This window comes from Pipra filicauda, unplaced genomic scaffold (assembly GCF_003945595.2).
Source record: "Pipra filicauda isolate LSUMZ 115617 unplaced genomic scaffold, ASM394559v2 scaffold53_size3534045_pilon, whole genome shotgun sequence".
Classification (NCBI taxonomy): Eukaryota; Metazoa; Chordata; class Aves; order Passeriformes; family Pipridae; genus Pipra; species Pipra filicauda.
In genome coordinates, this window is record NW_024104687.1 from 3067926 (window position 1) to 3140014 (window position 72089).

Consider the following 72089-nt stretch of genomic DNA (forward strand, 5'->3'; position numbering starts at 1 on the left):
AACTGTGAGCAGCCTTGGGTGAATGATGTCTCAGTACATGTGTGATGCAGACAACCCCAAATCCGTGGTCTCTGAGAAAGCCAGTGGGTTCAATAATCAGGATTCACTGATTTTAGCTTCATCAAAAGATAAACTCCACGTTATTTACAAGTCATAGGCCTCTATAGCTCAAACTAAATAAAGTTTTGGGAGCTGCTCTGAGGCTCTTCATTCACTGCCATGCTCTGAGTACCAGAGGAACCCTTCTCTGTCCTCATTAGTAGTGGAAGAGATAATTGGCTAAGTGTGTGAGACATGTTCAGACTGAAGAAAGAACTGTGAATCATTCTGCCTTCCTTTAGATAGCACATGGCAGCAACTGCTACTTCAGCGACTAAACAGCAAATTTAAAGCTCTTAGAGTGGGATTTTCAACATATTTCCAGTAGATCTTTCACGTCCCTGCCCCTGCCAGCCCAGCTGAGGCACCATCACACCTACACCTGCTGGAAGGGGCAGCCTTTTCAGCCAGCAAAGGGGTGCTCAGAAGTAACGAGGGTGAGGGACAGAAGGTGTCTTTCGTCTGAAATGTGATGTGGTGATTACTATTTGTGTCTCTTTCAAACCTTATTTTCTGCTAATTGTGGCTTAATACGTACACAGCAGGCCTCTAATTTTTAATGGCAGCTTCCAGCCTGGCAGATCATTAAGCCCCTGCCAAGCTGGCAATCATTTTAAGGGTCTTTCTATTGATTGAGGCGGTGCAGGGAGATGGCAGAGTTTTCACAGGAGGTGTGACTTGAGAGCATGGGTCCCAGCAGGACATAGATGAAATCAGCAGAGGTGAGCATCTCCCTGGATGACATGCTGGTGACATCTTTCCCTGGATCTGCTTTTCAAAGCATCTCTGAAAAGCAGGATTCCCAGGCACAGCCTGACAGCATTTTGGGAGCTGCTCTGAACTGACTACTTATTAAAAGCTAAAAGCACTGCTACAGTGCCAACACTTAACAAATCCCCTCTGTGGTTCTCCCTGATGGTCTACACTGGTGCTGCCAAATCCAAATCCTGGTGTGAGACTGCAGCACATGCAGGACCCCACACCAGCTCCCCGAGAGGGACTGAAAGGATGAGGTTGTGACAAGGTGGGGGTCGGTCTCTTCTACAAGTAACAAGTGACAGGACAAGAGGAAACAGCCTCAACTTGCAGCAGGGGAGGTTTAGGTTGGAGATTAGGGAAAAATTCTTCACAGAAAATGTCTCAAGCACTGTTGCAGGCTGCCCAGAGAAGTGGTGGAGTCACCCTTCCCAGAGGGATTTAAAAGCTGTGTGGATGTGACCCCCGGGGACATGGTTTAGTGGTGGCCTTGGCAGTGCTGGGTTAACAAGCTGGCTCAATGATCTCAGAGGGCTTTTCCAGCCTAAAGGATTCTGTGGTTCTCTAATGCTGGAGCTGCGCAAAGTCAGCACTTTTCCACAGGGTCCCCAACTCCTGATCTGCACTGGAAATTTTATTCCTGTGGGCACCTGAAATGAAGTGGAAATTATTTTTTTTCTTTTCCACCTGCCTCTTCCGTTTTCAATGTAGGAAAAAAGTACTTGCACGTCAAGGGCACAAAGTACTGCCGGTGTTGACCACAAGATGGTACTGCAAGACAAGCATTCCTGCCAGGAAAGATGTGCTCATGGAATCATAGAATCGTTAAGGTTGGAAAAGCCCTCTAAGATCATCAGAGTCACACCGTTAACCCTGCCTTGCCAAGCTCACCACTATTCCATGTCCCCAGGTGCCACATCTACAGGTCCTTTAAATCCCTCCCAGCACTTCCCTGGACAGGCTGTTCCAGGCTTGACAACCCTTTCAGTGAAGAAATTTTTCCTAATATCCAACCTAAACCTCCCCTGGTGCAAATTGAGGCAGTGTCCTCTTGTCCTATCAAATGCCCCATTCAACGTGCCTGTGTTACGGGGATCGAGCAGAAGGGAGTCTTTATGACACTGGTGTGCCTTGTCTTTAATAAAAGGACATTTAGCTTAGCTGGAAGATGGATTAATTTCTTGGCAGAAAAAATATATTCAGGACTGTGATTATTTCACTGTTTATGTTCAGTTTGCTAAGCTGAAGCCCACAGCCTGTGCCCTGGACCGGACAGATAACAACACACCACTTTCCGTGTCAACCACTGCCTGTTTTCCTCAGCAGGAGATCCTTTGTTTTTATTGTACTTCTTCCAGGCAGCAAAGATGCTTGGCCCAAACAGTCAAGGTCTTACAGACAACACATTTCACATTCTTCTGCAGTAGCAGCAGGAACATTTAGAACTCACCCTTTCCTCAATGCCTTTGCACTCATGAAAGCTGCATCTTTGATTACTTTTGTTCAGCAGACATAGGAGTAAAAACACAATATAAGACACGAGTTTTATGAGGTCTTTGCAAGGAACCACTGCTATGCCCTGGCATAAAACATATTGTCTTGATATTAACTCCAATTTCTTAGTAAATGGCTGTTGGGGGGATGCAGGTCAGCTCAGTGCTACAGTGACTAATAATAATATTGATTTTTTTTTTAACAGCTATAATTGTCAACAGAAAGGTAAAGGGAACTGGAAGAACTTGGGGTGAGCCTTATCCTATCTGGAAATTTGCTGTGAAGCCACTGAAGGGCAGTGATACACTGTCTTCTCTGTGGCTGAAGAAGAGGGAATGGGACACCCAGTACTGTCACATCACTTGAGGCAGTGTGGTTTTATTTTGTTCCAGGTCACCAGATCAATAGCATCTTTACAATTTGAACTAGAGAGTAATACCCTTACTTCTAAGGTATTAACTATTAATACCTTGACTATTAATTATCTGCTTTTTGATACTTAGTCATGCCACGACCCAACAGTATAAGGTCTCAGTGTGTTAAAATCAGGAGATCATATTTTGGAGCTCATGAAGGAGATGAAGACATAAAAGCAGCCTCACTGAAGACTTCACTTTCAAGCTCCTAAAAGAGAACCTATGGCTGTAGCCCTGTCCCATGTCACAGTGCTGCACAAACCATGATGACACCCAGCACCACCTGCTCTCTGTTCACCTTATCCATGCTCTGGCACGGCTGGTCCCCGCTGTCCACCATCACACAGGGAACCTTCAACCTTCTTCCTCTGACTCAGAATGGGGAAAGACCTTGACCTGGCAGGGTGCTGGGTATGATTCAGCCTAAAGCAGAAATTTTGACCACAAAGGATGTTTTGATTCGAATTCTATGCAAAGGCAAAGGGCAGAGAGAACCTCCCAGAGAGAACGGGTGGACTGCAGGGATCAGAGCTCAGCACCAGATATCAGTGTGACACAAACCAAGGTGTGTGATCTGTTCATGGAATTAATGCTCAGGCTAAATGACAATGGCACATCCATTCATTAGCTTTTAGGGCTGGTAAAATAATGCCATTAGATCATGGTAGTAGTTGACAACTACTGGAAATCTCTGACTATGGCAGATCGGGTTAGGAAGCATCTGCATAGAGTTACCCTGACCACACAGTGCTGATTCCAAATCAGAGCAGAGCTGGATGAAATCTTTAGTGTAAATAAACTGTTGATTAAATTTTTTACATCTGTAAACAGTGGTAAATTTATTCTGATTTTCTGTTTCATGCTCCCATGATACTTTTTGTTTGTACTGCTAAAACAGTCCATTCTCAGTTCTCTAACCAATTTTGGTCTGTGAGCATTTCTGAACTAGAACTAATCTGTTCTGGTTGTCTGGAGTACTTCCCCAAATGACTTATTTTAGGCTTTCCAAATCCCAGACTGAATCCTTTTTAAACAGCACATTACCATTTGGCAAAGGACCTAGAAATGGTCTTCTGTTACAAAACATCTCACATGTCATCAATTGTATTCCCGTGTGAAATGTTCAGGATTCATCAAGTTTTCAGCATTAATTCTCAGTTTAGAGACACATGAAGGGAATAACACGTCCCCGTGGAGGAGGATGGGGAATAGTTATCCTTAGTATTTGCAAATGTTTTTGTGAATCTGTCAGTAAAACTGTTGTGGAGTCCAACATCAAGGTCAAAAGGATACATGAAGTCAATTAGAGAGGATTCTTTGGGGTTTTGATACCTCTTACCTAGAGAGCAGCTTCATTTGACTCACTCAGCACAAACTCAGGGAGGAAATAATGGGTTTATCCCTTGAAAGGAAATTATCAATAGGTAGCATTAATATTTATCTCTTAAAAAAGTCCCTCACGGGTGGGGGCTGGTTCCACCTGCAGGAAGGCTGCAGACTGCAGCTGACAGTGTGTGACAGCTAAACAGGGGTGCTTGAAATCAAATATTGAATTGGTACACATCTATATACAAATCTGGCCATTTTAGTCAAATAAAAAACTTACACAAAGTCTAGAGTTTCTCCATAACTTTCAAAATGTTTTTTTTTTTTCTCAAGTCTGCATATCTCAATCTCTTTAACTAGATGCAGACATTTTTCCTAAAGAGAGAAACACATAATGTGCAATTAATTCCTTAGGTAACACATCTTTTCTGTTGAGGATGTAAGATACTGGGCATTCTGAAAATCTATGCTTTTGATAACAAAATTTCATGTGGATTTTAAAGTGCGTCTCTCTTCTCAGTGGAGAAAACTAATCATGTAGAATCTAGTAGAAATATCCATAAAAGCTCTCCATGACCAGGAATGGACTTTACATAAAGCCTATTAGTGCTTTCTTGGGAAAATATATGAGTGATATGAATAAAAGATACATATTCATATATACATGAACAAAATATATAAGGCATTGAATTGGCCTGTTGTTTAGATTTCAGTCACCCATTCTTACCTGGGTTGTAACATTTCCTTTTACAAGAACAGTGGCTAGGAAAGTCCGTTTGACTTGAAGATATAAATTAAACTTGGATATTTATGTGAATGCCATTATCCTTTATCTCTGTTCCAGAATTAAGGAAACAGAAAACTTAGTGTGAGTGAAGACCATTTTAGAACCACAGAATATTCTGAGTTGGAAGGGACCCACAAGGATCTGCAAGTCCAACCCTTATGAACGGCCCATGTGGGGACTGAACCCACAACTTTGGCATTATTAGCACCATGCTCTAACCACCTGAGCTTATCTGGGGGTGAATATATTGACAAAAAGAGACAGAATTTTTGATTGAATTCAATTAAAAATTTTAATGACTAAATGACATTGATTGATTGATTGATTGAAAAAAATGAATAAGTAACATATACTGAAAATGAGATTATAAGCGTAATTGTAGGATGTTACAGCATCTTAGAGAAGGTTAAACTTCAACACCCCTGTGGAAGAGTGTCAGACATCATCTCTGTCCTTATGCTTTTCCACTCATTTTCTGGGGTAAAAGAAGTTACAACAGACTGATAAGTAAGATGCTTTCCATTCTCACAAGGAAAATGTGGTGTAACTGTTGTGAAATGTGCTGACTGAAGGTGAGAGTCTCAGCTCATCAATCGGCTCCTCTTTGGAATGGGAACAATGTAAATATCCACGCACAAAAATAGAATTTAAAAAAATAAAAACTCCTTTAAGCACTGTATTTGTGGCACGAAATTTACATATTTTATGTCCTCTTCCATAAAAAAGCATCATCAAAAAGAACTTGTGCCAGTTTTGTATTAAAAGGCCTGTAGAAATCCCTTAAAATTGCCTTCGTGGTTGGTAGCATTGGCCCCAGGCTTCTGTCTTCAGGTCGCCTGGTGTTTGATGCAGGACTCTTGGTAATCAGAGCTTCTTGTTTCTCACTTAGAGGTCCTGTGGAAAAACAGAATATTATCTTAAAATATTTCACCAAAAATGCCCATGCTAAAGGAGACTAACGACTAAATCGGAAGGTTTGCCAGGGGAAGACAAATGTAATTTTTGTTAACAGCAACAATGTTTTGGAATATTGAATACAGGCTTTGATTAGTAAAATAAATCACTATTAGTAAATATGGAAATAATACATTTTCCTCTCCCGTTAATTAATCATGTCTATAAAAAGCAGCATAAATCACTTCTGGAGGAAAATATTTGTTTTCAGAAAACAACAACGACATTGAACAAAACTTGCCATCCATTTCGGAGCTGTCATTCTTTTCTACTGCTATTTCATTTTATTATGTGAATTAAGGCCATATTCTGTTTGTCTTGAGGGCTGTCAGTGGGCTCAAAGTGGCACACAGGTGTAGTGATGCCCCTATTCCAGGAATAAATGTGCATCAGCAAGATAAAATCCTGCAGACTTTTCCGGCATAAACCACATTTGGGAAGAAGATGCCAAGCTCTTCATCTGTTCAGTCTGCTACACTCAAACTTTCTCATCATCTGGACCAATCTTTGGACCAGACAGACTATTTTTCAGCTGCATTTTCATTCTCTTGCGACTGTCAAATCAACATTGGGCAACATTTTTTCTGCCAGCGTTTCTCCGAGGATTAGCAACAGATGTCTCAATCAACACAGCAAAAACACAATTTCCCCCTTCTCCTCGGCTGGGAACACAACCTTTCATCATACTCAGATTTGGATTCTGGTTTGGTAGCACTTCAATTACTTTAAATTGGGTGGGATAACTTTGCATCTACATAAGGCCCGTGACAAACAAGCTCTGACCGCCTTCAGAAGCAGAACTGGCTTCCATATGGTGAAATAAATCCATACATTCTGAATTATCTGGATTTTTTCCTTGATACTCTCTTATTAAGATCTTCTATCACCAGCCTTTCTATAAGAGTTTGAGAGTTTTAATTTTGCTTGACTCCAGGCAACAAAATTAATGCATCCTTCAAGCCAGATTACCAGGCTTCTCTTTTGTCTCTTGATGAAACAAAAATGACCTAAAAGAAGGATAATAATGTTTTTTCACACTTAAAACAGCCAGAAGACACCTACCCAGATCCAGGAAGTGGAACACCTTGTGCATGGTGTATCTCATGTTTGATGCATGGTCCTCCAAGCGAAGAACGAGGATTTGATCTTTGTCGAAAACTGTCAGCCAGTCCAAAAGATACACAACATAGAGCCCAACCTGTAACCTTACCTGTAAGCAAAAAAAAAAACCAAAAACACACACTTAATTCAACTTACAACACTTTCAGCAGTGAGAAACCAACACTCACCTCTGTCTTCTGAGCAAAAATCCCAGAAATGGAGACACTGGGTGAACACCAGTAGAAGGGAAGATGCTTAGTCCTGTTACATTCTCCAGGCCCTAACTCTGCTTATTCCACCTTGATTTCACCTGATTTCACCTTGTGGTGCCGGGGGACACGGTTTGGTGGTGGGCTTGGCAATGCTGGGTTACAAGTTGGACTCAACAATCCAAGAGATCTTTTCCAACCTAAACGATTCTATGATTCCATGGTTATCAGCTGCACCAGATCACGCTGCCACGAGTAGCACAAACATGCTGATTCTCTGCCAGGAATTAGATTTGTGTGCATTTTGCTGCATCCTCTGATTGCAATAATTAGATTGGGGTCTAAGCTGCAGGAGCAGTGGCTGCTCAGCAGCATTAATGGTGCCTTGTCTGAGTGCACAATGAAAGCCCCAAACTATGTCAGACCAGGGATGGGAAAAGGCAGTTTTTCAGCCTGTCCCACCCTAATCTCTGTTTTTCTTCCCTCCTCAGTTTTACATAACAAGTTGAAACACAAAAAGAGTAGCCTGGTATTCTTAATAGTCCAGCTTCCAACTGCATTTATAAATATTTTTTCTAAATCCTGCCAGGCTCAGAAGAGAGAAACATGAATCCCAAGTCTTAAACATCTTTCATAAAAGAGACTTAATGTCTTCAAGTCACATTACCACAGAACCATTGAAGGCAGACAACAATGTCTTTCACTTGTTATCCTGACCTGTGACCTACACTGATACCTAAATTCCAGTAGAATAAGCCATGTTTTGAATCATTCCTAAGTTATTATTATCATAATGTGTGATTCTGACGTGCATTTTTGACTGCTTATAACAATAAGCCTCCATATTTAGCAGACTTCTTTATATATGTGCTGCACAAGGATTTGAAACATCTTATTTGATTAAAACCTCAGGCTAACATGGGGTAATACTGACAGGGCAGCACTCCAGCCCACAGTCAATGCCTCGTTCCACTGAACACTGGGGTAAACGTGTGACTCAATGGTTTTTTCTTAATGGGTTTTGCTTTTCTTTCACCTGGGAGATCAAGGTGAGTGACAGACAAGAGTTGTCTGCATGGTATAGTTTGAAAGTACAGTGCTTTCCTACTTGGGTTTAGAATCCTTTTAAAGCCTTTCACCAGAAAGAGGAATTTTAACTAATATGTCCCTCTAATTCTCAGTTCTCTTAGGATGAGAAAGAACTTTGGTTTTCTTCCCTATACAGTGTGTTCTACTGACTTCTTTTTCATTGTTGTTCTTCTGAACCAGATTGCTTCCTTCTTTAAAGCTCCAGTGCTTCCCACTATACATCAAAGGCATTACTAGGGTTTCCCAAGCCATTTTCCACTCCGTAATATCCATTTCTGCACCTTCATAAAATTATATGATCACATAATGGTCGGGTTGGAAGGCACCTTAAAGATCATCTCGTTCCAACCCCCTGCCATGGGCAGGGACACCTTCCACTAGCCCAGGTTGCTCCAAGCCCTGTCCAACCTGGCCTTGGACACTTCCAGGGATCCAGGGGCAGCCACAGCTTCTCTGGGCAACCTGTGCCAGGGCCCTCACAGTAAAGACTCTTTTCCTAATATCCAATCTAAATCTGCTCTCTTTCAAGTTGAAGCCATTTCCCCTCTCCTCTCACTCCAGGCCCTTCTTAACAGTCCTTATCCACCTTCCATGTAGCTCCCTCCTTGTACTGGAAAGTCACAATCAGGATCACCCCGGCTAAGAATGCCTTTCTCTGGGTAATATGCTTTCCACTGATTCTAAGTGAGGATAAGCTGGCAAACACCCCTTTTTCACAGTTAACATCTATCAGCAGCCATGATGCCTGTGACACCTCTTGTTTCTGAAATATATTAACAAATTGCAAAACAATTCTTTTCTGGCATAGTCACGGAATTAACAAACTAATGAGCTCACCGGGGAAAACAATTCTTACTTTTTCAACACACGGCAAACCACAAACTTAACAGATTTAGAAACTTGGCTGAAGAAGAAACTAAAAGAGGCCATTGAGGAGCACAGTGAGCATTTGGGTTTTATTATGAACACCTGCTTGTGGCTTTGTGGAAAGAAGCCTCTTCTGCTCACTTCCAAAAGCACCTTCTTCAGAGGACTTCCTAAGACAACAAATAAAGATTGGCTCTGCACTCTGAGGAGGAAGATAAGAGGAAAATCCTTTCCTCCTGGTTCTCTCTCCGCCTTTCTCTGAATGCATTTGTGCAAGCAGATGGCTGGAAAATACTGTGAGATTGGCCAGCAGCAACTGGTGTCAGTCCCGGAGGCTGCAATCAGAGAGGAGAGGCTCCACTCCACCTGCCAAGGTAAGCAAGAGGAATGTCCTGTTTGCCCAACTGCTGCAGGGCTCCAGCCTGTGCAGGACACTCTTTTACTGCTATTTTATCATGTGGAGGAGGCAATAACTTCAGCCCAGAGGCAAAGGAGGGAACTATTCCCCCTGAATCCTTTACAGCCTGAACAAATAAAAGAGGATTGAACGGCAAACCAGCCAGATGTGATATTTCAAGTCAATCTCTTCCGTATTATTCTTCACCCTCAAGCAAATCTGATGTCAGCTAAAATTGTGAATTTTGGAATCCTGAGCCTGTAATACTTATCCATTTCCCTACCAGCAGTTTCTGTGTGTCCTTTTATCATTTTCCGATGTGCACAACTTTAAAAAAAAAAAAAAAGTTTTAGCTAGTTCTTGGTAGCCTTTTTTTGAGAATTATGCTCCACATAATTTATTTCAATTTTGAGGCAATTTGGTACCGCAAAGATCCTTGCCAGAGCTACTTTTTGGAAACATCTGCAGAAAGCTTACACATTAAACTGCAATCTTCACTAAATGTGCTCTCCATACGCTCGCACAATAGAAAGACTGTATTATTACTGCTGGCATTCAGCAGAGAACAGGCTGAGGAGACAGCTGAGCCTCTACACCAGCTTTTACATGCTCATATATATATTTTGACTATCTGCTTTACAAATGAAAAAGGGAATAAATTTGATTTCTTGCTGCTTCTTTGCACAGTACTTCGGTACCTTATTAATTTTGGTACCTTAACCTTGACCCCAGGTACCAATAAACAAGCAAAGAATCAAATGCTCTTGGAGATACATACAGGCATGGCATTGTTCAGGGTGTTGTTGTAGACACAGGCTCGCAGTGAGTAGTCCAGCACACAACCCTCAAACAGCTGCAGGGATTCTGCCACTTTTTCATGGAAATCTTCCGCGGATTTATTGGCACTGGCAAAGTACAGGTAATCGGAGTACAACCTGCAGAGGGGAAAACCTGTCAGTGAGTGACTGAGGACAGGAAGGGTTTATTTACATGACAATAGCAATGAGTTACATGACCTGCCTTACACACCCTGTTCATCCAGGGACACCTTTTCTATTCATTTTATTGGGTTTTAGCTCAGAGTAACATCCACTTCAGGGAATTTTTAACAGCATCCTCACTTTCAAAGTCAGCACCCCTGAAGACCTGACCCTAGTGATTGTGGGAGCCAATATTTTCTCCTGAAGGCACATTTTTTAAAAGTATAGACTTTAAATTCGCGTTCTCCATGAACAGTAGAACTGGTCTCTGCTGATGTTGGTGCCCCTCTGTACTTGGTGCTCCCCACTGCCATGGACAGGAACAGCCCTTTTCTCAAAAGCTTAAAGTTGATTTCAAAACCAACAGAGGAATGGGATGGGTTAGAAAGAGTAATTTTTTGTATGATTACCAAGCTAACTACCATCAACAGCAAGAAAGAGTCCAGATTTCATATTTTTTACAGGAAGCTCCACCTCCAATCCTACATTGCCTTTCCATCAAGAACTTCCAATTTACAGCATTCCATCTCTTGATTCCTATGTTTTTTTAAGCTGAAATACTGCATGTAGGTGAATGGTTCCCATCTGTGCTACAGTCCATAGTGCTGCATTCCCCAAACACTTCCAGCTTTGAGGACAGCAGGACATGGGGCCACGCATGTTCAGCTGTGAGCAAAAGCCACCAGCAACAGGAATTTCTCTAAGTTACAGCAGAAGAGCATCCCCTCACTGCACATTTTTAGCACAAGGTTTACAATTGCTTAAAAAATATTATCTAATTTCAAATTCCTTTGGGGGGGTGGGGGGGGAGGGGGAGGGTAGTGGTGGTGAAATAACCCAAAACCTACAGGCAAGGAAAATATCAACTTTAGCATTAACCCCTGAAACCTTGAGTAAGCTTTTGCAAGGTAAACATGGTTCAAAGAGAAAAAGGAAATTCTCCTACATAGCTTAAATATTAGATCTGCTGAACATGATATTTCAACTTTTGTATTTAGAGTTAGAAACTATGACCAGGACCCCAACACTACCACAGGATTTTGAAGACAATTTTGTAACACTTGAGACAGACTCACTTCCTCAGGTGTGTTTGCAGCACAGATATGATGCCTCCATAGTACTCACCTCTCGACAAAATTCCAGAAATCCTAGATATCTTTCAGCCTTTTTGAAAAAAACGCAGGCATTTATTGCTGCAGTAACCCTTTGTATTGCACTTTATTTATTCTTTAACTTCCCTAGATTTCCACAGATACTTAAAAATACATCATTTAATTTAGAAAGTTTAGGCCCTAATCCAGCAAAGCACTTAAGCACAGGAATAGCCCCTCTGCACTCATTATTTATGTCAGCAAAAACGGGATTTTAACTCCCATATGAAACAAATGAAGACTCTATATTCATTTAAAAAAGGAGAAGGGGAGAAGCTGAGGGACCAAGTCAACTGACTTTAACTAAATTAGGCACACAACAGCACCTCCTGCTTGTAGAAAAGTGTGTGCATCGAGACTCAGGTTTGCCCAGCTTGTCCCAGGGATGGGGGGATTGACTGCTCTCAGCAGAGCAGGTGAAAGGCTTCTTGCTGGGGGAAATCAGCCAGCAGGCATCGTGTACAGCATGGCCCTGGCTGCAATTTTCTTTAAAAGCTTTGATATGAATGCTTAGTATTTCTAATCACACATTAAAATAAATGCATCGCTTTAAAGACTTGCTGACATCTTATGAAAAACTACATTCTTGAAGACAAGTTCTCCCTCTGCAGGGCAGTTGAGGCTTTCTTCCCGTTTTCCTTTTTTTTTTCTTTCCATCTGTTTTTAATTCTGGGGACATCTGCCTGGAAATAAAACCTTCTCAGATTAAGGTTTCAGCTGTTCCACCTACTTGAAGTCCTTACCCTCCACGACTACCCATTACAATGAAATAAGGATGCCGTTGACATCCACCATCACAAACCTTGATGTCCATCAAATATCCCCTGCTGGGGGAAAGGCCTGACCCTGTGCAGGTTAGATCAGAGCCTGTCCCAGCCCCATGTCCTGCTGGCTACTGCAGAGAACCTGCCCCACTGCCCAGCATCACCGATGGATGCCCACTGCCCCTTCTGCCACGGCTGCTTTTGCTCCTGCAGTCCAGAGGAGCTGCCAGCAACTCAGGGAATTGTAAACAAAAAGGAACCAATTTATCATAAATACAGTAAGGGAGATGGAGCTGACTTTTCCTCTCACCCCTATTAAAGCTGGCAAAGAGCTACACCCACATTACAGAGCAATCAGGGAGTTTGTGGGGAATTTACGTGAGGAAGGCACTTCAGCCAGTTCTCTTGCATAAAATTACCATCTGTTAAATCCTGAGGTCAGGAGATGCCATTAAAGTTGAGAGCTGTATTTGCTGGTATAGGAGCTGGGAAGCATTCCCACACCTCTGCCTGTCACCAGCAGAAAAGGGAAAGCTTGTCAGGAAGCACCATCCCTTCCCACTCCAAGTCACTCTGGGCAGCTACTGCACAAACACCCTGTGTCTGCTCTTCTCCCACTGCTACCAGGGCCTGGTCCTCACCATCATCTGCATCTCCTTCCTTTTCTGAGTTTTCTAGAAAACCCCTTTTCTGAGGCTTTGCCCTTGGGCACTGAAGCCCCAGGTATCCCCAGTATCCCTAAGAAGCTACAGAGAAAAGGAATTTACACCCCCTTGGGCCTGATCCTTTGGGACTCTGCCTCCATCCCCTCCACCCTCCCCACTACCCTCATCATTACTGTCCTTCTTCAGAGGACACAGTGGCAAGAAATACCCCAGAAATCTGGAGGAAGACTGGAGAGAAAAACTGAAGTCCAAGAGAAAGCTGGGCATTCCTGGCTAACATGACTCCATCATGTCCCTCAAAACAGCCACTCCTTGGCAAAAGCAGGGCCTTCTTCCTGCAAACAAAGTCAGGAAGACCAAGGGTGAACTCCTGAGTAGCTGTTGGATGTACAGGCTAAAACTGCCCAGTGAATCTTTACGTGAGTGTTGCACCAAGCATTTTTAAGACTTAATAAAATTTTGTATCATTTGCTGACTCTGGAGATATTTCATCATTATTAATCACCATTATTTAATCATTTTGAACAGCAAGCCCCATGAAAACATAAACTTCATTACTGAAATGAATTTAAACATTTCAAAGGACCACTTATGCTGAGACCTGTAGATGCAGTGCCCTCCTCAGCCTAGTGAGCCCTGTTGAGAACCAGGGAATCTCCACTCAGGCATTTGGCAACCTAGAAATTCTTTTTTTCAGAGCAGCTGAGGTATCCACGCATGGCACTCATGGCACTCACATTCACATGCTTCTCCTTAAAAGGTTATCACAACTACATGTGCCAAAATACACAGAATAAAACCCCTTGGCATCTCTTATCACAAGCCAAGCAGCTCTGTCAACCACCACGTGAATGTTTCCTTGCATCCAGGAGAGCAAGAGGGAATAAAATTATTATAAGAAGAAAATTTTCTTGCACACTTCAGCAACGTGATCCTCGCTCACCTTTCAACAGGGTCTCTCAGCATGATGATAAGTTTGGCATTCGGATGGAAGGCATGAATAAAATCCTGGATTAAGAAGGGAGGTTCTCCATCAGTACTGTTGTCATAAAAGAAAATCCAAGCGTTGTTGTCCCACATTGTCGAGGCACTGGCCTCCCCTGGAAATTAAAAGCATTTCTGCTGGTAACTCATTTCATTCTTTGCATTGGGGTAGAAATTGGCTGAATTTGGAATCGGATCAAAATCGACTCTATGAATTTCAGCGTATCTTAGTCCTTGCAAATTGATCTGGCCAATGCTCCCCAGAGCCAGGGCAATCCCACTGCCTTGTACTTTTGGGAATGCAGGGATGGTTAAGGCAGGTTTTATGGAATCCCACCTGACATATTACTGTCCATAACCACACTGTTTCCTGCTAGTGATTAACACATGCAAATATATTTAGTCTGGGCTGCAATAGACTGCTCGGGGTTTTAGCACATTCTCCAGTGAGGAATCACAGAATGGTTGAGGTTGGAAGGGACCTTAAAGATCACCTCGTTCCACCCCCTGCCACGTTCAGGGACACCTTCCACTGGATCAGGTTGCTCCAAGCCCTGTCCAGCCTGGCCTTGAGGAAGCAGGAGCTGGTTCCTGCCAAAGCCCAGCCACTGTCACTGGAGCACCCCAAGGGTTGGCCTTAATGCACCTGATTTCAAGAGAAGTAACTTGCTAATGAATTGTACAATTTAACACAGAAAAATGTGAAAACCACCACTCCTGCTGATCAACGGTGTTGAAAACATAATCAGGAAAATCAGTGGAATTCAAAGTTTCATAGGAAATATTTAAAAAGCAGCTGAATTATGTATTTGAGCTTTTAAATATTTTATAATAATAATTCAATATAATACTTATTAATTTATATTATTATAATTATTAATGTAAAATAAGTCAACTATTTACTATTAGACAAAAGGTGTATAGAATAAGTAGCATATTTGGTTAAATGCTAGATTGTGATATCCCTGGTGTCTGAAGAAGCTCATTCTGGATGCAATGCTGCAGGGAGAAACCCAGTCAGTAACATCTCTGCCAGAATGAGATATATGATGCTTCAGCTGCTAAATAAATGATCTGATACGGTGTTTTGAATTTTGTAATCTTCCCTGTCTTTTTAAGTAATACTGGCATTTATGTGGCACACTACTCTTTAATAAAACATATATGGAAGCTTTTTGGAAACTTCCACTCTCTGACAGTCTAAGGAGAGCTAATTCTCGTTAATGAGCTTTTTCAAATCGAAAGGAATGAGGTGAAAAAATAACAATGTGGTAGGTTTATGGACTTGCACATGATTTCCCTTTTTCCTTTTTCTTCTTTCCTCTGCTGGGAAAGTCCAATAGAGATTTTAAAAGATGGCCAAAACACAACACGAGAAAGGTACTGGCTCTAAACTTCAGCTTAACATAATGTGATTCATTAATAAAGTCTGGGAGTTGTTAGAAAACACATTAATCTTCCGTCATGTTCATTTTGCCTCTCTTCAGAAGGAGGTGATCAGGTCCACTGGCTAAACCTGGGTGTCCACAACAGCTCTGCTTTTCCATTCTAAATTAATTAGCCAAAAGCACTGCCTAATCATCAGTGGGCTTTGCCTTGTCAATTAAAACTCAATTAGCCCAGCTCCCACGCTGGGTGAAGCAGAAACACAAAAGATTAAATATAGGCCAGGGCTGAGACAGCTGTGCCACAAAAACATCAGGCAGCTCCTTCTGAGCTGTCAGGAGATGGCAAAATGCAAACGGGCACGAGCACTTGCAGGCAGGGATTTACAGGATAGTGCACTCCAGGGATCAGAGCGACCTTGGAAAGTCCCTGCTACGTCTCTGTGACAGAATTGGCTGGACTTAGACTGCTCCATCACAGGTGTTTGCCTAAATCATTCCAAAGTAGTTAAAGTCTCTGATCTCAGCAAGCCACCTATTCCTCTCCAAATAGATTTTCAGATCTTCCTTCGTATTTCTTTGCCCTGTTCTCTGATCACGTTTGATGTTCTACTGGATTTATCCCAATTAGCTCATGCAGAGTTTCCAAACCTAAGAACACCTGCTCACACATGTGGTGTGTGAACTAAAAAACCCCAATGCATTTACACATAAAGGGGCAGATTCTCTTAACATCACAGCCCACACTGCACAGAAATGGTGTCAGCTGGATCAGCTGCCACTACCACAAATCTGCAGGCAGCACATCTGCAGACCATGGAATCATTAAGGTTGGAAAAGACCTCCAAGATTATCAAGTCCAACCCAAGATCACAGGCACACAACCACATCATGCTAAAGCATTAACAGGGACTCAAGGTGTTCCTCTAATGCATCAGCCCAGGATAGCCTGGGCTCAAGAGAGCAAATCTTCCCACAAGATGGCTGTCAAGAATTAAATGGGAGGGGAGGGGGAATATATATATTAAAAAAAACTAAATCATTCTGGTCTCTGCTGACTCTTATAATTTTAATTTTCTGAAACAGCCAAAAAAAATATTCCTGACAATCTGACAGTGTTCCTTTCTGGTTTATAATACAGACTTAATATCTGTAAACAGAACAGGCCATACTAAACATGAGATAAATTAAACACCAACAATTAACTACGTTAAATTACTCCAGTGCAACCAAAATTTCTTATTTTTTTAATGGACTTAAAGAATTGCCTAAATAATTGCCTATTAAGTTGCCTAAAGAAAGTATGTATAACCTCCTTATTCAGTCATTAATGGATTAACGTCATACTGTGTTTTCACAAGTCATTCCTCTGAATTTATCATATTAATGATCCCAAATAAACAAGTCTTGCTCTGAACGCCTCAGGCTGGATTGGTCCTGTCCTCTCTGCTCCATCTCTAAGCAGATGTTGGGGTTTTATTTTGGAAAATGCAATTATTACCCACTATGTGTAATATCCAAAGAAGCTTAACTTTTCAAAATAATGTAACATGATGAACTCCTGAAATGCTTACAGTCTTAATTTGATTTCTTTGTAGCCATCTGAAATAAGAAAAGGAAGATTCTAAGCAAAACTGATATTCATACATATCCATTTTAGGCCAGCTGGCTTTGTTTTTTTTTTTTTTACCAAGGTCATAAAAGGCTGCCTTAATGAGTATAATCATTCAAGATTTTTCCTGTAAACTTAATAAGAAAAGCGAACAGAACCTTAATGAAACCAGAAATGAGACCACGGGAAAGAGAAACACAAAGTGAACTCTAGAAAAAGCTGCAACAGGAGGTAAGTAATCAAAGATGTACGTTGCCAATTAGATTAGTGAATTTAATTAGTATAAGCACTTCATCCATGAAAGGACTGGAGATATTGTAAGTAGGAGGAAAATCTGCAGATGTCCTTGATGGCAACATTTCTTAAGACCCCATTTTGCAAATGTTGCTCAATGTTGACTATGTAATAAAGGGAATGATCAACTTAAAAGGAGGCTGGGGAAGTACTGAGCAAATGGGACTGCAGCCAAGTCTCTGGTTTAAACAAGCCACCATCACCACCTCATCAAGGAAGCAATAGGTTAAACTTAATTGGTTATAACGAGACCAAAACCCCAATACTTCTGAGGGCAGGCAGCAAAAATCTTGTCTCTATCTTCTGTAGAATACTGACTTCAAGCCTATTGAAAAGTCTTTTATCAACAGGGAGCTGCCACTTGCCCAACTAATATTTTCATGGAACGTGTCTGGTTTCCCTGGGAAATGTTGAGGTGACAGAGTAAGACTGGTAAAACTCTAATATCCTCAAGTTTTCTGGGTTTAGGAAGTAACAAAAGCAGAGTTTAGAAGTTTCTGAAGTTCCTTATGGGCACTGTAAACTAATATCCCACAGACAATGGTGGATGAGCCCACTGTGTGTCATGGAAGGCAGTCCAAGCACTTCTAGACCATTTGTAATGGTAATTAGGGTAATTTAATTTTAATATCCATTAATATTATATCAATATCTTCTGTTAGAGCTTAAAAAGAGTCACTTGGAGCTATCGGATCAGATACAGGATTTCAGCAGCACCCACTGTGTGTCATAATACCACAGTTAGTGTGTTATCCAGGCAATTACTACAGCAATTGGACATGAAGCTACAATTCCATCACTAAAGGCAAATGTCTTATAACTGTATTTAAAAGCCACATAGATGAGGCACTTGGGGACATGGTTCAGTGGTGGCCTTGGCAGTGCTGAGTTAATGGATGGACTCGATAATCTCAGAGGGTTTTTTCAACCAAAATGATTCTATGAAAACAAAATGAAAACTGTGTTTGAAGGAGTGACCAAGGTCATTCTCATTCTCAAAAAAAAAACCCCACATTAATTAAATGCTGATGTTCATCAGATATCGGGTAATTGCTCTGGCATTTTCTAAAGATAATCACAACCTTTTAACTAAGCAAGTAACCACCCTCCAGGAAAAGACAAGAGAAAGCCAAAGTCAGGGGCTCTGTGCTGAGAACCATTCACGTGTGGGAGAACACCCCTCTCATGCCTCAGCTCTAAACTCTGCCAGTGTGGAGGCACAGAGATGTATTTCAGAGGCTGTGTTTGCCCTACCAATGATGACGTTGCTCATCTTGCCACGCTCCCTCACTGCCTCACTCTGCAGCACGCTCTGAATCTGATGTGCTGCCAGGTCAAACAGATCAAGGTAATCTTCCACCGGGTAGCGGTCGTGAAATCCATCCCTCAGACGGATGATTCCTGAAAAACAGCAAAAAAAAAAAAAGGGAGAATTAAAAACAACAATAATAACAACAGCAGGGCAAGATTAACCACTGGTGCAAGCCAAGATAGATTCATGGACATGGCTGGCCCTGAGCCAGCCAACATCAGCACAAAATTACACCGATGAAGTGCAACCCTCAGACAAAAGTGCCAATAATGAAGTAGCTGAGATTCAAGATACTCTGTGATTACACCATAAATTCACAGTGATAGGAAGTATTTTAAGTGTTCTGCTTTATAGTTCCTGCATGAATAGCTTGCATTTATTTTCTTCTAAATTTAGCTTTTGGAATGAATATGAAAGATAAGATCCTACTTTCCTTTGCACCAATATAAATTGAAATAATATTGGAACTCCCACTAGATTTACTGTTTTGAGAATGAGAACAGGCGCTGATGCCAAATATGCAAATAAACACACACTGGGAAATCATTCATGTTTTTTTCTTTCACAGGTATGAAAATAAAACTCCATGGTGGTGTCTTATTTTTATCCTCTCCTTCTCTACACTTCAGAGTGTGTTCAGTGTCGCCTTCTCTCCACATTTCTCAACATCTTCATCCACATCTGTGATTTTTATACTCTTCTTTCCACTCCTGTTTCCAAATCTAGTCTCACTTCTCCACTTGCTGTACGTGCTCCCCACACAGGAATTCTCAGCTCTCCCTTTCTTGTTCCCACAAGGCCAATAATTATCAATTATGCGAGAGCAAAGCTCAGCAAGGGAGTTCTTTTGTCCATTCCCTCTGATTTTCCCCTTTAGGAAAGTGGGATTTAATGAGGGTAGGAGAAAGTTCAACAGTGTATTTTGACTTGTTTCGAGGGTAAAAAAAAAAGTGCAAGCGTGGTGCTACAGACAGCCCTGGTTTGTTGCCACCCCACTCCTGGGAATAGAAACAATGGCAAGGAGCCAGGAAAGAGGAACAGTCAAGCTGGGACAAAGTCCTGTGGAGCATCAACCACCCCAGCAGAAGGGGAAAGCGGTGATTTGCAAAATGGGGCCTCCCCGGAGGCCTGTTAAACTTCAGCTGAAATTAGTCAGTCTCATAAAACTCCACTGAATCAGAGGATGCCATTGACCAAAGAGACTTTCTTGTCCAGAGTAAGTGTTAGAAACCAAACCGAGTTAATAGCCAGGAGCATAGGAGTCATATCCACTCACTGGCTCACAAAGGCAGCTGTCTCAGTTTCACTTGTTAGTGTATTTGTCATATTCTCTGTTTTGGTTGGGTTTTTTTCCTTTATTTTTAAATAGCAACCATTAGGTAATGTACTTTTGAGGCAGAATGAAAGGACCGAGCCACCAGGAGCAAACTTAATCTCTCATTCTCAGTGGCAGAGAGCTTGAGATGATCAGAAGGTCATCTCTACAGATCCCTCTCCCATGAGATCACAAGCTCTGCAATCTTTCCTCATTCTCAAGCTTTACAAAACAACTTCAAAAAATTTAATTATGCAAAGAATGTTCTCTTCAAGGATCAGCACTTGGTTCCCAGTGGCTGACCACAAGACTGTGCAAGTGGAGGGTTTGTGAATGCCAGCACAGAGATAGGAATTCACCCTTGTTCTCAAATTATGTGCACTCCAGCCTGGTTTGTTGCATTCTTCTGCCTGTTTGGTAGGTCAAGTTCTGAGTTTCAGTGATCCTAGTCTTGCTTTAGTGAGGTTGGATGTGCTACCTCCTCCAACATTCATTCCAAGCATTTATGTTGATGTTAATGTAAGTGGAGAGAACTATTTAGGATAAAACATTTTAGCTTAACATATCAGTTCAGTTCAGCCTTTCCTGCCAGCACTCTCATGGAACACAAAATCTTCCACAGCTGGTTTTGCTGACAGTGTCTGCATCTACAAACCCCGACTCAGCAGCACAGCATCCTCGACTGGAAAGTGTCCAAGCCTAAAATGGCCTTTTTTCACTGATCTGACTTTCCACCTTCAGAGCAGGAGGTAATCCTTATCATTTGTATTCAGCTCTGGGGCCTCAGTGTAAGGAGGATCTGGACCTGTTGGAGGGAGTCCAGAGGAGGCCACAGAGATGCTCTGAGAGCTGGAGCCCCTCTGCTCTGGATCCAGGTGGGGAGACGTGAGCCTGGAGAACAGAAGGTTTCAGGGAGACCTTAGAGCCCCTTCCAATGCCTAAAGGGGCTCCAAGAGAGCTGGAGAGGGACTCTGGACAAGGGCAAGGGGGAATGGCTTCCCACTGACAGAGTGCACGGTTAAATGAGATATTGGGAAGAAATTCTTGACTGTGAGGGTGGTGAGGCCCTGGTACAGGTTGCCCAGAGAAGCTGTGGCTGCCTCTGGATCCCTGGAAGTGTCCAAGGCCAGGTTGGACAGGGCTTGGAGCAACCTGGGCTAGTGGAAGGTGTCCCTGCCCATGGCAAGGGGTGGAATGAAACGGTGTTTAAGGTCCCTTCCAGCCCAAACTATTCTGTGATTCCATGTTTTGTCTTCAGTCAGCTGCTGACTGTGATGAACGAGTCCCTTTCATGGCTCTTCAAGGAACCCCATGATGCTTCTCTTGCTTGACTTGGTTTCACTCCTCAGTTCACATGGGTACCTCCAGTGTCTCTTAAACTGGTCCAAATTATCACAAAAGCAATTTTCATCATATTGCTTTAAATCTTATTTTACAGAAAGTATTTATAAAATATTTAAAATACTTATTTTAGCAACTCTCTTATGGCATTGGCAAAGGGAAAAAATAGAAAATCTACGAACACAGCAAAATCATGAAATCCCCTCTCTGTGGCTGGGAAATTCTCCTCACCAAGCAGCAAGGAACAAATCCCTGTCTGCAGGAGCTCAAAGGTTCTTCTGGGATCCAGGACATGGGAAAGAAAGATGGCAATGACAAGACCACATGCAGGAGAAATAAAGAATTTAAGGTATGACCCCAAAACAAAGAACAGAAGCAGCACTGCAGGTGTCCCAATGCCTCAGAAAGTGGCCTTCCTTGCCTGTAGACACAGCAGTTCATTAGAAGAGATATTTTCCACATGCAAGGAAACTTAAAAAAGCTCCAAAGGAAAGTAGTGATTGAAGTCCTCATCAAGTGATCTCCCCCACAGCATTAAGTTTGTCCTTGTTCCCAAGGCGGTGTCTGCCATGAAGCAACAGCAAATGAAAAAACAGAAACAAAGATATCCCTAAAATAACCATTATCTTCCTCTTAGAAACAGTAAAATCACTGAAAAGCCTGTGATCTTTGATACCAAAGTCATACAAAGTGAGGGCATGCCAGCACTGAGCAACTAGACTCAGTGGGAAAATCCAGTGCCTGGGTGGAATACTCATCCACATTTAGAGGGAGCCACTAAGCACACAGCAGGAAGAAATTGAAAATGGCTCTTCTGTGGCTCATCTAGTCTCTAACCACAAGATTGACCTTCCTTGGCATCCAGAGAAGAGAACAGTAGAAGGAGATAAACACTTCAGACAGATGAAACAACATGCTCAGCCCCACTGCTTCGAGACAGCCTTTAAAGATGCAATCATGAGGGGTGGATGCATTTTGCTCAGCTGGCCGTAACCTCAACTACTCAAATCTTCCTTCAGAGACAGAGGGTGACCTCATGAAATATTGATGTCAACCAGGAAAAGAACATCAAAAATATGTGAAGGTTCCTTGGCGTGAGAGAGATTTCTCATGCAGAGCATCTCGACTGTTCAGTGTCAACTGGAGCTGCGACACTAATGAAGCTCCTATCACAGCTGTGTTTATTGAACCATAAAGACTGAACCCACCCACATTTTAAATACTGGCCCATCATTTATTCATGTGAGAAAGCCTTTACAGAATTTTGCAACACGAAACTATCGCTGCTGTTCTCCAGCTCCCCCATCACAACCTAGTAGCTCGTCTTCTTGCCTTTACGAATTCACAGGGTTCACGAATATCTTGTGGATTTTTTTTTCCCTAGATCTTCCAAATCACTGCAAACAAACCAAATGAAACGTGCATGGTCTCGAAAGGTTTACCCAAAATGTAGGCTGAAATGTCCCGAGCATCCGCCACCTGGATTTCTCAAAACTATCAACTCCAGTGGCAAGCCAAGAAGGAGCAAACCTATGAACTTCATCCCAAATGTGAATGAAAGTTTAGGAGACACAACTTGCCTGGATACCAGAGGACATGTTCACTCACCAAAGCGTTTTCTTGTCCACCAGTGGGGCTCTTTGATTGCTGAGAACCGGACCTCGGGGTGCAGCCTGAGCCGGTCGTACAGGTCCGTGGTGCCACACTTGGGCTGGCCAATGATGTAGAAATGGGGCAGGCAGCGCAGGCGATAGTGTTTGCCCTTGTAATGGTACAAGTGGTTCCAAAATACCTTCCTGAGGTAATCGAAGAAGATCCGAAAGCGCTTTGAATACAGTGCATAAGAGTTTGTTGCATAAGGGTCTGTGGTTGTGTTCCCTCTGTACTCTTCATACCAACAAGGGTTCTTGCTATTTGGAAGGAATTTATTAGGAATTACTGAAAACATCTGCAACATAAAGAACAACAATTTCAGTCAAGGCAGCAAACAACCAACAGTTATTTTCTTGCTTAGCACAGTGAGAATAGAAACACTACGTGGATATTTTTAACTCTTATTTTTTTAAATACAAAGCTGACCCCACTTATTGCTTCTAATGACACCAGAACCAAATCCTGTACAAACTGTTGGACTGAGAGAGAAGTATTTAGAAGTCCTTTTATTTTAAGGCCAGAAAGGGCCTCGATAATCCTCCAACTCCTCTCCAGCCCCAGGAAGTGAATTTTAAACTCAAACATGTAATACTCAGATCAAATTACCTTCCAGTTTTTAGCTCTGCAATACAAGGTGTGCAATGACCAGATTTGCAGGAAGGAACACTGGTAAGCAGTTATTAGAAAGCCTCTTTTCTCATTTATCATTTAAGGTGACAGGTAAATCTAAGTCACAATGGTTTTGCATAAGACAAGGTAAAAATTCAATAAGGATGTACAGCTATGGGAATACTGCCTGATTTTTTGCTTCAAGTGTCAAGACCACTTACATGACACATCCATTCTGCCCATGACTCAGAAGGACGTGATCTACAGTGTCAACTTCACAGATGGTGTAAATCAGGAGACTCTAGATGGTGTTAATAACTATATGAATGTGTAAGCAGTTGCACTTTTTGATATGTAGGTAAAAGATTGATCCAAAAGTCCCAAAATAAGGAAATATAAAGCAGTTTAAGACACACTTCAATTCATACTTACGTGTGGTTCTTGTTTCCTCAGTTCTTCTAAATCGGGGCGCTGCCTCGTGATAAACTCTATCTTTGAAGTAATGGTGTCAATAATTAATTTAATGCTTGAGTAATCCTTTACATATGAAATATTCATTTTTGAAGGCTGGTAATGGTCTTTCATGTCACTAAGGCTTTCATTGTCCATTAAGCTTGGATTGCTTGCAAAAGCTCCGTAATGGAAGGGAGACGGTATTAACAGTAGGCCATGCTTGGCTCCAGTCAGTATGTAGGATACCATCACCAGAGTCATTACAATCAACCCAAACATCAGGCTGCATAGCTTCCCCTTCCTCAAGCAGAAAAATCCATTCCAGCTCTCACAGTGATCAGTCCTTACTTCCAAAACTGCGAGCCACTTCATCTGCTTGCTGTCGGTGTACAAAGGGATCTTGTTTTCCCCTTTGCAAACAGGACACTTCTGGTTATTGTGATCAGGCCCACGGCATCTGAAACACTGTCTGTGCAAGTCATTTGGTAATAAATGTATGCAACAATTAATACAGTACCTCATATTACTGCCATTAAACTCCTATATTAATGAGCCAAGCACAGCCATAAAAATGTTTCTGAAGCGTGTGAGTCATCTTCTGTAAGTCTGAAATTGTTTAATTCCTTGAGTGATTCTGCAGCTACTCAGCAACGCAAAAGGACAGGTTCAAACCAGAATAAAAAGTGACATGTGTCACATAAAGAGAAAAAAAAACAACAACCAAGACATAAAAATAGATGTACTCTGGGTGTAGTTTCCAAAAATTTGGCTCAGTAAGAGGAATGTGGTGAAGTAAGAATCAGCTGCAAAACTGGCTCAAGTTTTTCCCATTGAACAAAATGAGAAGGAAGAAAAATTGTTACATAGTGTGAAAATATGCAAAAAACAAAAATAACTCATTGTCCTCTGATTTCTGTTGGAATAGGCAAATATGGGCAGAAATTTCCAGGTTTTCTTAAAATAAGAAGGTTCCAAACCGGACTACTGCTACTGGAAGCTTCATCTTCCCAGAGATGGTTTCAAAGGTTTGCACTGTACAACCTAAAGAAACAAAAACAGATATATAGATATACACAGACATAATATCTACATTCCCCTTCATCCAAAGCCATAGCAAAGCACAAGTAACTTCACAATTCTATTGGAAAGATGTCTTCTGTTTGCCAAGTGTATTAATTACAGCATTCATGATATTAATCCCAGGAAACATTTGGCTCCAGGTTCACAGTGAGCTGCCCTTGCTTTTCAATCACCCATCTGCTCACATCAAGGGCTGGTTGCTGCCACAGGTAAAACTACACGACTTCCCACATCTGCTCACTAACCTATCTAACAGATCTTAATCTGCTCCTGAAATATGGGAGCATTTTTGGACAGTGTCCAGTAACACAGGTTTAAATAATTACACTCTGTCTCTACGTGGGGACCTTAAATTAACTGTCCTGAAGTCAGGCAGGATCCTATTTAAGAGAACAAGGCAGAGATAAGATAACAGTCTCCCATCAAATATATGAGATAAAAAGCCAAGCAAAAAACCCAATAGCCATGAGTAAAACATTCAGAAAATTGAAGTGAGTAAAAACCAGACACAAGGAAAGGCTAATGACAGGATCTCAGGTTTCTGGAGCAAATGATGGGTCCTCTTATTACCCCATCAGAGAAGTATTTTCATTACTGTTATGAGTCCCCACAACTTGACTATTTTTCCTTTCGCTCTATCAACACCTATTTTTGATGCTTAAGAAACATTGCTATAACTCTAGATAATAATTCCTGTTTTATTCCTACAAAATTATCCTGATCAAATCGGGCAGTCACTTCAGATTAATCATCTTCCCTCTAGCTGTGTTTTTGTTATGAGACAAAGTGCTTTTGTAAAAATTATTTGTATTCTTGATGTTTCTCCCACGTAACATTGACACATGTTAGAGGCTTTCTGCAATCAGAGCAAGTAGGCTGTGTCTCAGGGACTCAAGAATAATTAGATAAATATTGAACAAAAGTATTTGCAAAATAGTTTCCTAACAAAAAAAAAAAAAAGTTCATTTCCTTAATGAGTTAATTCTCTAAGTCAGATGAGACAGACAGAAGTCGTGGCATAATCATTCCTGACTATATTTAAACCAAAGGGAAAGAAATCAGTGAAAGACTTCTCAAAGAAACTAATCTTAAAAACTTCTCCAAAGGAACAGAGTTGTGATGATTTTGACAGAAATCTGAATGACTGGAGAGACTAAATCAGATTCACTGTAATATTAAACCTGGAAAGTTTGTGCTTTCTTATACATAAAATATCCCCCCAATGAGTGTTCAAAAGACCTTGATGGTTGTCCAAACACAACCAATGGTCCTAATGGCTGGAGAGGAGGAGGACAAGAAAGGGATGTCCTGACAAGAAGTGAAAGGTTTCCTCTTTACAAATAAATATTTCAGGCAACAATGAGACACCTGAGTAAAGATTTTCAAAGATGAAGTAAAGAAGGCAGAAGTAGTGTCAGGGCAGATTCAGGCGTCATCTACAGAGGCAATAGAGGAAATGAAAACAGAAATAGTTCTAAAAAAAAAAATCCTGCAAGAAAAGGGAGAATGGAGATGAGAGCCTTCATCACAAAAGGTAGGAAAAGAGAGGTGGAAAAAAAGCCCCTCTCAAAAAAGATCCACGAAGAAGTGGCTACAGGTTACAGCAGTACCTGTAAAAGATCTGGTAACCACAAGGAACCCTATAGCATCTCTTCAATTAAATTAATCATGTGCTACACATTTGTTTTTATGTTTCTTTTCCTAATCCTTTTACCCTGAACTACTTCACTCTGACCCCCGGTGAGTATCTCAATACCCTCCCAGACCTCTGCTCTCCAGCTCCTTAGGTGTTTATTTTCAGAGAGATTATGTTACTATGTTACTACAGTTTTGTTTTCAGAGGGACCACAGTTACTATGCACTGTTTACGTAGAATAAAGAAAAAAATACAATTTCCATTCCTCTTCTAACAGGGATCTGAAACCTGCTCAGTGATACTGATTGAATGGATTTATCTGAGTCTTATAGAATCTACTTTTTTTTCTATTATCTAGGTTTGTGTGTTTGATATTAACTCTCAAATTTTTTAAAAGAGCAATCAGAGATGCATTAATGAATACAGAGCACAGGATCTTATAAAAACCACATAACATTCTCTGTCCTTTCTTGTGTCCATTTGTGTGTTAATAAAATGGACCAGAATTCATTGAACCCTTCCCAGATGCAGACACTTCTCATGAAAATCTGCTACAAATATTACAGACTCAAGGAAAAACCATGTTAACCACATATTTGACAGCTGAACCAAATGGTTTATCAGGAAGCTGATACAAGGGAAGAAAAGAGAAATATGTTTATGCTACAGTAAAACTGAGATCTTAATCATAACCATAACTCATGTATACACACTACAACAGGCTGCTTAATTAAATGATCAGTTTGATGACCTATTACAGGGCAATATGACAGATTACTCAGCTAGTAGAATACAGACATTGAGCTCATTTTTTTTAATAACTGCTAGTTGCCAATGTACCATTTTACATGATCTTCCACCGTCATGTTCATGTAATAAAAAAAAAAATAAAAATTAAATGAACATATAAAAGTCAGGATAAAATTCCCTACTGCCACTCCCTCCTCTTTGCCAGGAAGCTTTTAACAGAAGTTCATTCCCCAGCAATTTGCCACACCACGAAGGATGCTCGCCAGAAGGGCAGGATCTTCCCCCAGCCCTCATTTTCCTCATCCACCCCATGAAATCAAGACATTTATAGAATCTTTTCTTTTGTTTGTTCCTTCCATTCAACATTCCCAGCAGTCAAAACCACAGCCACCAACACACATCACCTTTTTTACATCTCACTGCTGAGAGCAGAAGGATTGCAGCAGAAGGAAGGCTGTGAGACTTGAGCTGGCAATAAACCATGTGTGCCTTTTTATATTTTAGTTGCAAAACTGCTGTCTGTTCGCTGGCAGAATATTACTCTCTTCACACAACCAGCAGTGTCTTTGTATATTGAATAATGTAACATGTAATTTCCTCTTGTTGAGGTGAACAGTGAATTATTTATGACCTTGTCTATAGGGCGTTTGTCTGCTGTACATTAACGTGTGTCAGCTCTAACCACAAAGCAGAAATCAGCATCAACCTTTGCGAGCTCCTTGGCCCTAAGCAATCCTCCTCAGAAAAATAAGGATCTTTGGGAAATATCCTAAGTAGGAAACGTGGATATACAAGATGACACATGGCGGAAAGGGGGAAAAAGGAATAGCTGTCTTAGGTTTCTATATATTCCCACTGAAGCCCAGGGCACCTGAATCACTGTTTCAAACTGAAGGAGGCTCAAGTTAACAAATATATTTCTATGCAGCAGAGAACTTAATAACAAACAGGTGAGCCCTTTACTTTGCTAGTTTCCCTGTGCAATTCCTTCATTCTGTAAGAGGAGGAGCCCTTGGATGCTCAGGATGCAGGAGAAAAGGCTAGGAGGTAACACTTGCAGCTACCACAAAAGCAAACAGCAAAAGGCTGAGCTCCTTGCTGGAGCTTTACACCAAACTTCTGAAAATGCAGTATCCAGCATGCCCTACTCGTCCCCAGGTGGGAAGCTAAATAGGGTAAAAAGAGAAAATACCCCTAAAATAAAACATGCAAGACTTTTCATCATTCACATGGTTTTGTTGACTATATAAAAATATTTCAAGTTCTATTTAATTTCTACTAAATAAACATTTAATAAAATTCCTCCCTTTTCTCTTAAAGGATTGTAAGGGAAGACTGCAATCAAACTGGCTATGGAATCACAGAAACATGGAATCATTGAGGCTGGAAAAGCCCTTTCAGACCACCAAGTCCAAGTGTTAACTCAGCATTGCCAAGGTCACCACTAACCCATGGCCCCAAGTGCCACATCTACACGGGTTTAAATCCCTCCAGGGACAGGGACTCCACCACTGCCCTGGGCAGCTGCTCCAGGGCTGGACAACTCTTTTAGAGAGGAAGTTTTCCTTAATATCCAACCTAAACTTCTCTGTTGCAGCTTGAGGCCATTTCCTCCTGTCCGAACCCTTGGGGGAAGAAATCAACAGTCTATAAGAAGAAATTGCTTTCATATGATCAGTCATGTAACTACAACTCTCCTCTCAACTATGAATAAGGTAAAACAGATGGAACAGATTTTACATGCATATACATCTTCTGGATATCTAAGTGTATGACCTGTTTTTCAGGTCACCAGTCTTAATATTTAATATGCTTTCCTGTCTGTCATAATTCTTTAAAACAAAGATAAAACAAACTTTTTCTAGTACTCTCCAGGCTAAATTTTGTACTAGCCTTGTTATTTTTAATCATATTCAGCTTCTCCTACCACCACATGAAAGGGTAGCATGCTGTTAACCAATTATAAACAGACTTCAAGTACCCCAGTAACACATTTCCCAGCTTGGGGTTTAACTGCTTCTCTGGTTTATAACAGTGGAGCTACAGCACTTTGTTTCCCCTCTTCACACAGTATAATTAAAACCTGGAACTCACTGAGGCCAAAATTGTGAATGTATTTGAAAGACATTAGACAATTAATGGAGTGTAACTCTACCAACGGTTGCTATCCTCAATTCCCAGAAGCTAGAAAGGGATGGGGATCAGAGAAATCTATGAATACCTGTTCTTACACTCTTTTACTCCCTATTTATTTCTGGCCAGAGGCAGAGGGGAGGGGCACAGGTGTCTGTGCCAGTTGAATATTTCAGGTAAGATAGTTGTGTTGGGTAGGTCACGGTCTACAATATGGATGTCTAAGGCAAATCAGAAAATAATCCCTCAGCTCTCAGGTGAGATGGGATGAAGTCCAGCCAATGTCCCACAGCTGCAGCTCCCTCAAATAGGCTCCACATCTCACAAACCACACCTATTTTCTTTCTGTCCTTTTTCCTATTGTCCCTCCAGTCAGGCATCACTTGAAGAATTTGTATGTTGATGTGTTTATTAGAGCTGAGAGAAAATGGGCTCTTTTTCCCAAGGAATCCTATTACTTCCCATTAAAAGTAAAAAAACAGAACTATTAATATATGGAAACACAAGAGTGCTTCCTGTTCTTGCTCTGTTCCAGCTGCCTGAAAGGTTGGAGCCAGGTGGGGGTCAGTCTCTTCTCCCAGTAACAAGTGAAAGGACAAGAGAAAATGGCCTCAGGTTGTGACAGGGAAGGTTTAGATTGGATATGAGGGAAAAATTTTTCACTGGAACATGGAAGTGGTGGAGTCACCATCCCTGGAAGGATTTAAAAGTCATGGGACTTGGGACATGAGTTAGTGGTGGCCTTGGCAGTGCTGGGGGGGATGGTGGGACTCCATGGTCTGAGAGGGCTTTTCCAACACAAATGGTTCTTTGATTCTAAGTTGTGATGTTTGTTATTTATCCACAATATCAGAAGTAGTTGCATCACAAGAAGACACTTCAGCTGAAGCACCACCCAATACAGACACATGGAATCTGTCCTCTGCAGCAGGTAACCCTTGCCTCCCTTCTTTTTTTCATTTGAAAGCTACAGATGCTATAAAAATAAGGCTAAAAATAAGGCTAAACACCTTTAACAAAAAACAAAAAAGCAAAAGATTAGGCAAAAGAGAATACTGCTAGATCTCATCTGATCAGTAATTTCTGAAGGAGCACATGGCTTCTAATTTAATATATCTAATGACATTCTTCAAGTAATAGCTTTGTTGTTTTATCCATAGTCTCCTAATTGTTTCCACTAATCTGGAGAAATATTCTTATTGCCAAAGTGCCCTCCCTGCCAAATCAGGAAGGTTTGTTTCATTCAAGTTCTCAGTTTGCACTGCTGCTGGTTTCTGAAATCTCAGCGCAGAGCTGATCCCACGCCCTCCACAAACACTCCAGAAATAAACTTCCCTTTGGAAATATTTCACTCTCCAAAGCTCCTGTGAAGACAAGGCTGTCATTAGTCACAAAAAGCTGTAGGTCTGTGAGTGAAACGCTGCCCACAGTTGTACAATGATAAACTTTCCGTGACTCACATCAAGAGGAATGGAAACATGAAAGGGCAAAGTGAGGCTGGTAGAGTAAAATCCTCATAACATTTTCATAGGGAAAAAAAAAAAAAAAACAAAAACCAACCCAAAATATTTAGTAGCAATGCAGCACAACCATGTAATTCATTTTCCATTCCTCCATCACCCATTGCAACCTTGTCAACAGCAACAGGGACCAGCTTTGTCCCTGTACAACAGCAATTTTTTAGCCAATGCAGGATAAATTTACGACTCTGGACACAGAAAACCTGCAAAACTTTACAATTATGGACACTTTTTAGCTATCAAGCTTACTGGAAATTATTTGAATTGAACCAGACTACAGGCAGCACAAGGATTTTTGCTCTTAGACACCATCTGTTCAGAACAACCCAGAGTATTTGTACAAGTGTAATGAAGTATTTGTACAGAGGGAGGAAGTTCATCCTGTTAGTGGGCAGGTTGTACCATTTAAATACAATAAAAAAACAGTACAAGTAATAAAACCTGAGCTAAATTAAAAAAAAAAAGAAGGAAATTATGTAAGGAAAGGAGATAAATAATTGTAGATTTTCTCTGTCTTGCTTGTTGGACACATTTGGCTCCTCAAGTTAACATTTTTTGAAATAAACCTTGCCTGAACTCACATCTATTTACCTCAGAGAAATCAGCAAGCTGCCAAAAAGAAGATATGTCAATAAAATGAGGATCATGAATCACTGACCTCTGCAAACTTCTGGCAAAAAAAAATATGAGAAAAAACAAACCAAACAAAACAATAAAAAAAATACAAAATGCAATTGCAGTGATTTAGAAAAGCCACAGGACTCATTACAAAGCTCAGCAACCTCCTGCAGACTGAAGTTATGTAAAGCCCCTTTATTTACTTAACCCCCTAATTTTTAAAAAAATCATCAATAAATGCAACTCCCAAGAAATTATATAAACCCAATACAACCATTTTCACGGCAATCAATTGGAAAACAGCTACATTCTCAAAGGGGGAATATGTGGTCACAACCCATAATTATACATTCGACCTGTTGAACAACTGCTGCACTTTTGTCCAAACATAAAATAATCTTTAAAGAACCCAGTTCTGGGGCTTCTTAAAGCCAAAGAAAACCTCCTGAATCCCCACTGAATCAGCAATCTCGCCTAAAAAACAACTGTGGCTTCTTCCATAACCCAGCTGGTTTCTTTCTCAACATCTAATCCAAACACAATCTGCTCCTTCCTCATCAATACACTCCCAAAGAAAATGCGAGAGTGGAACAAACGAAATGCTCCATGTGCAAAAAAAAAATAATTCAGCAAACTCCCCTAAAATCAGCATCAGGGTGGTTGTTTCAATCACATAAGGATGACTCTTATTATTTGTGCTGCAATGCTCAGGAAACAGTTACTGAGATTGAATCACCGCTCAATTAAGGCATAAACACTGCCTGAATAAACAGATTCTTGGAAGCAAGGAAAAAAGAGGCGGGAGTGGGAAGGGGAGCTCCCTGTCCTGGATCAGCTACAGCAGGGTCATGGCCTCCCCCAGAAACCTGTTATTGCACCTGAAGTCTTGTGCAGGTTCCTGGAAATTACCAAGGTCCAGCTTCTTGTACTCCTGATGTGCCACATCCACACGTTTTGATATTATTGTCTGATCTGCCTCGAAAATGTGAAAACGATAAAGCTTGATATTACCCATTTTTAAACTCTTTTTCAGCAGAAAAAAACCCCACTAATTGTATATAATTATTTCCATACTCTTGCTTTCTATTTTATCTGATTTAAATAAATCTAGATTCAGATTCATCATTTATTTTTGGGTTGCTTGCAGAATAAACAATGCAGGTAGGGAAATAAAATAGGATAAAAGTCAGTCAACCTCTGGCCTACTGATAAACTCTGAGCTAAACTCTCCCTTTTAGATCTAAACTAGCACAGAGGTTTAGAAGATAACAAACTGGTTTCTCCACATTTAAGGCAGGGATGAGATTTCCCCAACAGCTCCACCACAGCAACACCCGCCTCAGATCCACACAAAGTCATTTTCCAAAAGCTATTCCCACTCAAGATTTATATGGAACTGTAGGGATTTGGGGCATCAGCACTGCAGTGACTTCTCCAGAAAGAAAGGTCCAAAAACCTTGGAAGAAAAAGAAAACCACCACTAGCAGCCACCCAACCTGTGCCACCACAAAGCTCCACGAATCCCTCCCCTGTGTCAGGGCAGAGCTCCCAGCAACGTTTTAAATCTTTCTTCTTGTACAAACACGGAGCAAAGTCCTGTTTTGATGCATTCATAAGGATGCTCAGAGCAGAATTTTGCCTGTGGTACACACTGGCTTCTCTACTCTTGATCAAAACTTGCTGTCTACGATGTGCAGCATCTCCAGCAATTCATCTTTTCCCTTCACTTAGTTCCTATTCATCTCACAGAGTGTCTTGCTACAGAATCACTGACAGATTTATCTTGACTATGAAAAAATTGCAAACTGTAAAAAAAAAAACCCAACCAAACCTGTGTCTTTACATAAAGTACTCCAGTGCATTTCTTCTCATAAAAAGCCACTTTAACCCAGTTTCAGAAATGATTAGGCGCGGTCAAAATTTATTATCTTTATTTTTAACCCTCACAGTAACTGTGAGCAACCTCCCAGTATATCCTGCATGGTCCTTGAGGTCATTCCATGGAAACAGTGGTAAACCAATGCATCCATCATGTGGGGCTCACAGATTCCTCTCCCAGAAATCTGGAACCAGATTAAAGAGTTCTGATATTCAAAATACAACCAGAAATCACATCTAGTTAACAAAAACCACTCGGTCCCTCATTAAAACGATCGAATCGCTGAGAGCCAGAATAGACATAAAATACTGAAGTTAATGGGAGTTATTTTAATTTTTACCCCTTCCTAAGTGTATTTTCTTACATGTCCAGAAAAACACCAATGCCAAAATAAGATAAATACAGATGTAGAAGGTTAAATAATGTATTCAGTGATTTAATTTCAGTGAGAATTCGTCATTATAAATTTGTCCTATATACTTTCTTTTGTTATATAGAGAAAAAGGAAAATAAGCCAAGAGCTCCCTGTGAAGGTACAGGGATCACCTGAACTACAGCTTCAGGTGCAGAATGTAGATGTTTTATAAAGCTGGTCTTGCCACAGATGTTTTTATTACATTTTTAATAAGATCAAATATCTGTTGAAATTTCATTCCCAACACAGGGTATCACAATAGTTTACAATAATAGAAATTTTTACCTACCTGCTCTTTCAAGGAAAATATCCCACTATCATCCCACAAGTCAGCCAAATTCCTGTTATGTGTACGAATGCAACAGGGAACCAGGAAGAATGAAGGCTGAATCTGTTATGAAGCTCTTTCACTCCAGTTATTTTTATCAAACAAATTGAGGAGGTTTGGGGGTAGGAAGGTGGGAAAAAAATATCATCTCTAAATACAGCTCCCATCCACCCTTCAGTCAGGCTGTAATCAGAAATAAAAAAGTACTTATCTTCAGAAAACTCCCGAGGCAAAGAATTGGTCTGGTATTGACAGAGCTCACGTACCAAACCCAGATGGTTTTTTGTTGCCTGTTTCTTTCTCTCAGCTGTCCATCCTGCTTTATTTTCAGGCTCCCAGGCCTGCTCATTGTTTGAGTCTCTGGAAAAATATCACTGCAATTTACTCAAACAGCTCTTCTGGAGCAACTTACTCAACAGAAACGTGGGTTTCCCTTCATGCAAAGCTCAGTTAGGTGAGGGTAACACGCTCACTTTCATCATCTTACCTGAACATGAGAAAAAGTTGTGGCTGCCCCACCCCTGGAAGTGTCCAAGGCCAGGTTGGACGGGGCTTGGAGCAACCTGGGCTAGTGGAAGGTGTCCCTGCCCATGGCAGGGGGGTAAAACTTGATGGTCTTTAGGGTCTCTTACAACCCAAACTACTCTACGATTCTATGAGATTGCTCTGAACAGCCAATTTCTCTGTGTCAGCCACAACATGAGGTTCAAGCTACTGCTTCAGATTGAAGCACATGCCATCTACACCTCTAAGGATTGGGGAGGTGAACACCAAAGCCTCCTTGTGCTAAAGAAAAATAAACCTTCCCATTCAGTGTGCCAGCTGACTCTTATTCAAGGAAGAGATGGAGGGCTGGTGTAACACAGTTGGATTTGCAGGAAAGAATCTTTTCAGTGCTGAAGAGTTATTTTAAGCCCAGGTCTTTGTCTCTTGCATTGATTACTGATCCAGAACAAGCACGTGGGAGAAAAACGTTCTCAGAGTATTTCCAATGTCCTGCCAAGCATTTTCAGCCTCGACATGCTGCAAAAATAGTGGGCATTCACAGTTATGTTACTCTGATTACCATCTTGTTCTTTTTACACATTTGATTTTACTTGATTTTAGCAGCTGCTGCCTCAGGTTGATTTAAAGTGAGAAACAAATTCTTTCCACCATCTGATCTCTAATACTTTCTGCCACTTTGCAAGGGGGATGCAGTATAAATTGCTAAATCTTGTGGGTTGTGAGAGATCAGCTGCTAATTTGAGGCTGCTTTTGAGGGATGAATAACATTGTATGGAATAAATAGAATATGCATCACGTAATGCCTTCAGTGCCTGTTTATCTCATGGTGTGGTAAAATGGTTTACATGCAAAAATGCAACCAAGTGTTATCTGCTAGAATTCATTTGATACACCTTCACACTTCATAAATAAGCAGTTTTTCTGAAAGGGGATCAGTCTACGTGATACTTCACTTTGCTTTAAACACAATATTGTTGTGACAATTCTAGAGCAACGTAACAGCTGCTCCTTTGATTTTTACTGGCTGGGAAGGGATTTTCCTCCACCTCCAAGCCGAATTTTCTCCATAAACTTTACTATCTTAACGCAGTCATCTGAATTTTTTTTTCCTTATGAGTCATATATGGTACCTTCTCCATGAGACATACATTAAAATGGATGGAAAAACGTGTCTCATCCCTACATAAGTACCATGGAAGTGTTTTTTCATGAATAGAGCATTTCATCTTTCATCTAGTGCTGAGTGGGTGAAAGGAAACATACACAGCTGCATCCTGAAAAGACAAACTCAGCATTAGAGTCTGTCGTTAAAGTTTCTTGTAAATTCAAACAAAAATTAGTCAACTAAAACTATTCATTGATGCCAAATCAAAACTGGGGCTTTGTTTCAGTCCTTTTAAAAAAACAACCGCGTTCCAAGCTTAGTAGTAACTTTTATAAATGTTCAACAACTTTAATTCTTTAAGCAATGACACATCAGATAGACCTCAGCCCATTAACCAAGAAACCACAGGTCTGTGCAGAGTGAATTAGACTCAAAGTCTGAAGTGCAGAACCCAAAAGAAGAGCTAAGTAGTGTAAAAAAATTTCTAATTAGTCATCTCTGTAAGAGTCACACAGTACCACCAGATAAAATTCTTGCAGGTAGCTTCTGGCTACACCTAATTAAGCAAAACCTTTCTGACATAGTATCATTATATTGCTTTCAGCTTCTGAGAAAAGTGTTTATTCTGCAGAAGCTGAGAACATTTACTTCCAAAGTCTCCTACCACTATTCCTAAGTGTTTCATCCAAGGCTTGGCTCCCTCACTCATCTGTAGCACGTGCTCTTTAACCACACAAAAGTGCAAGACATTTTTACTAACCAGCTTATAAAACACCATCATTGTGAAGACATTTCTGCAAGTTTATACTCTGGATTTTGTTGCCTATAAAGATACATGTTGTTAGCAGAGCACACACTCGATATGGAACCCAGTGCCATTTGATAATGGATTAAAACACTCATTACTGTCCTCTCCTATCTTTAGATCATCACATCTAAAGAACAACACTTCTATCACAAACTTCAAAGAAATTCAAGTATCTTAATTTGCTGATTTCCACTCTTAGAGGAAAGAGGACGTGTTGCACTCTTTCACCAGCCTCTCAAAAATATCACAGCTCTTGATACTATTTCCATAACATGATAAAATCTAGCCCAGGAATCTTGCAGCTACACAAAGACCTCAGTTTAAAACAGTAACAACAAAAGGGGAAAAATCTATGCTATGTGTGGAGCCCAGTAAGTAAACACTGTAACATCCAGAACAACAATAAGATAAATCTGTTCCTCAGCCACTGAGTCGTTCCCTGCCCTGACTTGGCTCCATATTCCTGCAGGTTTCACCTGTGTTTGGCTTCAGTTTACTTGTTTTCCATTCGGAAAGAACACAACCACAAATACCTTTTCATGCTTTACGTTGCACTTAAGCTGGCCTGCAGATTGTAAACAAACAGGATAAAAACCTGAGAACGTTCTTTACTGAATTTCCATGAAAAGAAACCAGCGGGGAAAAAAAATAAAAAATCAAAACCCCAACTCTGCATAATGATGAATGTACCAAGAGAAATTTGGCACGCACTCCCTCACACCCTGCTTCTTCTGCAACATTTTCTGTAATATAAAGACAACATTTAGCCCAGCAAACTAGATGGTCTTTATTTGTGGGCAGAGGCAATCCGAGGCAAGTGCTCCAAGAGACTTTTTTTTTTTTCCGATGGATGTGTTAATTATTTAACTTCTGTTGTAGGGAGACTATCCCAAACTAACCTTCCACTCTCCCTCTGCTTGAACTGCCGCAGGGTCAAAATTCACTTTTTAGGGTCTTGCTGTGAGAAATTGAAAAAAAAAAAAAAAAAAAAAAATCCCAGTCTTGATGGAGGTCCCAGGTGGCACAAGTGCCTAATTCCTTCTATCACAAACTCCAAAGAAATTCAAATATCTTAATTTACTGATTTCCACAATTAGAGGAAAGAGGACATGTTACAGTCTTTCCCCAGTCTCTCAAAAATATCATGGCTCTTGATGCTATTTCGATAACATGGTGAATCACGATGGTAAAATCAGTAGGTGATCCCTACTGATCCCTGCCTGAACATTTCTTGGGTGCTACACAGGGATGCCTGAGGCCAGGCACCTCCTGAGATGGTCCAGAGAACATAGTTCTAAGGAGAAAAGGGGAACAACTGCTCTCAAATGCTCTGCCCTGGCCAGAAACCTCTCACTCCAATCAAAAATCCTTGTGTAGCAGGGCACAACTCAAAACTGAACAGTGGGAGGTAAAATGAGGTCTTATTTTCAAACAGCAGTGCTTGTTGATATATTTGGTTCCAGACAAAGAGAGGAGGGCGCAGAGCTGCTACAGGACATTGCAGCTGAAATCAGACCCAGTTCTGAGCTCAGGTTCCACTTCTTGAAATAAACCATTTACTGAAGCAATTCACAGAAGAAATCTGAAGTGACACCAATTCCATCAACTGCAGTTGGCAGCCAGATTTTCAAGAACAGATGTATGGTTGTTAATGATAACCAAAAAAACTTACTTTCTAATGCAGAAAAGTGGAAGTAAGAGTGTTAACATTATAAAACTCTGCAGAGAACTGGAAGCATCTCCAGAATACAACCCACAAAATACTTTGTGAGGACTTATCACTCCAACTTTAGTGGAATTAACATGTCTAACCAAAAAAACATCTCCAGCAAAATACCTCCCCAGTTTTGAAATGCATTTCCATCTGCTAAATTTCTCTGTTGCCAATAGTGTTTACCTTGAGTCAAAGACATGAATCTTTGATTTCATGAGATTAATGTAATAATTTGGTTTAGGCTGTTAATGCATTCCAAGATCTCAGACACACAGGAGACTAAGATGGCATCAAGAGCATACAGATGCATTTGGAGGGTGATTTTAATGCGATATAAACTAGAATTTCCTTAATATATGTCTGCAGCAGGGACTACACTGAAATCTTCCTAGAGTGTCTTAGGCTGCAAGAGATGGCTTCCAAGCTCATTTATTCTTTCAAAACACTTCTATATAATATAAATAATAACACTAAGGAAAGCTCCTAAAGCCCTATCAAATAAGTGACAACACAAGCATTCTAGGAAAGCAGTGCTCATTTCTCAAAAGTGACACATAGCCGCTATAAAACAATGATAAATAAAATATGTATAAGCAGATAACTGTAGAGAAATCAGCTGTATTTGTCAGCAGAAGAGCACAGTCCAGATGATGCATCAAGCTGCAGCTCCAGAGTCAAGGCTCCTGTTAGTGCCTCAGATCCAGGGAAATGTGGAAAATGGGTCTGTACTGAGCTGTTGTACCAATAACAGTATTGAGTTCCAGGTGTTTTTGTAGTGGTCACCAAAAGGAGCTGTATGATTTTGGAAATAAGGCATTGTAGATGCTGGCCCATGCTCAGTCTCCTTTACCACTTTCCACCCTCAATAACACTTAAGAAAACACAGCAGGTGCCACCAAAAGCCACATCAATCATTGTCTTCTACAAAGATCACTCCACATCCAAAGCTAAGGACAGCAATATGCAACACAGTGCCAAGAAATGTGCCACATCTTCCATCAAAGCTTCAGGAATGTGACTCACCAGCAGTTTTGGACACTGCAACCCCTCCACCCTGCCTCATGTCCTCTACAGCAGAGCTCCCACAAGAGCAACACTGCCCACACCCCATCAGCTCTGCTTGCCCTGGCTCCAGCAGGAACAGCTCCAACACTGAGTCAGCAGCCTTATCATGGAATCTTGTTACAGTTAGAAAAGATCTCCAAGATCCTCAAGTCCAACCATCAACCACTGCCACCTTCACCACTAAACCACAATCACCTCATCACTACCATCCATATGTGAGAGCCCTCCTGAGTCTGGACAGTGGGGCTGCCAGGCTGTTTTTTGGTTCAGTTTTTTATTCATGAAGTGCTCTGGTGCTCTCCTCCTGAAAAATAAGGGCAAAATAATTGTTCCATGAGCTCATCTCCTTGCTTATGCTTTCAAGGAGGGGTTGGCATCTCGAGTGTGATGAGCCCCTTCTGCGTCTCCAAAGTGGAACTTCAGGAGAGCGGGTCCTGATTTGCAGAGCTGGAGCAGAGCTCCAAATTAGAGTCAACAAGGGAAGGCACCCAGGGATCAGTTCTCTGGGCCTGAGGCAAAAAAAATGAAAAGCCAGGTTGGATGAGGCTTGGAGCAACCTGGGATAGTGGAAGGTGTCCTTGCCCACGGCAGGGAGGGGAATGATATGATCTTTAAAGTCCCTTCCAACCCAAAGTATTCTGTGATTCTATCATTCTACTACATGAATAACTGAGCCAATCCCACTCCTTTTATAGCAGTTACTCCACCAGTATGTGGAGAAATTAGGCATTCTAGAACCCATCCATCCTTGTTGCATAAGAGAAATGATGTCTCACCACTGACTATTTGATTTAATTTACAATTTTCCTGCATGTTTAAATCCTGAAAAATGCCTTCAGCATCCAAATCATTTATAATCAAAGTGACTTCAGAAGTTCAGAATAATCTATAAACTCAGAAAAGCTCACAGTTCTTCTCATTAAGTGAAAAAATAAATTATATACCAACAACATACCTCAGTTTCTTTGTTGCCTGGCTCAGTGTTATAAATTACACTTTGATAATAGTAGTAAATCAGAATGAAACCTTAAAATTATATGGGTTTCCTTCCTTTACATATGAAAACTTGCATTTGAAGTTATTCTTACTTTTCCTCCTGAAGGTTACTTGTACAGGCTAAGCTACACCAGCATAACAGAGCTGGAGCAGGCAAAATGTATCCTCCAAACATGAACATTGAAATACAACATATGTATTACTTCACTAATCTTCCTACACCTTCTGCCCAACCTGAAAACTAATTAAATGAGTAAATGCAGTAGTTTCATTGTACCCATTCATGCCATGCACAGGAGACTTGAGGGATGCCAGAATTCACTCAAATATACCTTGGAGTTTGGTTATGGTCCATGTGCATCAGACCTTTGGGGCATGGAGGGTGTGTAACTCCCAAAGGCAGATGTCAGAGTGCTTTTCAGAGGTGCTTCTCAATTTGTGGGTGACAAAATGACACAGTACTGTTACCTACACTACCATATGCCAATTTAGATCTCCTAACTCACCATTCAGAATCCCATTACGTGGGAACTGAGGGATTTTGAATGAAATTCAGTGTATTATACAAGATAGAAAGTCACAGGCAATGCAATTTCTAAATAAACCAAGGCAGGCAGCACTGAATCTGACTTTCCCCAAGTAACCATATTAACCTGAGTGAATTTCAGTTTTTTCATAAGCTCAACACACAGAGAAAGTAAATTTTCCAAGCTTCCCAAGCTGCAGTCATGCTCCCCATCCCAGAGCTGTGCCAGAATCTGACTGCACCACAGTGACAGTGAACACTTTTTGGGGCCAAAGCTGGCAGATGGCACCTTCAGGAGCAGTGGTGCAAGACCTGCAGTGAGGAAATGAAACCCTCAGTCTCATAAACAACTCTCAGTTAAGAACTGGAGCCCTCATTAATATAACTGGTTTCATATGAGGTGCTAAAACACTAATTCGCCGCATTTAGAAGCCAACACCTTTTTTATTAGTTAAGGAGTGTTTTGCTGACCTTTATTTTTGCTCAAGTACAGAAGAAAACAGGAGGGTGAGAGTGTGTCATATACTCTGCCTCCAGCTAGTGAGTGCCATGTTAAAGTACATTTTTCACCTCAGATGAAAAATGAAGGCAGGTAGCCTTTCAGCACAGCTGCTCCTGAGGACTCAAACGGAAAATAATTTGGAGAGCAACCCTCACATAATTCACTCAGAACAATGGATTTATGTCCTCCAACCTGCATGAGATCCACAGAGTGAGTATGACTCCATCCCAAACTGAAACCTGAGGGAGAGGACACATTTAAATGTAAAAACAAACTACAGTACTGCCACTGGGGGAGGAGGAAGGGGGAAGAAAAAACAAAACAAAACAAACCAAACAAACAAAAAACCAAAGAAATGAACAAAAAAACCCAAACCAAACCAAACCAAAAAACAAAACAAACAAACAAATAAAACCAAACCAAAACAAAATAAAAAACCACTACCAAACCACTGATCATTACCCTTCAGGAAATCACTCAATCTTCAGCCTTTCTGCTTCAAGTCCAGAAAATTAAATTTCCCCTTTCTAATGGTGCTGACTTTGAGTACAGGCCAAAAAAAGTAAATAAGCACAAGGCTTCTGTGATCATGGAGCAGGATGAGGGTCTGCACCTGTCAATTTGGCACCTCGGGTAATGGGAGGAAAAATGCACCATGGAACACCAGGACCCAGATGAGGAGCCCTTTTCTCACTCTCACTGGTGAGCAATTGGTCATCTCATCCTGCTGCCTGACACTGGTCATGCTCCTTGGGATTGGGACAAACAGCTTTGCACTGGGTGTCAAGTGATGCTTTTCCACTTTGGAGATATATCCCCGTATGTCCATCTTCCACTTTTCTTTGAAGCCTTTAAACCCTGAGGATGAGCTGCATCATTCTGTAAGTGGATGCTGCTCTCTGATTTCAGTATTCCTTCCTCTCTCTACACATGCTTCCACCTTGCTTTCAGTTCTGCATGACTTTAAAACTCCTCTCACTGCTTTTACCTTGGTTCAAGATGAATTATCTGTATAAGCCATTAAAGTGCCTTTAATGACAGAACAGTTCATAATAATAAAACTGTCCTTTCCATAAAATGTACTGTCCCTCTTTGGAAAATGGAGTAAGCCTATTAATTATTTTCTTAAAGTCTGAATCTCAAAATGGCACTGCTGACATTTAAGGCTCATAAAAAATACAAATCTGTCTGATCTGTGAGAAATGAGTTTATACGATATATTTTAAGATGAAAATATTAATCAAGGAAGACAGTTGCCAATTAGGAACACAAACAGTAACAAAGCCACTTACAGCAAGTTGCCATTTTTGGTTTTTTAATCTTTTCCATGCCAAGAGCATGTTTCTCCCCAGCATAGTGGTGCACAAAATAAGTGACATCTGGTGGCTTCATGCTGTAATAGAATAAGGCACCTCATTTCAATGCTGTTAACTAATTCAATTTTTAAGTTTACTGCTTCTTAGTAAAGCTTTTTAGATGTTTTATTTACTTATTTTCACACAGATACTTCTGGCACCCCTGGGCATCATAGGCCCTCTGCATGGTGACAACTGCTGTTATCTAATTCAAGCGGGATCTTCATATTCAAAAACAAGACTCCAAAAAGGAATTAGGAAGGGATAAGAGAAGAGCACAAAGATTTAGCTGGGCATCACCAGTGAGAATTAAATAGAGCCAGTTTGTAAGAAAAGTCTGTACAGAATTTTGCAAAAGAAAACCTTCACATACTCCAAGAATTCACACGCTCAAAGCAATTAATATCAACTCGGGTCTCTCTGGATTGTTTCTCATTAGATTTTAATTAAACACAAAAGAAACAGCTGCAGTTTTCATTCTGAGTTTAGCAGCAAGCTGGTGACTAAAACTTTTACAAATTTGAAACGACCTTTTCACTTTTTACACCTTATTGATCCTCAGCAATGGCCACACCTAATCCAGCCAACCCTCCTACACCTAAACCTGCACTCCAGACATAAAGCAATTACAACTCCCCTTCAAACTCCTGCAGCCAGAAATACACTTTTCTTTTAGAAAGCTATAAGCCTCTCTTGGATAATTAATAAACACGCTGTCAGTCAGCTACAGTTAGAATTACAAAATTGCTGGCACTGCAATTTCAAGGCTTGTAACACCAATTTCTGCAGTAATAAGTAGTTATGGGGGGAAAAAAAAAAATCTGTAAGCACTATTTAACAGAAATGAGATGAAATATAAACAGACTCTAAATATTTATCAGCAGAGGAAGTTCAAAAATATCCCAGCCAAAGCGAAGCGGATGGCAGGCTAAATCCAGCCCGTTGAGGGTTCCTCGAAGGATGTGCAGGGAGGAACTTCATTTTCAGCTTGACATCGCTAAATCAAATTAATTCCTTCCTGCCATTCAACTGCTGCATAAAAATCCTTGATGCCAAAAGGACAAAGCTAAAAATGTCCCTAAACCCATGGCTGGATGCAAAAGGTTGCCCAAACCCCCGTCCACGCCCTGCAGCAATGCAATACTTTAAATAAAGAGTTGGACTTCGGGGCTTTCCATCGCTTTTAAGGCCTAAATATCCTTACCAGGAATGTCCACCTGCACGGTTGGCTTCCCTTAGCACTGAAATGGGGCTGCACATCTGCAGTATCTCCATAAAAGGGGACCTCAGGGATAACACAGCTACTGATAGATGATTTCAAAGAGAAATATTATTTCCTCTTCACATTCCCTCATCCCCACCAGACATTACCCTCACCTTACGACCTCCTGGCTGAGCTAAATAACACATGCACTGAAAAGCACAGCTGACTGACTTCAGCTCCAGCCACTCATCACAAGGAAAACTTCTTAAGATTCCATTTCAATTTATTTTTTGAAATCCTGGCATGCTGAAGTCAGCAGGAAGACATTTCATTGACTTTAATGAAGCCAGAGGTTCATCCTGAGAACTGCCATTTGGAATGAAAACAGCATTTATATTATCTCATTTGAAACCTTCCAATTCTTTTGTTAAATGCAACTTAATGATATTTGCTATTTTGGAATTATTTGCTATCTTTGAAAACACAGAAAGAAGGTTATTAAGGTACTGCAGTGGAAAATGTTTAGTGATTATGGATGGGATATTCTTGTTTCTGGGACAGGCAAGTATTTTTGACACATAAATATTCATTGTCATAAAAGTTTGTGTTCATTTTGTCATTATGAAAAGCCTTAAAATTTAGGAATTGTAAGAGTGAAGCAAAAATCGCTGTTGATATTTACATGTTTATCTGCATTTTCACGGTACATTTTAGTGTTTGGGGGGGTTTTTTCATTTATTATACAATAAACTAGCACAGCAAGACAAAAACCTGGAATGCTGGATAGATAACTACACCCACTTAATGGGTACCATTAAAAGAAAATGCTATCAAAACACAGCAGAGGCTTTTTATGCATTCCCCTGTATTACACCAAAATGAGTTATTGCAACATTCCAAATCCGATACCAAACCTCAGGAATGCTCAGTTTTCAAAGCTGGATGCAGAAATGAGCAGCAGGTGATTAGAAGCCATCTCAGTGACTTAACCTGAAAGCTACTCCCTGTCAAGCTCTGGAGTGTCACAGCCAAGCACCACTCAGGTTTTCCAGCCCCACCACTGCAGCCACACACTTTGGGAGAGCAGAGGGCTCTGGATTTCTCCCAGACAACTTAAAAACATTTTGAGTGCTCCTAATTTTGAGCAGGCAGGTTCTGGCTCCCTCACACCACTGAAAACCAATAGCTGAATTATTCTTGATCTACCCTAATGCAAGATGAATCCACGTGGGATTTCCATGGATACCAATATCTATTCCATTTAACTATGCTGTGTATTTTTAATTTTGCTGATCTCCTTAGCAATGTTCAAAAATCCACTCTGAAAGGTTAAAAACTTCAGTATTTAAAATCAACTCATGTTAAACGTATTATTTCCTCTTTCCTCAGTGAGAGGATGAGCTTAGGTTCCTCTCTTCCCTTCTGTTCACCTCTCACATCTCATTTCTTGTTGAAACTGTTTTAAAGATGGTATAAATAGCTTTGCAAAGTAATTCTAATACGAAATGTCAAGTGTAATAGTGGTTTCATTCTGATTTATCCTTGTCTGATCCTCAGGCAAGTTAATTCTCAACCTGCGAAACTGTTTTCAGAGCTTCATAATTTATGAAACTTTTCATCTGAATTATTTACTTTATGAATGGCTCTGATGAGTTGCTCAGGGTGTAAAGCTGTAGCACTCAATGCTGAAGGGCTCAAGAACATGGGGTTTTCTCTTTAAATTAAGGGCCCATCGCTACATCTCACGCTGTAATTTCTATGTTCAGTCTTTAATGCATAGCAGTGGTTTTATCTGATTTTTTATCGCTTGCAATAGATGCAGTTACAACCCAGATGCCACGGTGTTCTCCCAGCCCAGAGCTCCAGGGAAACACAAACAAAGCAGAGAGCCCCTGATCCTGGGGCACAACCTCACAGTGGGAACCAGTATTCCTTCAGGCCGCTGAAAACTGGTGCCAGCTCTGCGTGGGATCAAAACCTGATCACGGAATCACAGAGCCACTGAGGTTGGAAAAAACCTCTGAAATCATCAGATCCCATCTGTGACCGACCTCCACCTTGTCACCAACCCAGAGCACCGAGTGACACACCCAGTTGTTCCTTAACACCACCATGATCATGACTCCACCACCTCCCAGGGCAGCCCCTTCCAATTCCTGATCACCCTTCCCATGAAGAAATTCCTCCTGATGTCCAACCTGAACCTCCTCTGGCACAGTTTGGGGCCGTTTCCTCTTGTTCTGTGGGAGAGGAGACAGATTCCCACCTTGCTACAACCAGGTGTTGTATCCATCACCTTGCTGATGGACACATTCAACCTGCTCCTCTTCCACTTCAGCAGCAGCATCCAAAATCCACTGCAGAAACGGCCCTGGAAAGTTTCCTCAGGCTTCAGCAATGAAGCCAGAAGGACAAGCTGTACAGCAGCAGCCCTACAAATGAACTAAGTGGTGATGGGAGACAAGAAGAGGGGCACAATCACCAGCCTAACACAGTGAAACAATCTGTGAAAAGCTGAACTTTCAGAGAGTTCCTGGAGAATCTTAGAAATCTGAGATTCATTATCCCCTTCACTTACTAAACATTATCTATTTAACATTATCTAATACCTTCATAGCTCAGTCATAAGACAAATTACAACTAAAAAGTAGCCAAAATCAAAGAGACCTGGAAGGAGTATTAGATAATGCATTTGACAGACTTGCAATGAAGTGTTGGTTTTAAGACCTGCTAAAGAATTTTCAGGAGATGGAGCTCCCCTGTGAGGAGCTGGCCCTGCAGGCAAACCCATCTCATTACATGATATTCTCCTAATAAACTATTAAACCATCCTTCTCCATCTCCTGCTATTTCTAGATTTACACAGACAAATCTCCTGGCTGCACCAGACAGAGAGTCCTTCTTCTTCTTTGGATTAATAAATTCTGGCTCTTATGGACCATTATATCCTTGCTTAGGCACACCAAGGTTAACATGGGCTTTTACATTTTCTTCAAATTACGGGCAAAACCATCCAGAATCCTGATTTCCATTCCCTTTTTCCAGAAGTATTTCCTGTTTCTTGGTATGTCACTACAAATTTGGTGCCAGTTCTAAAACGCTTTCATTAAGTGCTTTCTTCTCCATACTATTCCAAGACCTGAATTTCAACTGGGTATGTGGAGCACGTAAGGACATTCTCATCTTCAATCACCTGAAATCATCCAGTATTACAAACTCACCTCCAATGTCCTGCCCACCTTCAGAGCACTCTTTCAACACTACAATCACCAGGCTTCTTCCACCTCCAAAGTACACACTGTAGATAAATCTTTTTTAATTTTTCTATCTTTCTTACAGAGGTTTTCATTTTTAAAAGCAGTCTTACCTTGTTTTCTCTGCACGACTTTGAACCTCACATTTCATCTTTGCTCTTGTTTGATCTCAGTTCTTCCCACTTTAAACTCACCTGTAACTCAATGACTGCCATTGCTTGAAAGAAATGTCCTTCCCTATATTCCATTCAATCCTGAGAAGTTACCAGTCTAACTTAAACTTGTCAGATTTAAGCCAAGCACCAATACATGCCAAAAAATTAATAACACAAAAGTCTTTTTCAATCTCATCAGTTTTTCTAATTTTATGGTAAGATAGCAGGGTACATTCACCCACACTGAACATCAAGGCTTTTTCCAGGAAAATATATCTCCTTGTGAAAATTATTTTTTCCTACTGGAAGGCGTGAAGCAAATAAAAAATATCAGTTCTAGTATTTTGCTATTTAGGGACAGATCTGCATCTTGTACAGTGTACAGTGTATGACCTACCTTAGATACAGAGCTGGCATTGAAAAACCACATTATTTATAAAATGGTGTGCATATTTGATGAGTCCAAACGATGGCATATTAAGTTTTAGAATAAAAAGTGTGTATTTAGTACTGCTTGGTATTTATACCACTCCATCATCCCATTTCTCCACAGAGCTGTGTTCATTTCCAAGGAAACCGGAAACTCAAAAGGCAGCCACCTTGGGAGCCACGTGCCTCCCACCATCCCTGACACTTCAGGGGCTTTCTGCAGACCAAGGGGGAGAAGGTTCTCTGCACCAGGAGTGCCAAAAATGCTTCTGGAGCTTATGTGTACTGCCTCACTTCTGGCAAGTTCATAAGGAAGTCAGCAGTCACTTCTGAGATGTGGAAAACAAGGGTTTCAACCAGTTGGAACTATTGTGGGAATTCTAAGAAGCTGGATCAAGGAATGAGAAGAAACAAGGCAATGTGTTGGGGGTGGAGAGCCCGGGCAGGAGAGTTGCTCCAGTCCAAAGATGATCAGAGGCATGGAGCATCAATCCCATGAGGAAAGGCTGAGAGAGTTGGGGTTGCTCAGCCTGGAGAAGAGAAAGTTCTGGGGAGACCTGAGAGCCCCTTCCAGTGCATAAAGGGGCTCCAAGAGAGCTGGAGAGGGACTTTAGACAAAAGCCTGGAGTGACAGGACAAGGGGGAATGGCTTCACACTGACAGAGGGCAGGGTTAGATGGGATATTGGGAAGAAATTCTTCCCTGTGAGAAAGGTGAGACACTGGCACAGGTTATCCAGAAAAGCTGTGGCTGCCTCATCCCTGGAAGTGTTTAAGTCCTGGCTGGATGGGGCTTGAAGTAACCTGGACTAGTTGAAGATGTCCCTGGCCATGACTAGGGGGTGGAACTAGTAGTTGATTAAGGTTTCTTTCCAACCCAAACCATTCTGCGATTATCTCACCACCTCTGGTGTGCTGCCACCAGAGGACAGAGGTAGAGCATTGGGACAGAGTGTGCTGTGGACTACTCATTCCTCCTCACATTCACCAACACATCAGGTCTCTCATCCCCACCACAGCTGCCTTGTCATTGCCATCAACCACCAGCACCCAACAGGACAATATTTTTCCCTCCGTTTCTCCTCACAAGGTATCATGGACATCACCTGGTTATCTCTTCTCAGCGGATGCCACGCTCCTTAAAACTAATGCTTACAAGCCACGTTCAGCTGCTGCTTGAAACCAGGTGTAACAAAAATTAATAAATATTCCATGGAAAAGCTACATTAACTGCTTGCCCCTCAAGTGCTGTTTAGTGGCATGTCAGGCACAGCTGTGTAATCAAAGGATTACAGAGCTCCCATTGCTCCGTGCCTGCCGCACTCCACCTCCTCGGGAGCTTTCCTGTCTCCTTCGCATGTAAAACCCAAATCCAGGAACCAGGACAGAATTGTAATCATGTCTTCAAGCCCAGGAAACACAAATGAAACAGCCAGTGTGACTCTACAACACGTTTTCTGTGAGATACATGGGCAGCCACACATGTTTTTAAGAGATAGGTGGACAGTGCTAGAGATAATCAGTTCATTTTAGTGAAATTGCAGTGTAAGTGAGAGATGGGTGTTGTTCAAGCTGCTTTGGGATAAGGACTTGCAGAAGCTTACAGATCCCTTCCCCTCTCCTGAATAGCTGTATTTAGCCTCCAGATCTGGCACCACACTTGGTCAGTAAGAAAAACAGGGCACTTCACAAAAAAAGATGAATAAATAAGACATACTAATTTAAGGGGGAAAGCAGTGGAAAAAAAAAAAAAAGCTATCTTATTGGAAATCTACCTTATTTTTCCACAGCACTTTGGATTCTTCCCGCTGAGCAGCATAACTCCAGTCAAGGAGTATGGCGAGAATTTAGAATTACCCCTCACTGTGCAAGGTATGGAGGGAAACAGGAGGGTTAGGACAGGAATGGAAGCCTGAAGACAGTGATTAAAGAGCCCAGTTTAAACCAGGGTGCAGCTTCTGCAGCTCTCTAAAATGCCTGGAACAGAGTGTTCCACAGCAAGTATCCAAAGTAGCAGTGAATGTTCAAACAGCACATTTCCTTGGAGTTCCTGATTGTGCAATATACAGTAACTGTAAGAGTAATTAGGAGGGAGAAGGAGTATATTGGCACCTGCTTGTCTCATGGCTTTCTTCACCCTAGTGATGTATCTGTGCTGAAAGAGAAACGTGGATGGGCGCTCTAACTTCCTAAAACAATCTGTTATTTAGGGGAGATCAGACCACTGCTGGCTCATCTCTGGAGAAAGTACATCAGCACGTGATGGTAACAGGATGCTGAGTTACAGCTCCCAAAGATTTTGCTCCATGGACCTTTGAGGAAGCACTCAGAGTAGGAAAAGTAGTTAAAAATAAGAAAGATTCCCTTCCTAGTCAGCAGAGGAATCTGGTAACAGATCCTTCTTGGTGAAGGGATTGCAGTATCACACCTAACAATGGCTCATGATCATGGCAGAGTTTGCTGTCACCCCCCAAACAACTTGATTTCAATATACACAGATACTTTGAGAAATGCTTTAGTATTAGACCATAGTCCATCTTTAAAAACATTTTCAGTAACACAGAAATCTCCTGGGCTACCAGCATAAGCTTTGCTCACTGAAACTCCCCATTCTCACAGAGCTCCTGACAGAGGCTGCTTAAAATAATGTTAAAATATAATATAAGCAGTATCTTATTTGCATCTCTATGATTATGCCTACATAATCCTGTCCTTGCTAATGCTGCTAGTGGATTACATACCCTCATCCTTCCACTTAAACCACATAAAATAATTCAAATATGAGGGTCTGCTTCAACCTTTTCATTCCTTTGATTTCCAGGTACCTACTTTTAGTTTAGCGACAAAGATAAAATCCATTACTCTCTTCCACTGCATTAGTGGAATTAAGTGTTTTGCCATGTAAATCTCCACTGTATCATAATGTTCCTGTTACAAACCACCAAATAAAACACTCTGAATTTGAGATTAGCCCTCCTATTACAAAATCTGAACCATAAAACTGTTTTGTTATTGATCTCAGAACTGCACAGTGATTGCACTCAGACACAGGATCTAAGTGCTGTTAAAAAAAAAAAAAGGAAAGAAAAAAGGTAGTTTGACTACTAAATCTTCATACAAGTAGTTTCCTCTTTTCTGCATTCAAATTGATTTTCTTTCTTTTGGCATGTGAAGAACCAGATGAATCCCTTGACTCAATGCCCAAGAGTGAAATGGCACCAGCAGCAGCAGAGAAGCTCTCAGGGCAAGAGACATGTGACAACATTTTAATCACTGACAAAAAAAGGCTTCAAGACAACTATTGCACTAGTGTTTACTGCTTAGAAGTGATATTTACTATTTATAAGTGAGTGTATATATATATATATGTGCCTGTGTATAAAACACATATATCAGTGCATGCAAACATCATAGATATAAGTATATATGAAGAGTTCATATAAATATTGAGACCTTTTATTGATGGAAATTTCCCTTTTTGCCAGAGATCAAGTACTCCCCAGTTAGTATCAAGTGCAGTGCTGTTCAATCAGGTGTTTGTTTATCCAAATGAGTGCATATGATTTTCAGTTAAACCTTAAAAATATTTACTCTTTGTGAACAGTTCCAGCAAACTTTGAGATTTAATCTGCGAGATTTAATCTGTGATGTGCTCAGGTGGCTGCTCTGCTTCTTTTAGTCACAAAATATAAAAGGCACGTGTTTGTTCTACAGGAGATGATGATGATGGTTTTTTGGGCTGGCTAACAATTCAAGAAGTGAAAGCATTCTGATGTCGTATGCAAGGAAGTCAATGTGTTGGGAACTTAAGGTCACAGAATGATATAATAAACAAAACTTAAAAAGAATCCATATCTGAAAGTTTGCTAGGTGTTTAGATGCACCATCCAAGCCATACTATCATTCATCCTATTAACCTACAAATCCGGCTGTGTCTAAGAAAGCCAAATGACTGCAGAGTACAGCTGTAGTATTACAATGAAGCAGCACAGGGGGAAAAAAGAAGAAAAAAAAAGATCACGTATTACACCGCCGAAGTTCAGCTGGTGAATTGTTGCTTAACAGACTCTGACCATAATAACCCGTCACTGAACCTTGCCTGCATTCTCAGCAGCTACGAAGCTATTTTTAACAGCCACCAGCTCGCATTTAAGAAATACCCCTCTTCACCTAAATATATGCATCAGTGAAAGGCAACATCCATCCACGGCTCGACTCTAGGTAGGATGCGCTGCCGGAATTGAATGGGTCTTTCAGAAAAGCCCCTTTACAAGTGTTTTCTCTCCCAAACCCCCCAAACCCCGCGCCATCAGCGGCCGCAGGGACCTGCCCAGCGCGGTCAGCCCGGCGGGGTGACACCGTCTGCGGCACCTTTGTCACCGCTCCGTCCCCCCGGACCCTGCTCCGGGGCGCGTTCCCACGCCGTGCACCCCCATCCCGCAGCACCGGGGGATGCTGCTCCCGGGCAGCGCCCCGAGGCGCCCCAGCCCGCTAAGAACAGGGACACTCGTGTGTCCCCCAGGTTTCATCCCAGGGGCACCTCCGCGCCCGCGGAGCCGGAGGCAGCGGCGGGACCCCCGTGCCCGCGGGGCTCCGCTCCCGGCGCTGCCTGCCCAACTTCCCGCAAAGTCCCGCCGCCTCCAAACTTGGGGAGCCGCGGCCTGGGGAGCACTCCTTCCATTTCCCTTCCTTTCTCTTCCCGCAGCGCCCATCCCCGCGATTCCCGGCGCACCCACCTCCGCCGGCTCGGCTCGGCTCGGCTCCGCTCTGCCCCGCGCCCGCCGCCTCCGCCGGCTCTGCCCTGCGGGAGGGGGGTGGAGGACAAGGAGGAGGAGGAGGAGGAGGAGAAGGGAGGGAGGAGGAGGAAGGGGGAGGGAGGGAGCAGCCCCGCCGCTCCCCGGCCGCGCTGCGCAGCCCGGGAGGCGGAGTGCTGCCGCTCGGCTCTGCCCCGCGGCTCCGCGGGGCGGGGGGTCCCCGGAGGTGCCCCCGGGGATGGCGGGGAGAGAGGGGCACGGACAGAGCCGTCCTGCTGCGGAGGAAGCGGCGGGGAGCCCACCCCGGTGCGGGTGGGGCGGGATGCGGGGGTTCCCCCGGGCATCGCCCCCGCGGCATCCCGGTCCTCCAGCACCGCCGCAACAGCGCCGGGTGGGATGGCTTGAGAGCCTTGGGAAGGAGACGGACCTCTCGTGATCCATCCGAAAGGAATTCAGGCTGTCCCGAGCGAATGGCGTGTAGGTGGCACCGGCATCCCAAATCCGGGTGTGCAGGCAGAGGTCAGCCCGAGGAGACTGGGCTCGATGCTGCCAGGACTCCGTGGCTGGAACGAGTCAGACCTTCCTGCTGCACACCTTCCAGACCATCTACTGCCTGGGCCAGGCTTGAAAAGGCAACAGCACAGACATGGGCTAAGAAGCCGAAATCTTTTACTCTGCAAATGCAAGGCTCATTCTCAAACAAGAGGATCATACCACATATTAATAAATATATACATATAAATTGAGTATATGTATAAACTGTTAAAGTGACAAAGGACAGGTGGAGATTAAATATTGGAAAGAAATTCTTGGCTCTGAGGGTGGTGAGGCCCTGGCACAGGTTGCCCAGAGAAGCTGTGGCTGCCCCATCCCTGGAAGTGTCCAAGGAGTGGATGGAGTTTGGAGCAACCTGGGATAGTGGGAGGTGTCCCTGTCCCATGGCACAGAGCTAGAACAAGATGGTCTTTAAGGTCCTTTCCAGCCCAAACTGTTGTATGATCCTATGATGATAAATGTATATTTAAATATGGAATCTGCTTATTAAGTCATCCATGTGATATGTGCACATCCCTTCTGTGACAGAGCACATACCATTTCACAAAAAGGTTTAATGCACTGCTTACAAAGCCAATGGTATCAGAAGAAGGAAAATTCTTCATATTTCCCTTCTAACACTGTTAGGCTTAAATCCACGTGTTTAAGACTCAGCAATATTATTTCTAAGTTGGAGGTGATGAAGCATGAGCTAAACATGAAAGAACAGTGAATTTTCTATTTTAGTACTTCCTTTCATGATCAAACCCATCTTTGGTTTTAACTTTCAGAAGCATCTAAAACTTACACAGATTTGTGGGAAAATCTGTTTTGAAGTGAAACCATATGTAACTTAATAGTAAAATGCAAAACAGAAGCTTACAAATTACACAGCTATGACTGGGAGCCAAACAGATTAAAGATTTCAAGAGGTGATTGCACACCTGTAAGACCATATATGAATAACTAAAAGACAGACTTTAAAAGTCACACATGCACACATCTTCTACAGCACAGTGAATATATCTCTGTTCAGATTACATCTGACTGTTCCCTAGGTTTTAGGTAAAAACTCACACAGAATAAAGCCCCTGAGTAGGTGAAACTTGTGATTTATAAAATACTCACGGATATTCAGTTATTCTGGGTTAAATATACTGCCCTCCAAGGCCTTTTTCAGCCTCCAGGGATGCTCTGAATAGCAATTATCCTTAGCCAGATTTCTATCTAATTATACTCCCTTCCATTTTCGTGGTTTTTTTTTTTTTTAAATAAAGAAAATCAGAGAAGCTGTCATGAAAACAAGATCATCATTCCCTGAGGAAGTCTCTGTTTACATTATTCCTCCCCAGCCAGTAGCTGGAATAGGTATGTTGATGGTGGTATCCACATGTGGTACTTCAAAATTCCAGGCACTCCATAAAGGTTGTGTCTACTCATATCACAGACACTTACAATCTTCAATATTACCTGGTGAGGTGGGGAGGAAGGTACAAATATTTATGGAATAATGAATCACTGTTGAGGAATTAACTGTGTTACCACGAACAATCATAGAATCATGGAATGGTTTGGGTTGGAAGGGACCTTAAAGATCATTTTGTTCCAACCCCCTGCCACGGGCAGGGACACCTTCCACTACAGCAGCCCAATCCAATCTGTCCTTAAGTACTTCCAGGGATGGGGTCCCTCACCACCCTCTCATTAAAGGATTTTTCACATCCATTCTAACCCTGCTCTCTGTCAGTTTGAAGCCATTCCCTCTTGTTCTGTCTGTACATGCTTTTGTAATAATAACCAGAGGAAGAAAAATTGGAATAAATAGCCTAAAATCTAAAAGCTAAGACTGAACTTTAATTCTCATGATTCAAGGAATCCAAAGAGGGAGGAAAAGAAGAGGTTTCAATATAGACATTATAGTAGAACTATCTCTGACTAGATTGGTTTTCATAAAAAGAAAGCTCCTGACCTCCACCTCTGTAAATACAATTTCAGCTGGTTGCCATGCTTACTCTGCAACATATGATGGATCATCTCACTTCTAAAACAAGTTCATATATATTTCTTAGCTCTGAGCAGGCTTATCTGCTGAAAAAAAGATGAGAGAGCCCTTTAGTAGTGTTGAAAATTGGGCACACAATGAGCAGTGCAAGTGTGTGAATTTAAAAGGTGATTTTTAAGCTGGGGAGTCCTTCCTCATTGCTGCTGGCTGTGGTTTGGGGCAAAACTCTGGTGGAGAGGTCCACTGGCTGGGTTTGACAGCAGCAGAGCTGTGCATTTTTAGCCAGATTTAACTCTGGGATAAATAAATCAGATTGTGTCCTCAGAGCACCGCTGTAATGGGATGCTAATCCCGGGAAAGGGGCTGCTTTTCCTCCACGTGCCTATTACAGTATCAGCATCTCCAGGTTATTCTCACAGGGAGGGGTTAGAAATGCAGATATTTCTGCTTTGTGCTTCCTCTCTCCCAAAGTCAAAAACCAGAGGAAGAAGTTCATTGCCCACAAGCACTCAGGAGGCTTTCGCTTCCCACTCCGGCTGCTTTTGGGGAGCCCTTTTCCCATGACCTCCCATCCATCACCAGACAGTGCTTTCCAAAGCTTTTCTCAGAGCATGTTGCTGCAGGGTACCAGCATAAACTAATATCCTTACATCAAATGTGATTCCACCAGAAACGGATGTGGGTTGTGAGAGGAAAAGACAAAAACTTGCCCCGAACGCCTCTGTCCCCGTTCTGCCCTGAGCTGTGAGGAGCAAAGGGACGTACCAGTTTGCCCAAGGGAGCTGCCTGAGTGAGCACCTTCAGGATTCCCCCTTCGCCCAGCTAAGCAAAGCGGCAGCTGGAGCTGGAAACAATTTCCTGGGTGGGGACCTCTAAATCTGTGCGGGGAGTTTCCGTGCAGTGAGCCTGGAAAACCACAAGGTGATATATATGTTGTACTTAACAGCTTTAGGACTTCCAGTGCTGTGCCGCTGAGCTGCTCTGCCGAGCGGAGCCACGGCACAGCCCAACACGGCACAGCCCAACCCCACACGGGTGCTCAGTCCCACAGTTGCTGCCTCAGGCTGGGCTTAGGGCGTGCAACTGCTGCCCCCCGACACCCACAGAGACTATTTCAGCTCTCTTCCAACCCTGAGACTTTGCTCTGAGCTGCGAGTTGGTGCTGTGAGAACATCGCAGGAAGATTTGCTATTCTTAGTTGTCTGTTCTCCCATTAAAATATTGGTATAATTCTCACTGGAATTAATGGAATGTGTATATTTTAAAGAAATGTGTTATTACTTTCATTTTGCCCCCGGTATCCTGGCAACAGACACATTCCTAAAATACAGATCGCTAATTTCGTATCTTGTACATCCTTCAGCTCTTGGTAAAGGGTATATCAACCTTCAAATACTCAAAATGCTTTTTTGCTCTTTTACCAACTTGGATTGGGAATTATTCTTCTTGGCAGGCACATCCCTGGAGTGCATCTGGGAATTCGTGCTCAGTCTTTAATTGAAGACAATGCCTTTGTCCCTGGAACGGGCAAAAATTAATATTGAAACTTGATTAGATAAATGTGTCAGAATTTGTTTTCCCACAAATGGTCTGTTAGATCTTAATGATGAAAGTTGAGGGCCAGTTTCTTTCTGCCTAATGCCATCCTTTTATCCTGAGCTGTGTGTCCTTCAGCACCCTAAAGAGTTCCTTTTTAGCTGTGATCTTTATGCCCTCCATGTACTTGTTGAAGGGTATCATTCCCCTCTTAGTCATCATTTAGCCAAGTGATGCATATTAAGTTCCTTTAATCTGCACTCATAATTCAGTCTCTTCAGACCTTTAATCATTTTTATTGCTCTTCTTCTGAATTCCTTCCAATTTGTCTGCATCTCTCTGGCAGTGAGGTACCCAGAATTTACTGCCTTATTTTAGATGTGATCTCCCTGCAGCAACACAAAAGATGTTACCTCCTGCTACTTTTCTCTACCACTGATTTAACAATATGCTGGAATTGTGAAATAGCCAGGAATCAATTAAAATAGATTTTAAACGGTTCAGTGCTCAGAATTACCATAAAGCTTTCGTGGCACTGCACACGAGAAGGCTTGAAGCCAATGGAAACCTGCTGCTTTTGGAAATACGTGTGTGTGACTTCCAGGGCAGGAGAAGCTTTTAAACCTGCTGCATGTGCACAGCTCTGTGAGCCTCTAAAGGAATATGGACTGGGAGTTATGATTTAGAGGACAAATGGAGACGGGTTCAAATTGGCACCAGAAACAGCTCGTGTGTGCTGATGGGCCAAGGGTTTGACACTGCTCCTCCTAAAACTCTTTTGTGACAGCACCCAAGGGCTCAGCACAGCAATGGCAAAACTAGGTGAGGCAGCAGCTTGACATTAGGTTGGCTCAGGCTCTATTTAAGTTGTTTTGCTTTCATAAAAGATTTTAAAAAAAAGTTTTTGGAAATCTCTAATGCATTACGAGCTTGGATTAACAAAGAGTTCAAGATAGCTAAGCACAGACTAAACAGGGAAAGATGTTCTAAGACCTCTCAGATCTCTGCTGGAATGATCAGGTCGTGGGAAAAGATGCTCCAAGACCTCTCAGATCTCTGCTGAAAGGATCAGGTGGCTTCTCTGTCCCCACCATGTGTGATTCAAGGCACACCTCACTGCCACTGAAGGCAGCAGGAGCTCTGCTCCAGGTTCCTCCTTTCCCATATGAACAGCCCTGTGGTTTCATATTGCTTTTGTGGATAAGGAGGGAAGGGTGTTACTCTTGGAGGAGTTTAGTTTCTGTTACAGAACAATTTTTTTCCCTCTGTGTCACAGATGTAAACTGTCACTCTCCAGATCTATTTTGTGTGTTACTACATTTGATTTCTGAGCCACTGGTAGGGAATTGTGGGTCACTAGGCCCTTTCATTTATACTCTAGTGCCCTGAGCTTTCACTTTCATGTCGTTTATTACTCCTCTTCCAGCTCCTGGGTTCAAAATGAAGCATTTAAAATTTGATCAGGGATATGTTCTAATAAGTGTTGGATTATATGTGTACCTTTTCCCTTTTTCCTTAAGTGATTTTTACGATTCTATCTACCTCAAGAAAAATCAGATTAGCTGCATTTTATAAGCTTTTTTCTCTGCATCCTCTAGTCCTTCCTCTTTCCCATCTGTTGCTCTTTATTCATGCCTAAACCCAAAATTCCTTGCAAACCCCAGTCTTCAGCAGGGGCTCCAGAGTTATAAAAACAGCCTGTGGCATGAAACACATAGAAATACACATAGAAATACAAGATACCTCCATGCACATATGAATCTTCCCTTAAAAATTGTTTACATTCTGGATAAACATCTCATATTGCTGCACCAAAAAAAAAAAAAAAAAAAAAAGACTGTTTCTTTTAACCACAATTTATAAATATTTCAAGTACCAAGGCTGATTTATTAATGCTGAATTTGTGGGATGAGCACTCACTCACTGTATGAAATCGCTATTTGTTGCAATAGAGGTTCTTGTATAAAGAGCAAACCCTGTCACTGTGTGAGAAGGGATCCAAGGGGAACTCTGGGCATTGGACTCAGGACTGATGAGAAGTTGCCACCTGGCCAGTGTCAGAGGAGGGAGGGGCAGAGTCTGGAGCCCAGCCAAGAGCTCCCACTCTGCTATGATGGGATTGTTGGGGTGCTCCTGTGCAGGGCCAGGACCTGGACTTGATTGTCCTTGTGGGTCCCTTCCAACTCAAGATGTGCTATGATTCCACGCTTCTGTGCTTTTCCATGCTCCATTTTAGCCCAAAGGGTACCTGGTTCCAGGAACAGTGAGGTCAGTCACCGTTCCTGTAGGTATGGCTTCATCAATGAGGTCACTGCATGAGGTCAGCCTGCTTTTCTAAGAGGGTTTACTGGTGTAGAGATGGCCTGTGCCATCCTGCTTTCCTTCGGGAGCAGAGGATGGGCCTTGACCTTGTACAACTGCAAAAAGATGAATTTCCAAGCCTGCTTTTGCTGGATTAGCCTTCATTTTAGATACACAAATAAAGTCATTTAACTTGCAAGATGTTATATGAAAAATACCGTGATAGATCAACTGTCTTTACCTTCAAAGTTATGAAACCCATTATTACAAAGATCAGTCACATACCTCCTTGCTGACATAATGATAAATGTTTTCTCCGAGTGTTATTCTATCTTCTAATTTCAGAAAAATTAATATACCTTTCTTCTGCTTTTTTTTTCTTTTTTTTTTTGCTAACTCAGGCCTTGTTACCGAGCCATTTTAATTTGCAATCATTCTTCCAGTGCACCTGCAATGATGGAACTGATAAACATTTTCTCACATGATAATTTTTAATGACTACCACAGTTGCAGCCTAATTTTAACATTAGAAAAAATACCAGAGGTGGCAGAAAACAGAGAGATAAAACTCAGTCTCCATCACACAAGCAGAAGAAATAGCATGGGAAAGATGAATTTCTTACATATATTATGTTGAGCAACCTGGTCTAGTGGGAGGTGTCCCTGCCCATGGCAGGGGTTGGAATGAGATGGTTTTTAAGGCCCCTTCCAACCCAAACCACTCTGTGGTTCTGTGATTCTGTGATTATTTACTCTTAATCCATTTTTTTTCTGACAAGTTTCCTGTCATACAGTTAAAATGCTGCCATATTCGAAACCGTGAGGAATCCCTCAATTCCCCTTGTCCTCTCCCAGTGCCTGGAAGCTGAAACACAAGAGCAGAGCTTCTGCACACTGCTAATATCTTGCTGAATCAGGCAGTTTGGTGCAAAGCCAATTCCTGTGACTCCTGTGGTCTCGCATGAGAAATTGCCTCTGTTGAAGAAGCGTTGACCATTTAATATACAGTGCTCATGACTCACCATATATTCAGAGAGCACTTTGAGGTATTTCGATACTGTCTCTGTATTTTTACAACCTGAACATATTCCCTGGAGATTTATTCAGCTTTACATTCTTTTTTTTTTTTTTTTTTCCCCTCAGACACATTTCCAGGAGTTTTATGGGGGAGCAAAGAGGGAGCCTAACCAGCGCAGGCAGCTCGCTTAATTTAGCACAGTCCTGTCCTTTCCAGTTCACCCACCTGCAAAATGGGAATAATAATAAGCACTTAAGGGAGAATATTCACATGTCTGGCTTGAGATCTCTAATGTTCATCTCTCCAGAGGCGCAGCAGAGGGAAATAGCTTCTAATTCACATGCTTTGAATGGGCTTCTAATGGAGCTTACTTCTCTTCTGGCAGTAAGGTAGACCAAGTTCTCAGCTCAAGCACCCCTACATCAGGCACTCCAGTGACAAGCCAAAATCCAGACACTCTGAGCATCCTCTTTCATGTCTCATTCTGCAAGCACTTCCATGCTCAGCTTCCAGCTGTGGAGCCATATCTGACTAACTCAGTGATTTTCTACACCCGCAAAGTGGAGGAGGTTGCAGGATGAAGACCATGCATCGCCCCACTGATCAGCAAGGGTGAACAAATGAGTATTTCAACAGCTCTTTATGTGTATTAAGCTCGGTAAAAGCACTATTAATTATCAATATGGCCAGTCATTATTATTTATTAGTGGTTAGAGCAAACTACCGAGACTCACATCTCATGTTTCAGTCTCAAGGCTGCAACTGTGGGATATTGAGCAAGTCCCTTCGCTTCTCTTGTCCTCATTTTTCCTGTCATTAGGACACTTGCATCATCCTTAAGTGTGATGTGAACCTCAATAAGGCTTGAAAAGAGCTTTGAGAACTTTCTGGTGAAAAGTGAAATATTAATGTCAAGCATGGCTGTACAGCAGAGGAGACAGAGGGAGAGTCTCATCCCTATTCAAAGAGCTCGGAGTGGTGCCATGGAGCACTCCAATGGCTTGTGGATTCTACCCAGCAACAGCGAGCAGGGCAGGGAAGCACACCGAGCCAGTTCTCCTCAAAGTGAGAGCCAAGAAGCACCACCAGGGAGTTCAGAGTTGGAAAACCCATCCCTCTGTTGCTTTTCCTCTGGATGCACAGGCAAAGTGCCCAATGGTAGGCACAAATAGATATTTAGGCATCCAAACACCCGCTTCTGGGCACAAAAATGCAATTTGGGAGTGTGTTTCTCATAGCAGGACTGGCACAGAAATCAATCTTTATTTCTGAAAATCTTCTCTTCAGTGTTTAGCCTTTGTGTTGATTATGTGAATCAGATCCCTATTACAAATGAGCCTCATGTCCCAGGAACTAATGTGCTTTTGCTCAAGAACCAAGACTTTCTGCATTTCACCATCATTCTGTTCGTTACCAATTCAGCTTTCCTGGCAATGACAAGAAATGTCCATTTCCCTGGAATATTTCTGGATGGTAAAATTATGGTGTCAGTTGTGGGCAGTTGGTGCTGTATTAGCTCACCAAGGCTGTATTACCACATTTAATCACGCTGTTAGGAAGCCTGGACACCTCCCTTCACGTCTCTGGTTTCCACCAAATCCTTTGGCCATTGTTAATTTTTTCAATTCACTTTTATGCTTAAGACAGTGGCTGCCAGTTTCTGCCTGCTTGGAAATATAAGAGCAAGACAAAATGAAAAAGTGACAGTGACATAAACACTATTGAGAGGCCTTAGTGTGCATTTTAAGGACTGCTGTAAATCAGAGTGAGGAACAGAGACAGATTAGCAATGCCAAAGCAGAGAGGTGAATGTGCATGCTGGGATCTACATATTCCTGTAAAATACATCTACATTTAATTTATACCCAGTGCTAGGGACACTGTAATGTTGAGGGGGGAAAAGGATGTGTTGACAGCAAGGTCAAGCTCTTGCACAGTTCCTCAAGCTCTGCAGGAGTCATTGATGGAGTTAGTGCAGGTTCCTACAGTGATTCAGTCACATTTTCTTATTTACATCTTCCACTCTCTTTACACCTCCCTGGTAGAAGCAGAGCAATAAGTTATTCTAGGTGATCATATGCAATAAATTCTTCACTTCAAATGTCTTCTAACTTCTGTCTCCAGGTGTTTGCTGATACTCTCCATCCCACTGTAAAATCCAGCTGCCTCCCCCAAATTGAAAAGCCAAACCCAAAAACCTGAAATGAGATGAGTTACATATCCACACGTACATGTGGTGTTTGAGGTAATGTAGCAGCCTCAGCTAAAGCAAATTCTCTGTGAATTTGACCCCCCCACCAAAAAATTACATTCGTGAAAGTTACATTAGTGCAGATGTCAGGTTTGACATCTACCACCTCCTAAACCAGGGAACCCCAAAGTTAAATGTACCTTTGGAAGCAATGCTTGGCTGCTCTGAGTTACCATCTGTAGTTTTTTACATTACTGTTTATTCTGTTAAATTTATGCCTTAGTGTGCAAAAATGTCCACAAACTATGAAAGCAAATGAGCTATGTGGCAGCTCTCAGCGCTGTAAAGACAAGAATTTTGACATTATCAGATTTTTCAGACCTGGAAATCTCAAGGCTTAACCTTATGTAAACTCTTGGGCTTTAAGTTTAAAATCTCTCCTTAGTATACTGGAAATCTTGTAATACTTTTTCCCTCTGACTGCACTTCCAGAATACTGGAATTACCTCTCATGTTAGATTAAAACAATACCTATGTTTGAGAGCTCTTTGTTCAGAATAGATGATTCTCTCTCTTGTAGAACATATAACTACCAGTATCAAAGGCTTCTGTAGGAGTTTTTAGGCCTATAGCTACTACAGGCTGCAAAAAATCATGCAAAAACCTTTGGTGCTCAGTTCCGTGTGCTCCCAATCTCAAATGCAGCCTAGATATGAACAAAGAAAAATGGTTGGGAAATATACAGGGATGCAAAGGAAACCATAGTTGATGATTTACTTGCAGGTGATCTTTTTTTAATGCAAAGTGACGCAACATAGAAGGGTGCAAACTTCAGTGTGGTTGACTGATTTATTGAATGAGTTCTACAAAGCTCCTCAAACTTCTCTGGTGGGCTGCAATTTCAGGATTTTCTTCACTTTTCCAGGATTAAAGGCCAGGTTGGATGGGGCGTGGAGCGACCTTGTCTAGTGGCAGCTGTCCCTGTCCATGGCAGGGGGTTGGAAAAAGATGACCTTTAATTTCCTTCCAGCCCAAACCAGTCTATGACTCAGTGATTTGCAGTGGTTCGTACCAAGCAGTGAGACCACTGGAAATGTCTGATGTGTTTCCCACAGCGATGGAGATCAAACACAGGGATGGTTCACAGCCATTACAGTGCTCCTGACCCATGCCAGGCCAACTGCTCTCATCTTGCACAGATGGGCTGGAGACATGCAGGTCTGATGTGTGGACAGGACATCTGTGCCTTCCTGGAAGCTCCCAGCTCCCTGGACATCAGGCAGTCCTGGGATATAACCTCTGGCTTGGCTTCATTTTGCCACGCAGGAATAAAATCCTGTGCTAGCACAGTCATCCCTGTCATAGAATCATCAGTGAAGCTGGTCTGGCATGTCCTGGCTGCAGCTAAGGCTGCTCTAAACTCAGCTGGTGTATGGTTTTCACAGGGAAAAATGATGTAAAAGGAAAGCTTTTTGGATGAGAAGGTGCAGAAGTGCCTAGAAAAGCTGCTGGAGCACCATTGTTTTTTTTACTTCTGGTTCAAAAAAGCAATGTCAGTCTGACCCATATGCTGGAATCTGTGCAGAACCCCAAAAGACTTACACACTCTCTGGAAGGCAAGTTTCCATATGGTGTCTTCATTCATTCATTGCAGTGCTGGTAGGCAGCAGAAATACCTCAGGGAGAAGTTGGGGATGAAAAGATATTTTTAATAAACCAGACTGCAGTGATCTATAATAGGAAATAATCATTGAGCCTTTTCCACAAATATCTAAATTTCTGTCTCCTACTTTCCCTTCCAGTGCTGGCAGAGAAAAAACAGAAATAAGGGTTTCTTATACTGTAAAGCACTTCAAAAATTTCCCAGTTAGGAGCTTTCTACTGTATCAAGGTTACTGTTAATATTATTAATAATAATTTTCATTTAAACTACTGCAAAGCCATTAATGTGATGAGTATTATTATCTTTATAGCAAAAAGTATTTATTAAAAGCATGTACAGTGAAAATTGGTAATAAGATGAAGCAATGCAAAGTAGAATGCAATGAATCCCTTGGGAGGAATAATAAAGATTTCTAGCTCTTTTTATTCCTCCCAACAACTTCACAGTATGAAAAAAAGCAAGATAACAAAGCAGGCTCGAAGTCACTTATCAGCATTTGCAAGTTCTCTGAGTGTTTATCCTCAGTGAGAGCTGGAGGGATCCATTTCTAGAAAATTATTATTGTCTGCCCTTTGAGCAAGAAACTGTCTTGCTGTTTTTGTTTAATTAAACTGCTGCTGTCAATTACTGTCTGCAAATAACTTGAAAGTATTGTCCAGTGAACCTGGGGAGCACTGGGAGTCACTGGGGCCTTGTGAGCTCCCTCAGCACTCCCTGCACATCTATTGAAGGTGGGAGGCGAGAAAATTCCACATTTCTGTCCATTTCCCACTTCCTTCAAGGAAATAAAAATAACCCCTTAATTGTTGTGGCCCCATTGACTGAAACATCAGCATTTCCATCCCAAGTTGAAGCATTTGCTTTAATCCCAAAGGCTTCATGTTTGCTGAGCTTTTCCTCTTGTCCTGGCGAGAGCTCCCTGCCGGGGGGCTGCCTGCTCCGCTCCCCTGGCTCACGCTCCTCCTGCCAAACTGGGCACTCCTCTTCCTCTCCCTCCTGGCACATCCCTCTATTTCCAATTTCACAATCAGATTTTATCCCTGCTCCTTTTCTCTTCTTATTTTTCAGGAGAAAGAGCAGTTGGCTTTATGCTGAGCTATTGACCCAGGCTGTCGGGCCGGCGGCTCCGTGAAGGTGGAGCGGTCCCAAAGCTCAGGAAAAACAAAGAGCCATCCTTTGCCCGTACTCTGTGTTCCCTGCAGCTCTGCTGGAGACTTCCTCAGGCAACAAGAATTCTCACCACCAGGCTGCAGCTGAGTCTGGCAAGTGTTGCTGTGTGAAAAAATGACAATCTATTTTTTTTTTCTTTTCTGCTGGTCACCAGCTGAGCAAAGGTTCCTGGTGTTTTCTGCTGCTGGAGAGCTGAAAAGGCAACCTCTGATGAACTTTCTGGGCCAACAACCTCTTATTCTCACTGCCACGGTGCACTGTAGCTGAGGACCACATCTTGGCTATTAGTTATTAGGTTATTAAGTCCTCTTCCTTATTCAAAGTCTCCCTTTTTTCATCCCAGTGTTAGCCCAAACAAGTGTGAGGACAACTGTTTATGACATATATGGTCTTAATTGAATTAGGTGAAATTCTGATCAAAGTAACAGGATTCTCAGGAAGATGCAACCAGAGAAGTTCCACCACTAAGTCTGGGGTCTAATTTTTCTTCAAGGAACTCTTATCAGTGGAGTTGAAGGCATTGTGTTCTTTCCAATGGCCACCCACAAAAAAAGGTTGTTCCCCATCAGTTTTGAATGTCGAGGACAATTGACTGTGGGGTAAGATTTTCCATAATGTATGTGGGCTGTACATTCAATATAGTGTGTACCTGGACTCCAAATTTTACTTTCAGGGTGTACAGAGATAAGAAGCATCGCTACAGTAGCGTGTAATGTTAACTAGGTTTGGTTTTCTCCTGTCTGGTTGGCCCAGCACAGTTCACTGGTTTTGTTTGTGGATAGATTGGACCACTGTTCAAGTATTTACAATCCCTGCCATGGGCAGGGACACCTTCCACTAGCCCAGGTTGCTCCAAGCCCCGTCCAACCTGGCCTTGGACACTTTCAGGGATGGGGCAGCCACAGCTTCTCTGGGCAACCTGTGCCAGGGCCTCACCACCCTCACAGGGAAGAATTTCTTCCAAATCCCCACTCTAACCCTGCCCTTCCTCACTCCATGGGACTATTTTCAGCCTTTTTAATTGACCTTACTCCCGTTGCCTACACATTACAGAGAGACAGAAGTGCACTCTGGCTTGCAAAGGATGATTCCTATCTTGAATACTTCTGTTCCTGCCTCTCCTGCACCAAACTCCAGCTTTGATCCCACTTATTTGACCAAGGACTCTCCTATGGGGAGGGTGGAGGACTCTCAGTAGGTTCTTCTCTGAACTCCAGTTTTTCTGTGGTGAAGAAAACTTACTTACTCCTGGCATAAAGTCCTTGTATCCCACCCCCAGCTGCTCAGACTGCTTCTCATACCAGCAAGAACTTGGCTCATCACAGCAATCATGAGGTAGATTGGTCTGAAGGGAATGGTGATGCCTGTCTCACAGTGTGCTGGGAATTTTTCTTCCTTTTTCCACTGTAAAGCATTCTTCCTTCCCCAGCCTGCCCTAAAGAATCTAATTAGTGGCCTAATTGCCACCCCCATACTATGCCCTGGCTGACCTTTTCTGGCTGGTGTTCTCAGTCTGCCTTCCCTTGTCAATATAATTTTGGGGTTTAGGTCTTCAAGGTCTGTGCTACTTCCTCTGTTCATCACGACATCACTGCACTCCACTCAATGGTTATTTCTTTTTTCTTACTCCAGCAAAATTGAACTGTGAAAGCACTGTAAATTTTGAACCTCAAGAGACTCTTCATTAAGCAACAAATAACTCTCTGCACCTACTTGATATTACCCTCCTGTTAGCTGTTTGTCACGACATGCCTTCCTCCCTGCTCAGCCCGCTGTGTCAGTTCCACTCAGCTGACAGAGCTGCTGCTTGCCAAATAACTGCACATTATGGTCTGCTTTCTGGTCCTCTGACTTTAATATAAAGGCAACAGCATCATTTTTATCCTCAGTGAATTTGGTTCAGAGGCCTGTGCTGTCTCACCGCTGTTATCAGATGTCAGCCAGCAGCATTTCACAGGAGCACATCCCGACGCCATCCTGCAGGAACAACCTCTTATGGCTTCAACACCACTGCTGTTGCTGATGGCATTTCCACACAAAGAGGTGCTGTCCAAAATAACGAGCTACATTTAGTGCCTCAATGTTCTTCTCCTGACACTGCCCCACCGGGACACCTGCCAACTGAGGTCCCTCCACAGCCCAGGTCCTGGGAACACTTTGAGCTCCCACTCCTTTGCAAATCCAACCTTGCCCTTGGGTTAAGTGGTATCACAGCTCTCTGATAGGTGCACTGTTAATTTTCAAGCCACAGTGCATCTAAAAACCAGCCACCACCCTGGGAAGGGTGTCATAAAACAAATACTCCTTTCCTGCTGAAATGCATTATTAAAGCTTCTACCCCATAAATCCCAAGTAGATAACACTCTCCATGGCACCTTGTAAAATAAGCAATTTTCTGCTACCGAGGAAGCAAATTCTTTTTCTCAATCCTATCTAAACTCCACCAGCACAGTGACAGACACAACACTGCATCTGAGTTTGGTTTTGACAGCCTCATACATTTCTAACTCTGTCAGCAAGAATAAAGGTTTGAAGCTTTTCACTTTAAAGACCTCTGGAGCAAAATGGAGTTTCTGGGACTGATTTCACCCTTTGTGTCTACCAGGCTTTGTGTCATGATGTTTCCCACCATTTCCACCACTGCTTTATTGCAAGGTAGAATTTAAGTGCCGAGATCAAATCTGGACCAAGTTACCTTTTGAACAAAGGGAGTGGAGCCAGGAATAGAAAGATAGACATCATAGTTTGCCAAAAATGTGTTTTTCCACCCCCAGAACATGTCAGGATGAAGCTTACCGTGTATCATACCCTGTGGGTGCTGCTGGGGCAGGAACAGGGAACACTTGCCCGCTGTATCCAACAGTCCTTGCTAAGACAGATGTGGAGCAGCACTTGGACCAGTCCAGTTTTGCAACAGCAGTGTTTGAGGTGATATATCAATTTTGTCTACATTTTCTAGTTTCCTAATGAATCTGTCAACGTTTCATTTCAATAAGATACAATCTTCATTTTTGATTTGGGTTTGTTTGGGTTTTTTTTAACTATAGCACTACATTACTGTTACTTGATGATTATTACATCAGCAAATGTTAACATTTTATTCCCGTCTGGAATGAGAAGAAATTAAGAAATTCCAGCATTCACCTACAAAATGAAAATGCAATTTTCTAAATAGCTCTAATCAGCTACAAGAACAATGTACTATTTTCATCCCTGATGAGCCCATGCAGGTATACAAATTCATTTCTCAGAATCAGAGGTCCATGGGATCATTCACTGCAGAAAACTATGGAATGTCTCTCTCTTGTGCTCATTTCTAGAGCAATCAGGAGAGTTAACTTAGTAGTTCATTGTTATTTTTCTGTTCTTTGGTGCACAGAGTGCATCTCCTGTGTACTGAGAAGCTGCCAGCAAAGTATTCAGTATCAACAGACCTTACCAAGGTCCATATGTGACCACAGATTTTAAATACAGATATTTCCTTTCCCTTTTAAAGCTGAAGTGAAATTCAAGAAATCTTTATCTACATTATCATATATTCAGAGACCAGCCTGAAGCCAAAAGAAATTTGTTTCATGTTATGGGTGAAAAAATGGCTTGTTCTCCAGCTCAGCAAAGACAGACCACTCAGCATAAATCCCTTGTGCTAAGGCCCCTGCTCCTCATTATCAATAGAGAATTCCCAATAAGAAGAAAAAGTATTTTCCTTTTCCTCCTCATCCTCACAGTTCATCTCAGGATTGACCACTCTCCAGTGTTGCTTTTCCTCTGATAAAACTTATACCAAGCTGCTTTCATCATGTCTGAGGAAGAAACCCAGGACCCATGTCCATGAGAAAGGACCCACAGTGTCACTCAATCCTGCCATGAAAACTAATTAAAATTCCTTTATAGGGAAACCAACTTTGGGTTGGTTTATTTTTATTTTTTTTCCAGTCTGCTATTATAAATAATAGCAAGGAAAAACAAAGTTTTAAATTTGTGCAAATGCCTTGACAAAGTTGCGCTTCATCCTTGTGTAAATATTGCTCCTGAAACGCTGCCAAGGAATGGCCTGGAGTGTCTGCAGCCAAAAAACCCCAGACCTGCTCCTATCTGAGCCCATGAGACCTACATATAGCTCATGTTTGTGGCTGGTATTCCAGCTCTTCAAAATTTGCCTCTGAGCCTCTCCTGACTGGGAATCCAAACTGCTGTCCCCTGACTTTGTGTGGCATTTCAGGAGTAGTCACGGCAAGTTTTGCAAGGAAAAATGCTTTTATTAGACAAAGTGGAAAAGCTGGAGAGAAAGGCCAAGCTTTCAAATAAGCAGTTCCTTTCCAAACATCCAGACTTGCATGCCTGGATGCTTATCTGTTCTTTTAGAGTAATCCAATGAAGATAAACTTTCTCCCCATGAAAGCCATTACTTCTCTTAAACCCTAGACCACCATGGCTAAAATACTGTGGCTAACTACAAAGATGATGAGGGAGATAAGGAGAAGGGAATCTGTTTAACTAAAAAGGGATAAATTTATACAGAATGAATAGAAAATAAATAACCCTCTTGCATAATCTGGCTGTATTCCTCATTTCGGCTTCTCCACTGGTTGGAGCATGCATTCAAGTGGGGAAGGGAAAAATCCAGTTGGAGATGGTATTTGTAGGATGTGTCTATGGAAACTCTAAAGTTTCCATTGAATCTCTAGCTCCCATATCTCATTTGATAGGAAACACTAGCTGTTAGGCACAAGGCTTTTCCCAATGCCTCTGGAAATGGGAGGGTTCAATTAACTTTCACGAAAAGTGATGTGGGAATAAACAGGAATTACACGCTTTTCAAAAGCACAGGCTGAAGCTTGAAAGCCTGCAGGCGTTTTACGGTCCTGACACTTCATAACCCATGAGCTTGCAGATGTGGAGAAAAAATTACAGATGAACTTGAATTTAAAAATCCCATAGGACAATCTCCTTGTTTTTCATGAGGTATCCAGACTAGACTTTTCACTCCAAGGTAGTGCTTACATTCATAAATCCATATGTAGGATGAGCTGCTGAAGACCTACCTACTGTTTTCCTGAGTAGGAGAATCACCTCCTCTTATGCCAGGACAAGGGAGAATGGCTGCAAACTGCCAGAGGGCAGGGTTAGATGGGATATTGGGAAGGAATTCTTCCCTGTGAGGGTGGGGAGGCCCTGGCACAGGTTGCCCAGAGAAACTGTGGCTGCCCCATCTCTGGAAGTGTTCAAGGCCAGTTTGGGTGGGGCTTGGAGCAACCTGGGCTAGTGGAAGGTGTCCCTGCCCGTGGCAGGAGGGTAGACTAGATGGTCTTCAAGGTTCCCTAAACCATTCCATGATTCTATGGTAAGTAGGCTAAGGAGAAACCTCCAAAAAAAAAGCTTAAAAACCTTTTAAATCCCACTCCTGAGTTTGTACTGCAAATGTGACTGGGACCATTGTCCAGCTCATCAGTGCTTTTTAGTACTGCAAATACATGTAAGTGGTTCATTACTCTTACAGATATCTGCAGATGATTTTGTGATCATAAAATCTGGAACAGGGCAAGTTCCTGAACATTCCTTCTAGTGCCAGGGAAGGTAAATGCTGGGAAGCACTATCTGCCAAGGAATTTTTAGTTGCTCTGCTGTAGCCAGTACTTTTAGTATCTCTGTTACAGCCATCAATAGATATTTGAATGAGCAGAGCTGGCATTGCACCATCTTCCTGCATAGAAAACACTCTGATGTGCTTTTTTTTTTCCCAGTCCCTGCTGTTGTCCACGTACAGGAAAAAATCTAGTTATGGTTCAGTGTAACACTGAATGTTAAACTCTTGAGTTATGTACAAATTCCAGTAGTCAGAAGTACAACAGGTAGAGAAAAAGAAAGGGAGAGATCTATTTATAATGGAAATCCACAAAAGAAGCTAAAATTAAAAGAAAAAAATCTTATTTTAAGAGACAACATATGGTAGTTAAAATATACAACTATTTCTTTGGCTTCATATGCAACCTGGTCTCACTGATGAGTCCTGTGATATCCCAAAGAATAACTTCCCAAAGGCCAAGAATACAAAAGATTGTGTTGCTTTTGTCCTTTAAATGGTTTTCCATAGTAGCTGCTATTTTCTGTAGAAGCAGGAGAGCAAATAGAGGTCTCCATCCCACGATCACTTCCATGATTCACAAGTATAATTTGCTCATGTCAAGTGTAGTTCAGGGAAATAAAAGAACTGAAATTGTCAGGTTAAGTAAGTTAACTTTTCTCAGGTTAAAGTAAACTGAAGGGAATGTCTTCCTGTGAATTAAAAAGTTCATATCCATGTACAATTGATGAAGTATATATATAAATATGAAAACCAGTGTGATATCTGAGGCATCTGTCTAATCTAAGCATTCCCTGTCCCATCAGTGGCTTCTTTATTTGGATTTTCCTCTCACCATATGCTGTTGACTCCTCCTCCATCACTGACCAGTAAAGATCACCACTCGTGATGGACTGAGGTGACAAGAAACACAATAGTTTCACACTGAGCAGTGGATTCTGGCACTTGGAGACAACCCAGCCTGTGAAAGATGTGGCTCCTCTGACAGAGGGAAGGTTAAGATACTGGGAAGAAGAGTTTCCCTGTGAGGGTGGGGAGGCCCTGGCACAGGTTGCCCAGAGAAGCTGTGGCTGCCCCATCCCTGGAAGTGTCCAAGGCCAGGTTGGACGGGGCTTGGAGCAACCTGGGCTAGTGGAAGGTGTCCCTGCCCATGGCAGGGGGAGGAACAAGGTACCTTCCAACCCAAACCATTCTGTGATTCTATTCTATGATTATGCATTATTTTAGGGCCCTTTAAAAACTTCCTCTATGGTTGTACCTTACTCTGCAAAACCCCCAACACTGGGATGACAGTTCTCTTCACCCAAATGGTTCCATGTACCACAGTGTGTTCCACAAAGCTCTT

At 41.9% G+C, this 72089-nt stretch overlaps 1 protein-coding gene across 1 annotated transcript; it reads right to left on the reverse strand.

Annotated features, from left to right (window-relative positions):
* Positions 1-5151: 5151 nt before the first annotated feature.
* On the reverse strand, positions 5152-52768 carry CHST15 (carbohydrate sulfotransferase 15). The gene is made up of 8 exons (XM_027726436.2): positions 52728-52768; positions 23993-25054; positions 22907-23246; positions 18585-18731; positions 13999-14155; positions 10274-10430; positions 6895-7042; positions 5152-5772 (listed from the first exon to the last, which is right to left on the reverse strand). Exons 2-8 carry the CDS (start codon positions 24533-24535, stop codon positions 5582-5584), a joined length of 1683 nt encoding a protein of 560 aa, XP_027582237.1. The 5' UTR covers positions 24536-25054; positions 52728-52768; the 3' UTR covers positions 5152-5581.
* Positions 52769-72089: the final 19321 nt, after the last annotated feature.

Excerpts from the sequence above, each read along its gene's own strand:
- CHST15 (XM_027726436.2), bottom strand. The coding sequence starts at position 24,535 with ATGAGGTACTGTATTAATTGTTGCATACATTTATTACCAAATGACTTG. Across the intron at positions 10,431-13,998 it reads CTGAGAGACCCTGTTGAAAG|GTTGTACTCCGATTACCTGT; the intron begins GTGAGCGAGGAT and ends TCCCCTCTGCAG. Across the intron at positions 5,773-6,894 it reads GTTCCACTTCCTGGATCTGG|GACCTCTAAGTGAGAAACAA; the intron begins GTAGGTGTCTTC and ends GTTTTTCCACAG.